The sequence below is a fragment of the Oncorhynchus gorbuscha genome, linkage group LG22 (assembly GCF_021184085.1).
Source record: "Oncorhynchus gorbuscha isolate QuinsamMale2020 ecotype Even-year linkage group LG22, OgorEven_v1.0, whole genome shotgun sequence".
Taxonomy (NCBI): Eukaryota; Metazoa; Chordata; class Actinopteri; order Salmoniformes; family Salmonidae; genus Oncorhynchus; species Oncorhynchus gorbuscha.
In genome coordinates, this window is record NC_060194.1 from 45162866 (window position 1) to 45234954 (window position 72089).

Consider the following 72089-nt stretch of genomic DNA (forward strand, 5'->3'; position numbering starts at 1 on the left):
ACAATGGCGGCGGATAGTTTCAGAAATAGAGGGTCCAGATTGTCAAGCCCAGCTGATTTATACGGGTCCAGGTTTTGCAGCTCTTTCAGAACATCTGCTATCTGGATTTGGGTAAAGGAGAACCTGGAGAGGCTTGGGCGAGGAGCTGCGGGGGGGCCGGAGCTGTTGGCCGAGGTAGGAGTAGCCAGGCGGAAGGCATGGCCAGCCGTTGAGAAATGCTTGTTGAAGTTTTCGATAATCATGGATTTGTCGGTGGTGACCGTGTTCCCTAGCCTCAGTGCAGTGGGCAGCTGGGAGGAGGTGCTCTTGTTCTCCATGGACTTCACAGTGTCCCAGAACTTTTTGGAGTTGGAGCTACAGGATGGAAGGTTCTCCCTTCTCTACAGAGGAACTCTGGAGCTCTGTTCTGCGTTCTCCTGTTCTTTCAAGGGTGATCTTCCAAGAACACCTGACACTGTCTAGACAACGCAAGAGTGCTTAAAATCCGCAAAATTTGAAACATACTTCAAATGAACCTCTAACCTAAACAGGAGACCGCATCATCAGCCAGCGTCAACAAAGCTATTGTTTATGCTAGCTAGCTACGTCTGTTTACATTATAGACAATGTAGTACCGTGAGCAACTATCTTTTATGCTAGCTAGCTACGTCTGTTTACATTATAGACAATGTAGTACCGTGAGCAACTATCTTTTATGCTAGCTAGCTACGTCTGTTTACATTATAGACAATGTAGTACCGTGAGCAACTAGTGCTCGCAATTCAGTGAACAACCATCCCAGAACAGAGATATTTAACACAAATAACAAGTAAACAGAATAAATGTTATCAGTACCTGTTAGTGAATTAAACTGACACACACCAGAAAATTTTGTTGTGGGGTCCTCCTCTCGCAAATTGCTTGGTCTGCTGCTACTTCATTGTGGACTTATTTATTTTAACTAGGCAAGTCAGTTAAGAACAAATTAAATTCTTATTTACAACGACGGCCTACCCTGCCCAAACCCTAACGACGCTGGACCAATTGTGCACCGCCCCTCTGTGGGACTCTCAATCAAGGCTGTTTGTTAAACAGCCTGGAATTGAACTAGGGCCTGTGGTGACACCTCTAGCACTGAGATGCAGTGCCTTAGACCACTGTGCCACTCGGGAGCCCCCTAACAGGTATGCTTTCATGAATTCTACAGAGGCTGAAGCAAAAAAAAAAAGTGAAATAGTAAAATAAGCTATTTTACTTACTGTTTAAGAGTGATAACTAAATATATTTTATATTGAATTGGTTAAGGACTTGTAAGCAAGCATTTACACGGTACATGTTGTATTCGGCGCATGTGACAAATAAAGTTTGATTTGATTTGATAACTAGCCTGAATAGTGGTGTTTCACTGTGAAGCCAATAGTTCATTGCATTGGGACTGCTGGTGTTTCACTGTGAAGCCAATAGTTCATTGCATTGGGACTGCTGGTGTTTCACTGTGAAGCCAATAGTTCATTGCATTGGGACTGCTGGTGTTTCACTGTGAAGCCAATAGTTCATTGCATTGGGACTGCTGGTGTTTCACTGTGAAGCCAATAGTTCATTGCATTGGGACTGCTGGTGTTTCACTGTGAAGCCAATAGTTCATTGCATTGGGACTGCTGGTGTTTCACTGTGAAGCCAATAGTTCATTGCATTGGGACTGCTGGTGTTTCACTGTGAAGCCAATAGTTCATTGCATTGGGACTGCTGGTGTTTCACTGTGAAGCCAATAGTTCATTGCATTGGGACTGCTGGTGTTTCACTGTGAAGCCAATAGTTCATTGCATTGGGACTGCTGGTGTTTCACTGTGAAGCCAATAGTTCATTGCATTGGGACTGCTGGTGTTTCACTGTGAAGCCAATAAGCCAATAGTTCATTGCATTGGGACTGCTGGTGTTTCACTGTGAAGCCAATAGTTCATTGCATTGGGACTGCTGGTGTTTCATTTCCAGTTAGCAGGCATTGTAATACATTCATACAACTATAACAGCCATGCCTATTATTAAAACGACACCGATGTTCAAGATAGCGTGGTTTTATATTCACCCTGATGCATTGATAACTAATATTGCTAGGTGATATGATGTAATACAACTAGAATAAAAGGCCTAGGCTTCTTCCTCCTAATGTAAGCTAAATGCTTTGGACACAAAACAAAAACACTGGCATGTCATAAAATACAATGTCCAATTTAATTATATACATTCATATCAAATAGGAATATATATTACATTTAATGAATAGACCATTGTAATATTATTCATGCCTTTATCGCCCCCTACAGGGGACAAGACAGATAAACTGCCGCTGCCTAGATACCCACGGCTCTAAACCCAGAACCGTGTGGAGACATCAACACTTGTCCTGTTTAATTCATATTAACCCTTTCATTGGTTCACCTTCATCTGCATGAATCCGTAGAACACGGTCCATTGTTCAAAAGTTGTTTTGGTCATATGTACAGGATACACACGGTCCAATAAAATGCTTACTTGCAGGTTCTTTCTCAACAATGCAACAGCAATAAGACATTAAAGATAATATGAACATGAAGTAAATGGCTCAGTAGATTAGAAAACAGTTTAACATCCCCAAGTGAGGGACAACAAAGAGATGAATTAAAAAGGCTTGATCAGTACACCTCATTCAACTAACTGTGGTCTAAATTGTAGATGAGGAATAGTTGAAGATGGTGTTTGCTGGGCAAGAATAAAAACTAGGAATAAAAACACTGTCCATTGTACAAAATAAGACAATTTTCAAGTTTGGTCACCTCCTTGACCAAGGCCCGTCTCCCCCCGATTGCGCAGCTCCAGGAATAGTCTTGGAAGTTCCAAACTTCTTCATTTAAGAATGATTGAGGCCACTGTGTTCTTGGGGGACGTTCAAATCAAATCTAATCAAATGTTATTTGTTACATGCACTTTGAAAACAAAAGGTGAAATGCTTACTTTTACAAGCCATTAACCAACAATGCAGTTCAACAAATAGAGTTAATAAAATATTTACTAAATAAACTAAAGTTTAAAAAAATAATTGAATCAATCAAAATGTAACACAAGAAATGTACAATTACGAGGCCATATACAGGGGGTAACGGTACTGAGTCAATGTGCTGGGGGGTTCAATGTAAATAGTCTGGGTAGCCATTTTGATTCGTTAAGTTGTTCAACAGTCTTATGGCTTGGGGGCTGTTAAGGTCTAGACTTGGTGCTCCGGTACTGCTTTCCGTGCAGAGGCAGAGAGAACAGTCTATGACTTGGGTGACTGGAGTCTTTCACAATTTTTTGGGCCTTCCTCTGACACACCTAGTATATAGGTCCTGGATGTCAGGAAGATTTACCCCAGTGATGTACTGGGCCGTACGCACTACCCTCTGTAGCACCTTTCGGTCAGATGTTGAACAGTTGCCATACAAGGCAGTGATGCAACCGGTCAGGATACTCTCAATGGTGCAGCTGTATAACTTTTAGAAGATCTTTTCAGTCTCCTGAGGGGGGAAAGGTGTTGTCGTGCACTATTCACAACTGTCTTGGTGTGTTTGGACCATGATAGTCTGTTGATGATGTGGACACCAAGGACCATGACACTCTCGACCCGCTTCACTTCAGTCCCGTCGATGTTAATGTGGGCCTGTTCAGCCCTCCTTTTCCTGTAGTCCATTGTTGTCCTGGCACTACACTGCCAGTTCTCTGACCTCTTCCCTAAAGGCAGTCTTGTCGTTGTCGGTGATCAGACCTACCACTGTTGTGTCGTCAGAAAACTTAATGATGGTGTTGGAGTCATGCTTGGCCACACAGTCGTGGGTGAACAGGGAGTACAGGAGAGGACTAACCACACACCCCTGAGTGGCCAGTGTTGAGGAACAGTGTGGCATATGTGTTGTTGCTTACCCATACTGCCTGAGGGTGGCCTGTCAGGAAGTCCAGGATCCTGTTGCAGAGAGAGGTGTTCAGTCCCAAGGTACTTAGCTTAGTCATGAGCTATGTGTGCATTATGGTGTTGAACGCTGAGCTGTAGTCAGTGAACAGCATTCTCACATAGGAGTTCCTTTTGTCCTGGTGGAATAGGGCAGTGTGGAGAGCGATTGAGATTGCTTCATCTGTGGATCTGTTTGGGCGGTATGCGAATTGGAGTGGGTCTAGGGTTTCTGGCATGATGGTGTTTATGTGAGCCATGACCAGCATTTCAAGGCACTTCATGGCTACAGACGTGAGTGCTATGGAGTGGTAATAATTTAGGCAGGTTACCTTCTCTATCTTAGGCACAGGGATTATGGTGGTCTGTTTGAAACATGTAGGTATTACAAACTCAGCCAGGGAGAGGTTGAAAATGTCAGTGAAGACACTTGCCAGTTGGTCCACGCATGCTTCGAGTACATGTCCTTGTAATCCGTCTGGCCTGTGGCTTTGTGAATGTTGACCTGTTTAAAGGTCTTGCTTACATCAAGCTATGGAGAGTGTGATCACACAGTCATCCGGAACAGCTGGTGTTCTCATGAATGCTTCAGTGTTTCTTGCCTCAAAGCGAGTATAAAAGGCATTTAGCTTGTCTGGTAGGCTCGCGATACTGGGCAGCTCACATTTGGGTGATTTGGGTTTCCCATTGTAGTCCGCTCTGACGAGCATCAGAGACGGCTTAGTAGGATTCAATCTTACTCTTGTACTGAATATTTGACTGTTTGATGGTTCGTCTGAGGGCATAGAGGGATTTCTTATAAGTGTCCAGATTAGTGTCCGGCTCCTTGAAAGCGGAAGCTCTAGCCTTTCGCTCGGTGCAGATGTTGCCTGTAATCCATGGCGTCTGGTTGGGAAATGTACGTATGGTCACTGTGGGGACGACGTCATCGATGCACTTATTGACATTTTCCAGTCTGTGCTAGCAAAACAGTCCTGTAGCGTAGCATCCACGTCATCTGACCACTTCTGTATTGAGCGAGTCACTGGTAATTCCTGCTTTAGTTTTTTTGAGACGGCTATGAATATTATAGATTAGAACTCTCTTGTTAGATATAGTGTGGTCTACAGCTTATCATTCATTATTCTACCTCAGGCAAGCAATACCTTGAGACTTCTTTAATATTATGCATCGCGGACTAGCAGTTATTGACCAATAGACACACACCCCTGCCCCTTGTCTTAGCAGACGTAGCTGCTATGTCCTGACGAAAAACGGAAAAGCCAGACAGCACTATATAATCCATGTCGTAGTTCAGCCAAGTCTCAGTGAAACATAAGATATTACAGGTTTTAATGTCCTGTTGGTAGGATATTATTAAATTGTAGATCATCCAGTTTGTTTTGCAATGATTGTACGTTGTCCAATAATACAGAGGGTAGAGGTGGTTTACTCATTCGCCGACTAATTCTCACAAGGCACCCAGACCTCCACCCCCTGTATTTCAGTCTTTTCTTCATGCGAATGACAGGGTTGAGGGCCCTGGTCTCCGGGAAGCAGTACATCCTTTGCGTTGGACTCATTAAATAAAAAATATTTGTCCAGTTCGAGTAATCGCTGTTATGATGTCCAGAAGCTCTTTTTGGCCATAAGAGATGATAGTAGGAACATTATGTACAAAATTAGTTCCATTTCTTTTGAGAAAAAAACAAACAAAATAGCAAAGTTATTTAGGAGCCAGTAAACCAGCAGCCATCCCCTCCATTGTTCAATGCTGCAGGTGGACTCCAATCAAGTTGTAGAAACATCTCAAGGATGATCTACGGAAACAGGATGCACCTGAGCTCAATTTCCAATCTCATAGCAAAGGGTTTGAATGCTTATGTAAATTAGGTATATACGTCTGGGGGAAAAGAAAAAAAAAACCTGTTTATGCTTTGTCATTATGGGATATTGTGTGTAGATTGCTGAGAATTGTTTTTTTATTTAATACATTTTAGAATAAGGCTGTAAGTCTGAATACTTTCCGAAGGCATCAATAGAAGCGACCACTGCTATTAGTACAGCCATGACAAACTGGGCAAGTCTCCAGTCTCGGATGAAGAAGATCATGCCAGCAAGGATGCACTGGCCAACTCCACCGAACGTCTGACTCAAACAAGACGCATAAGAACGTTTTGTCACTCCGACCCATTCAGTTGCTGTGTGGAAGGAACATGTAGTAATGGTAAACAACTTAATATGACCGGCTGACTGACAAATCATTGACTGAGTTCTGTTATCTCATGTTTATTCCTTTAGAACGTAGGTTTGTTTGGAATGGAAAGGATTTTACCTAGTATCATCTACCATATGCGATCCCTACTAAAAACTGGGATGCCATATACAAATAAAAGTTTGGAGACAAGCCTGTCGTTACAGTAAAAATGAGCATAATAACCATGGGTATCTGAGTTGCTCATTGGCAACCAAATCTGGAAGAGAAAAGGGGAGAAAACCATGTTGGTTAAAACTGGTTGAAACCTCCTTTTGAAGGTTTGTTTAATGTTCCTCTGAAAAAACTTTTTATGTTTGGTTGCATTTTTACAGAGTGACAGAAGACCAGAAGTAAAGGACGTCATTCAAAATGTACAGTTATGATTATAACTACTGTTCCCTGAAGGAGGTATAACATACTATCTCTTTTTTAACTTGGCAAGTCAGTTATTAAGAACAAATTCTTATATTCAATGAGAGCCTAGAATCAGTAGGTCCTTCTAGAATCAGTAGGTCCTTCTGTAGCTCAGTTGGTAGAGCATGGCGCTTGTAACGCCAGGGTAGTGGGTTCGATTCCCGGGACCACCCATACGTAGAATGTATGCACACATGACTGTAAGTCGCTTTGGATAAAAGCGTCCGCTAAATGGCATATATACATATATATAACTGCCTTGTTCAGGGGTAGAACAACAGATTTGTTTTACCTTGTCAACTCGGAGATTTGATCTAGCAACATTTTGGCTACTAGTCCAACTCTTGAACCACTAGGCTACCCTGCTGTCCATGGAGTAAAACAACCAATCATTTTCACTTGAAGAAAGCAAAAATCACTGCCAACAGGCCAAATTCTTTAGACCACATGGTTACAAGAACAATACTCACCTTGCGATCGTGAAATGTCAGAAATCATACAAGGAACCATAAGTCCGAAACAACAGAACACCTGTAGTGACTTGGTAAAGCGCACACAAGCGTTGACCAATGAGTCAATGAACCACTGCAGCCTAAAGCTCAAACCCACAGGAAACTGTGGTAACCCTGATACTGCGCACTTTACGAGTTGATGCACCCCAAGGCAGCCCAAAGACCAATCTGGATAAATGTGCAACCTCCCGTGCTGTCTAAAGGCGGCCGCATACTTCCCAACCGAAACAGTTCAGAACCATTCGTGCATACAGAAGCAGTCAAAATTTAGACACACCTACTCATTCAAGTATTTTTCTTTATTTTTTACTATTTTCTACATTGTAGAATAATAGTGAAGACATAACACCTATGAAATGACACATATGGAATCATGTTGTAACCAAAAAGTGTTAAACAATTCAAGACATATTTTATATGTGAGATTCTTCACACTCTTGGAATTCTCACAACCAGCTTCACACACATGGCATTCTTTATAGTAAAATAGTAAAAAAAATAAGAAAAATCCTGGAATGAGTAGGTGTGTCCAAACCTTTGAGTTACTTTTTTACACATTGAAGCCTCGATTCTTCTTGGGTATGACGCTACAAGCTTAGCACACCTGTATTTGGGGTTTCTTCTCATTCTATTCTGCAGATCCTCTCAAGTTCTGTCAGGCTGGATGGGGAGCGTCACTGCACAGCTATTTTCAGGTCTCTCCAGAGATGTTAAATCAGGTTCAAGTCCAGGCTTGATTGTGTTTATTTGGCAATTTGTCAAATCCATACATAAGGGACCTCCAACTGGTGATGCCTCCACATACAATTTAAGAAAATCATCAAGGATAACATAATAAAGCTTAACAGCTTATTTCCATTTGGTTGGGTCATTCAAGGACATTGAGAGACTTATCCCAAAGTAACTCCTGCATTGCCTTGGCCATGTGCTTAGGGTCATTGTCCTGTTGGAAGGTGAATCATCGCCCCAATCTGAGATCCTAAGCGCTCTGGAGCAGGTTTTCATCAAGGATCTCTCTGTACTTTGCTCCATTCATCTTTCCCTCGAACCTGACTGGTCTCTCAGTCCCTGCCAGTGAAAAACATCCCTACAGCATGATGCTGCCACCACAATGCTTCACGGTAGGGGCGGTGCCAGGTTTCCTCCAGACGTGATGCTTGGCATTCAGACCAAAGAGTTCAATCTTGGTTTCATCAGACCAGAGAATCTTGTTTCACATGGTCTGAGACTCCTTTAGGTGTCTTTTGGCAAACTCCAAATGGGCTGCCATGTGCCTTTTACTGAGGAGTGGCTTCCGTCTGACCACTCTACCATAAAGGCCTGATTGGAGGAGTGCTGTAGAGATGGTTGTCCTTCTGGAAGGTTCTCCCATCTCCACAGAGGAACTCTGGACCTCTGTCAGACTGACCAGCAGGTTCTTGGTCACCTCCCTGACCAAGGCCCTTCTCCCTGATTGGTCAGTTTGGCCGGGGGGCCAGCTCTAGGAAGAGTCTTGGTGGTTCCAAACATCTTCCATTTAAGAATGATGGAGGCCACTGTGTTCTTGGGGACCTTCAATGCTGCAGAAATGTTTTGGGCCTCCACACAATCCCGTCTCGGAGCTCTACAGTCAATTCCTTTGACCTCAAGGCACGATTTTTGCTCTGACATGCACTGTCAACTGTGGGACCTTATGTAGACAGGTGTGTGCCTTTCAAAATCATGTCCAATCAATTGAATGTACCAATTAAGAAACATCTCAAGGATGATCAATGGGAACAGGATGCACCTGGGTGGAAATGTGAGTGTCATAGCAAAGAGTTTGAAAACATATGTAAATAAGGTATTTCTGTTTTATTTATTTTAATTCATTTGCTAAATTTTCCCCAAAAACTATTTTTTTTTGGTAAACAAAAAACAAACAATTTAAATATTTTTCCAGCAATCATATTCCAAAAGCCTTGATAAAATGACATTTCTCATAGAGGTTTCATACATGTATTCAGTATCAAGGGAAATTAGAAACAGAAAAAGTGAAATTCATTCCAACATTCAATTATCAACATACCTGGATGAAGGCACAAGATGTTCTCATGTATGAGGAAAGCTGCATCTCCCAGGAAAACATGAGGACTTAACGTTGTGGTACCTGGCAGGACAGCCATCATCGGTTTTCTGAAGCAGTTTGGACTCAAAAGAACTTTCTTGAAACACTCCACCATAGCTCTCTAGGCCATGTGCCCCTACCGCCACCATTGTGAACCTTTAGCGGGCATCTTCTCTGTCTCCTTATCTCACCTATTATACAATATGTGTTGCTAGGTACATCAAATCAAGTAGATATGTGGCAATACGCACAACTTCAATTTTCTCGCTATTTATCTCTCTGTGTACACTATTTTATTTTCCCGCACTTGTCTTCCATGTTTGGGCGTAATTTCCTTTGTTTGGCCGTAGATGGCTATTACCAACTGATCACCCTCTACTGTCATTTTTCAAGCGAATGTCTTTTTAGGGATCATGCAAGCACGCTCGTCCGGTAAACCTTCGCTAGCCAGCCGAACTGAAGCATGCTGACACCTTAATAAAGGAAAACTCCACCTAAAAACTCACTTTCGGTATTTATTTCATTAGTCCATTGTTGACATAATCCCAAAATCTTTTGCTTGTCATCAATCAAGTTTTCAAGATATGTAACTTTCAAAATATTGAAATCATCTCCGTATTGGGGTGATGATTTCTGTATTTTGAAAGTCACTTATCTTGAAAACTTGATAGAGTAGGGGCTTTAGTCAAAACTGTAAGTTAGCCACTTAGGAATATTCACTGTCTTTTTGGTAAACAACTCCAGCTTAGATTTGGCCTTGTGTTGTAGGTTATTGTCATGTTGAAAGGTGAATTGGTCTCCCAGTGTCTATTGCACAGCAGACTGAAGTAGAGGTCTGCATGGGACTGATTTCTTCATCCCCCTCCTGCCTTGTAGCTTTTCATACCGCACCCGCCTGTTACTTTAGGCATATGTGACGCAGCTCACTTGCCAGCCATGGTCCAGGCAATTTTGCATTCTGTAGGCAATGTAATAATGCACAAAAATAACCTAAAAAATAGCTTAGGTTAAATTACCAGAGATTCTCGCATGGCCCATTATATTAACATATCGATATTACTGAGCTATATCAGCCAATATTCTAGACATAGTCTGAAGAAAGCAGAGTCGGAGTGATTTGCACTTTCTCTTGAGATATTTTTATAGCCTACGATTTTCAGACAAAGACAAATATGGGTGATCAACATTTATTTCCAGGCAATATACAGGCAACTATAGCCTAATCATATTTAATAAGTACATTTCCTTGGAAAGATACCTGACAGCGATTCTCTGCCCATAAATAGGCAGCCTACTCTATTTCAATGAGGCCACACATATACTAGCCGCACTTGATCTCGTACATCCAAATAGGATTGAAGATGTAGGCCACTTAACTTGAAGCAGCGAAATGCTGAGAGTGTGTGAATACCATGATAAAGATGTGCTTTTAATACAATAGGTTAGCCTAGGCAGAAAGATGACCATTTCTAAATAATCTGCGGTACAATAAAAATATTTAATCCCAAAATCGTCTGTCTGACTGCCCTCTCCCACACCACAATGATCTCTGTCGGACCCACTTGTATCCCCCTCTAGACTGAAGTAGTTTTTCCGCTAGGATTTTGCCTGTGCTTAGCTCCATACATTTTTTTATCCTGAAAAACTCCCCAGTATTTGCCAATGTCAAGCATGCCCATTGTCATGTCTTTGGCTAAACCGGATTAAGTGATATGACATGCTATTCTATAAAATAATTTATCCGTAATTAATATTACCTGATTGAGCTAATCATGTAAATGTAATTAACTAGAGAGTCGGGGCACCATGAAAAATATTTATAGAGCTGTTATCTTCCGAATAAACTCTTAAAGACCTGGTAATATTTTCCATCAATAGCAGTCAATATTAATCGTCTTCTTAATTCAGTCTCATCTGAAAGTTGTAAATTCTTGGTTATCTTCACGAACCCTGGCTAACAAGTGAATCAGCAATACAAAATTGGGTTTAATTATTTATTTACTAAATACCTAACTAATCACACAGAATTACACATACACATAATTAATCATAACTTGACTACAAATTACGTCATAAGGAAAACGTCCCTAGCGGGCGGAACAGATATGACAGCTGCTTACCCAAAGAAAAGGGGTTTGGGTTTGAGTGAAAGAGCAGGAAAACTGAAGAACAAAGGGAGAAGCGATGTCTCTATCGTAAATACAGGATCTTATGCATTCTAAATTACCACCCACTTGGAAAAGGAAAATGCAATGAATATTTACTCTGAGCTGCGCTTCAATAGGTTGGTGGTAGATGGAAGGCCGAGTTGCCCAAGAGGTCTTCCATCCTTTGAAGAGTGTCTCTGGTGGTAAACTGTACCCATTTTAGTAACAGAATTGTGTGGTAGACGGTATACTCTGTCTGTCATTTCCCAGTTCACGCTTGGCGGCTGGAGTGAATCAGAGTTCAAAGTTCATACCCGTTGCCATGCCTATATGCTCATGTTATATTCTGGCTGGTATTGTCGAAATTCATCATTCAACGTTCGTCCTCTTCATGTGATGATTCAATGCTAATTTTGTTGGGTAGCTGAGATTGGCTTTGCTCTGTAGGTGTCACCGGCCCTTCTAACGTCAAGGCAGTCGCGTTAATGTCCCCAGAACAGGAAGTTATATTGTCGTCAAGGCTTTATATAGGAAGGGAGAAGAGGGTGTGTTTCATAGTTGAAAACCAATGTCTCTTCACGTGGGCGAGCCACTGAGTTGGGCCTAATTCACTCATGAAAACCCAATTCTCACATTTTTGAAGCTAAAATCACATTTCATCCCCTCAGAAATCATTTCAAAAACATTTAAATTGCACAACAATTCCATGTGAATCTGATAACTATAATGTGTAGACTTTCCACTGTACAGTTTATGTCATCCTATCATTGATGAGAATGTCTCAGATTACAACCGAACTGACATCATATTCATTAAGTACCAACACATATGTTCAAATGGTTGGATTACCAAAATATGGTTAATTTCCACCCACCTTCTGATGTTCCCAGAATCTCTATGTAAACCAAGGTATTTTCAAGAGTCACATCAGTAGGGTAGAGAGAGGAAAAAAGGGGGAGATGTATTTATGACTGTCATAAACCTACCCCCAGGCCAGCGTCATGACAACAGTTAAAAACTCGAAGCCACTTCCTGGCCCGAGGCAACCCGCCTCTGGCCTGGACCCTTGTCCTTCATGCCTCGGGAACTGCCGAGCCTCCCCGTGAAGTGAAAGTGTAGAGCTGCATTCTGTTTCTGTTTCTCCTTGAAACGGGTCTGTAAGGACTCGATAGCCGAGCCAAACAATGTTATTTGGCAAATCTGGCTCATTCAAATACATCTGCTTGTCCCTCTCATGAATACGGGACAACGTCAACCGTTGCCCCCATATTTTCAGCACAGCCAGGATAGTACAGCGGGACAGACCCACCACAAAATCAACCATAGGACTTTATCGAGAAGCTCTTAAACTGGTTTTGTCGACTCCACGGTCTCATTCAGCTACTGCAGTAAATCTAAATTATACATTTGTCGTATTGTGACCACATTCAACAACCGGTCCACCATATACTCAGCCTGGTACACTTTGTTCAACTGATCCGCCGGGTAGTGTCACTGATTATTCGGGAAGCATAGTGCTAGGATCTGCCCCCTTTTTAGCCTCTGGATCTAAGTAACTCGCTAGCTTTCATCTATCGGTGGGGTGCAAATGAGCCCTGCTTCCTCCATACCCTTTACATTCATGAACTCACCATAACCCAGTAGCACCAACCAGGCTGAATGAGGGGAATCCCAGGTTGCATTTAGCTAATTGTAGAAATCTTTAAACGGGTAAGTTACGCTTCACCGCTGCAGGGACAGGAGGAAAATACCATTCCTCAATGGAAGTCTAATCCAGCCGGAGACATGGTCCGAGCCAAAGCCTCCTGAAAGTGTTTCCACCCCAGGCAAACAGGACAGAACTCGTGAGTAACTTATATTTTTGTGGTGAAACCACATGGCCTAGGGCACGGTCGGAGGTTCCAACTTCGCTGGTTAGCCTCTTTGAACTACTCAAGCAAGGAAGCACTGGCTACACAAGTAGAGTAGAAGTGGTAGGCGTTTAGTTAACACCTAAAAATTATATAAAGACCCAACACTCTCAACATCTAGGGGGACGAGTAGTCACTCCCCACTAAGAGACACCTACATCGGAGTCGAATCTCATGGTCTTTGTGTGCTTGAAAGGGTTGTAAATTGCGTGACACGTTCTTCCTTCAGGTGAACTGAAGAGCGAACAATTGAGGAAATAAATGTGAGCCCACGGTATTATAGCCAGGAAGGAGGGGCTTCCGAGGGCCGACTCGGCATCCATTGGCCTGCTGGGTGTGATTTCAGTTGTCTTTAGGTGAATATGATTGGTTGACTCATCATAGTATGTTACACCGAGTGACCGACTAAAAGGGATCTTCAGGTGTACTTTCGATTCAGCAAAAGACCTGACCAAGAATACACTGTTTGTGAAAAACATTTAACCACCTTAACATTGTCACAGACAAGATCAAACTAAAATGGTCCTAGTGCCTTTACAACCCCTCTGTGTGCTAGGTACCAGCGGGGGAGGAGCACCTTCTACATGGGGTTAGAAGTCACAGAGTGTTTTGTGAGAGTGTCTCGGGGCCAGAGAGGGTGACTGTGATGGGGTTCTCCACAGTACGGATGAGTAATGATGTTGTTACCAGTCGACTGATGATTCTTTACAGATACTATAAACCTCACTTATCTTTTGGCAGGTGCCTTCTTAGAAGTGTAGATGAATAAGGTGGGACATAAAGTCACCTCCATGTGATTGGCTTATTGTACAGTAGGAATGCCCTTTGGGTTTTATTCAGTCAGAAAAAAAACATTATTGTGGAACAGCAAGGATGACTTGGACCTCTGAATATAATCATTTTTAGTTTGACATGACAGAAAGAAAGAATTAAATGACATGACAAAGTTACCGGTTTATAAATAAAAAAATAAAGAAGAAGCTATTTCTTGTAAACAATCTTGGCAACCCGACAAGTAGACAGTACGGCAATTTCATGTGACATGTAGCAAATTTTAAAAAGTTATCTGAAAACAATTTAGTTATATAATAAATGGGTAGATTATTGTAGTGTTCCTCAATCCTGGTCCTGGGGACCAAAAGGGGTACACATTTTGATTGGTTGCCTTGGCATTACACAGCTGATTGAAATATCAACGCTTGATGATAAGATGACCAGCTCTGGGCAATCAGTGACTGGCAGACACTTCAGTGAGGCTTGAATGTGGCCTCTTGGGTCTGACGGGACTTCCCGTGTTTGGTTGGTTAAATCCTTCGTTTTGTCCCCCCTCCAATTTTTTAAATTTATTTTGAATATGTTTATTTTTTGTCACCAACCATTGTGAAAACAACTAAACTACTTGGGCTGGCCGACCAAGAAGTCAATCAGGAGCTGGCCCTGGATCCAGAGTTAGCTATCTCCTGGGGAACATGCATTCAACACCTGATCTGCAGACTTTTACTTCTCACATAAATGCACACATTCAATCAGGATATATATTATTTTGCCAGACCTATAGGACTCCTGGACACTGCCACAGTAAAGTTAGCAGTAGGCTGACTCGGTGGTTTCGTAACAATATTTACAGATTCATTGGGTAACATAGGTGATAGTCTGTTTTTGTATACAAATGTGAGTAAAGGTGGATATATCTTTAGATTCCTTGATGCACTGCAAATGTATTTAAATTCAAATATAATAATAATAGGTTCATTTAGTAGACACTTTTATCGTATGTTTCTGATCCATTTAGCTAGTGAAAGAGTTACAAAAAGAGTAAAGTAATTTTTAAAAATTCTATAAGCCAAAGTTAAAAACAGCAAGTTATGTGGCCCATCCAGGAATCAAATTCAAAACCTTGATGTTACAACAACCATGCACCAGCCAACTGTCTTACTAACTAAGCCTTGAAAATAAATTTACCCAGAAAAAAGACTTACATAAACATGACTTTATAGTTTGGTAGTTTTTTCAGAGTCATAATCATCCACTTGGCAGCCTTTGTCTATCTTCATGGCGATAGTCACATTTCTACAGGAAAAAGGAGATATCAATGACACCAAGCTTCAAAAGACAACAAAAAGTTATACATCCTTAAACAACTTCTTTGTAACTTATTTAGATTCTCCATCTGCCTCATATATGAACGAATTCCCTCTTATAGTTCCACAACATTCCTACAAACAGAAAAAACGATCGGCCAAGTCTTATATATGTGCATCTTTCCTCACATATCCTCTGGTACCACCTACCTCTTCCCCTCGGCCTCATCTGTAGAGTCAGGTAGTTCTGTCCTCCTGGTCTCAGGAAGCAGAAAGACCAGAGCCCCACCAACCAATGACAGGCTGCTGAACACGATCGTGGGGATAGACCAATGGTATGCGGCCAATATGTTGAGCATTGGTGACAGTATTCCAGCAATTCTGATCGCTATTGAGCCCAAGCCTGTGGCCGTTTGTCTGAATGAATGAAGGAGCAAAGGATGTGATACATTAAGGGTTATTAAACCATGTAAAATAAGACATATATGTACATGTATATATAAGATAAATATATTTACACACACACACACACACACACACACACACACACACACACACACACACACACACACACACACACACACACACACACACACACACACACACACACACACACACACACACACACACACACACACACACACACACACACACACACACACACACACACACACACACACACACGTGTATGCATTCGGAAAGTATTCAGACACCTTAACTTTTTCCACATGTTGTTACGTTACAGCTTTCTTCTAGAATTTATTAAACAGTTTTTTCCCCTCATCAATCTACACACAATACCCCATTATGAAAAAGGGAAAATAAGGTTTTTACAATCAATAAATAAATAAATAGAAAATATCACATTTACATAAGTATTCAGACCCTTTACTCAGTACTTTGGCAGAGATTACAGCCTTGAGTTTTCTTGGCTATAATAGTAAAAGCTAGTATTTGGGGAGAGTCTCCCATTCTTCTCCGCAAATCCTCTCAAGCTCTGTCATGTAGGACGGGGAAAGTTGCTGCACACCTTTTTTCAGGTCTCTCCAGAGATGTTTGACAGGGTTCAAGTCCGGGCTCTGGCTGGGCCACTCAAGGCCTTTCAGAGACTTGTAACGAAGCCACTCCTGCGTTGTCTTGGCTGTGTGCTTAGGGTCGTTGTCCTGTTGGTAAGTGAACCGTCGCCCCAGTCTGAGGTCCTGATCGCTCTGGAGCAGGATTTCATCAAGGATCTCTCTGTACTTTTCTCTGTTCATCTTTCCCCCGATCCTTACTAGTCTCCCAGTACCTGCAACTGAAAAACATCCCCACAGCCAGATGATGAGAGGTGCCTGGTTTCCTCCAGATATGATGTTTGGCATTCAGGCCAAAGAGGTCAATCTTGGTTTCAACAGATCATTGAATCTTGTTTCTCATGGTCTGAGAGTCCTTTATGTTTCTTTTGGCAAACTCCAAGTGGGCTGTCATGTGCCTTGAGGAGTGTCTTCCATCTGGCCACAATACCATAAACACCTGATTGGTAGACTGCTGCAGAGATGGTTATCCTTCTGGAAGGTTCTCCCATCTCCACAGAGGTACTCTGGAACTCTGTCAGAGTGACCAACTGGTTATTGGTCACCTCCATGACCAAGGCCCTTCTCCTCCCCCTATTGCTCAGTTTAGCCAGGATGCCAGCTCTAGGAAGAGTGTTGGTGGTTCCAAACTTCTTCCATTTAAGAATGATGTAATCCACTGTGTTCATGGGGACCTTCAATGCTGCATACATTTTTTGGGTACCCTTCCCCAAATCTGTGCCTCAACACAATCCTGTCTCGGAGCTCTGCGTACAATTCTTTCAACCTCATGGCTTGGTTTTTGCACTGTCGACCATATATAGACAGGTTTGTGCCTTTCCAAATCATGTCCAATCAATTGAATTTACCCCAGGTGGACTCCAATTCAGATGTAGAAACATCTCAAGGATGATCAATGGAGACAGGATGCACCTAAGTTCAATTTTGAGTCTCAAAGCAAAGGGTCTGAATACTTATGTAAGTACGGTATATATATTACATGTTTTGTTTAGTCATTATTGAGTATTGTGTATAGATTGATGATTGATTTTTTTAAAAATCAAGTTTAGAGTAAGGCTGCCCCTCACAAAAAAAGTGAAGGGGTCTGTATACATGTATATGGAAATATATAGGTCTTACCTAACAGAGGTGGGAAACAACTCCTGAAGATAGACGTTGCAAATGGATCCAGCATTGTTCATGAAAAACCTCCCCGCAGCAGCAAGAGCAGTAATAGCAACGGCGTTGTCTAAAATAGAGTTAACATACTAAACATGTAGTTTTCTCATCTCTGTATGATCAGTCCACTGCCTCGGTAGATTTTATATCTACAGTACCAGTCAAAAGTTTTGACACACCTACTCATTCCAGAATTTTTCTTTATTTTTACTATTTTCTACTTAGTAGAATATTGTAATAGTGAAGACAAAAACTATTAAATAACACATATGGAATCATGTAGTAAAAAGTGTTATACTAATGAAAATGTATTTTATATTTGAGAATCTAGTAGCCACCCTTTACCCTGATGACAGCTTTGCGCACTATTGGCATTCTCTAAACTATTTAGTTTGATTTAGGCTATAAAACATATAGGAATTTAGAAATTCCACTATCAGGTAGTCAGCTGTAGTGTCACATGGAGTGTGCAAATCTGTCATCAAGGTAAAAGGTGGCTACTGTGTAGAATCTAAAATCTAAAATGTATTTTGATTTGTTTAACAATTGTTTTGGTTACTACTTGATTCCATATGTGTTATTTCACAGTTTTGATATCTTCACTATTATTCTACAATGTAGTGTCATGAGTCTCTCCTTGATGAGGATTAAAAGTGCCAGATCAACTTGGCACATGTCTTACAGATAGCCAGACTCCGGTTTAATGACTTAACAGCAGGTCATAAATAGTTAACAGAAACTTTCTCTTTCTTGCCCTGCAGTATTGGAATATAAATTCCTTTGAATGAAATTTGGAACAATATTCATGAGGTAAGAATATTAAGAATGGTCTATGGGGATCTAAAGAATAATCCTGTCATATGGATTATTATTTTGTGATATCATTAAGAATGGTATGACAAATTAACTGTAACTCGGAAAGTGTATGCGTCCTTTGTATCAAGTTTACATCTAAATGTGGTATAAAATACATGATTAAATATGAGAATACTTTTGTGAAGATAGCAATGTGATTTTAGCCTTCTAAATTAGATAATTCTTTTTCATATGAACTTGTGCCCAGTCAGTAGCCACGCCCAAGTGAGCTCAGAGTTCGTGTCAGCATGATCAAATGCCCCCTTTGGTCAGAGTGCTTAAAAGGACTCTGTAAGAAATAACATATAGACCTAAAAGATGTGAGGCCAAGGTCCACACCTTGAAATGGTTAGAAACGATGTACTGAGACCATACAGCGTGGAGTGGTGGCTACATGACTGAAAATGGTTTTGAACTCTACAGACCAGCCTGACATACAGCGTGAGCTGAATGTTATGAAATTATTTAAACTCTACAGACCAGAAACATGGGACAGTAGTCCAGACGTTTGAAATGGTGAAACTCACTCTCAATCTCTACAGAAGAAGATAACCTCATCTAGGAGACCAGAAACATTCACAGTCTGCAGCTGTGCATGTGAAAAGTGTCCTAAAGACACGAGGTGGGAAGGAAGAATCCCTCTGACACAACCATTGGTACTTCTGAAGAATTTACCAAACAAACACTCCAAGACCAGAGAAACTCTACAACTAAGAAGGACATTGTGATCTCTGGTGTACAACCAGAGCCTTATATCGAGCCACTACCCGTAGATGGATCGATTGGTTTCAATAGAGATGACAGAAAAGACAGCTACGTGTAAATATATATTACATTTCTAATCCGAATGAGCGGTGGTTAGGGTGCTAAGTATTATGGTTACTGTGAGCGTAGGTTCCAAATGTATGTATGATAAGTTGACTCTCCTTGTCTCTCCCTCTCTTTCTTTCCCCACCCCCTTTCCATTGTGTAACAAGCCGTCATATCGTGTCAGTCCACTAGGGACTTTTATCTCATGTATGTGTATTCTGTGTTATTATTTAGTTCGTTAGTTAGTAAATAAATAATTAAGCCAATTTATGTATTGATGTTTCATCAATAAAGGCTAGGGTTCTTGCGACGTTCAGAATGAGACTGATGAGCTAATAATGATTAATAAGTGACTGTTATTGGATGTCAGAGATATCTGTATATCTTAAGAGTTTAAGTCGAGAGATAATGACTCGTTAAACTTTTCCCGTGGTGCCCCAATTTCCTAATGATTTACAAATACAAATAAAAATACTTATCTTTTCTGATAATTACTATGATGAGGGAATTGCAACTCGCTCGGGATAAGAGCATCTACTAAATGATAAAACAATGTCAATCTATTCCTGTTTGAACTTTATTTACCTTGTGGAACAGCCAGGATTAGGAAACATGTGATTCCGCCAGTCAGGAGGGTGGACATTAAGGATATCTTCCTCCCCAAATATTCCAGTATAAAGATGCAGAGTATATGACCTGGTATCTCTGTGAGTCCGAACATGAGCTGTGTAAAGAAGATGTCCAGGCCAAAGTTCCCAACGTTCAAGGACAGACAGTAGTAGGAGAGGTTTAACGAGAACCTGGGATTTCAGAGAGACACACAAAAACAGACATCACATGTGTTTGTCATGATGAGACTTAGTATGGGCTGAAAGTTGACCAATATGAGATATTAAGTTTTTGAGAGTTATTAAAGAACTTACCATGCAAGAGTAATAGTTAAGAAGTATTTTCGAAGTACAGGAGATCTGATGAGAATGAGTATGCCTCCCTTCTGAACAACTTTCTTCTCAGCTATCTGGAATAGAGTTATCTTTTACAGAAATGAATAATTATAGACACTTGAATCTCTGCTTCCAAAGATTCAAGTGTCACACTTTACCATAGAGATCCTATTAAATTACTAGAGGGCCTATGTCATAAACCTTCAAAGTTCTAGAATGGGTTGAAAACAGCAGTCACAGATAAGGTTAAAAGGTCAATCAAACTCGACCAAAACAATGGAATTGTCATCCCGAGTTGCCTCATTGACCACCAGCAAAATGTGCCTACATTTAGGCTATTGTTTAGATGTACATTTCACACTATGTTGAGATAAAAATCTGAGTATAATTCTTGTACGCATGTCAACCCCAACACGTTCATGTCATCATTACTAAACAACTGCATTACAGTTTAAAACAACTTGGACTACCACCACTGATTTCTGAATGCTAGCTATGCTAACCAGCTTATGTGAACAGGAGTTAGCATTTAGCGGTCACTTCTTTTAAACCTGAAAAGGGACAACTTCTACATGATATGCAGCGAAAGCAGCCAAGTAAGGCATGTGATATCAGAAATTGTGTAATCTATTGTCAACCTAAAATATTGCCATATAATTACAAATAAAGTTTATACAAGTTTTATGCCAATTGTCTGTAAAAAATAATTGCCTCTAAAAAATATGCATATATATATAAACAGACCATAAATGTCTACATTTGTTATTTCTTGGAAAGTTCTGAGTGCTATTATATGATCAATTATCAGTACTTGTTGCAACTGATTTCAGCCAGTCAATGGCTGTGGATTCACTGCATTGTCCAAATGGAATGTTGGCATATTGGCAGCTAAATTGAAAAATGTATGTTTTATTTCCTCTAAAGCTGTCTGGCTAGCTAGCTAACTAACACATGCAGATAAATTCTTCAAATTCAGGATTTTACACTATCTTATCACAGCACTGGCAAACAATGGCTGGCCAGCTCCCTGGCCTTTAAACAAATTCCTAAATCATGCACTTTACCTTCTCTAGAATGGTATCTGGAACTGTGCGTTTGTTGATGGCTGCTACCCTGAGTATCAACTTCTTAGCTTCCTCTGTTTTCCCCTGATCCAATAACCACCTGGCTGATTCAGGAATAAACCTGGAAACACAGAACAGGCAGACAATTTTACAATTATAATTAATACTGATAATCATTCATATTCAGTTTGGGTGCTGTAATGCTCGCAAGAATTGCGTCAATTTGTGGTGCTTCCGATTGTCTTTGTAATGCCCCTAAGGTCTTCATCAGTTTCAATAGTTTTAATATTGGTCCAAGACGACACGTGGACACACCATATGTACACTGCGACCACTGCTACTGGTACAGCCATGACAAACTGGGCAAGTCTCCAGTCTCGGATGAAGAAGATCATGCCAGCAAGGATGCACTGGCCAACTCCACCGAACGTCTGACTCAAACAAGACGCATAAGAACGTTTTGTCACTCCGACCCATTCAGTTGCTGTGTGGAAGGAACATGTAGTAATGGTAAACAACTTAATATGACCGGCTGACTGACAAATCATTGACTGAGTTCTGTTATCTCATGTTCTGTTTTACATTTTATTATAGAGCATAGTCTATTTGAAATGGACATCACTTTACCTAATACAATGCAGTTGATTCGAAATCCACCATACGCGATCCCTACTAAAAACTGGGATGCCAGATACAAATAAAAGTTTGGAGACAAGCCTGTCGTTACAGTAAAAAGGAGCATAATAACCATGGGTATCTGAGTTGCTCGTTGGCGACCAAATCTGGAAGAGAAAAGGGGAGAAAACCATGTTGGTTAAAACTGTTTGAAGCCTCCTTTTGAAGGTTTGATGAATGTTCCTCTTGATTTACTTGTTTATGTTTTGTGGTGTTTTTTTCACAAAGAGAAAAAAAGAAACCAAGAAGTATAGGACATGTTATTCACAACTTCAAGTGTGCTTACGATTCAGCAAAAGGTCCAAACAAGAGTGAACCAAGAAGAATGCCAGCCATGAACACAGTTTGTGCAAGTCCGACAACGTTAGCTTTGCCACAGACAAGATCAAACTGCAACAAAATAAAATCAGATAACATACAAGCTCATTAATGACATGACAATATATGTTTAGTAAAAAACACTCATCTATTCCTACTTACATCAGTGACTATGGTGGCTTCATACACTATATTGTTGTACACCCATCCATTCTGGCAGTCAGTGGTCTGATTGAGTCCATGCTCCCTGATGATGTCAATGTCCCAGTCTACAGGGGTAAACATCAGGCACCTACTGAAGGTTCCATCCTCCTGCCGGGGCACGGTCAGATTCAGCTGTTCCTCACTGCTCAGATTGGAGCCAGCTCTAAGTATCCAGTCAGTGTTACAGTGGCGCTCAGGGTCTGACTGGATGAAAATCAAACTGGCCAGGTGGAAAGGCAGGACAAGATTCGGGAAGCATAGTCCCAATAGTATGAGCTTCTGGAATAATCCAAAGTCTCCAATGGACCTCAGGATCTCGCCAAAATCAGCCATGTTCAAGAAGCAAAGACATTATCTGCTTGAGGAGCTTCCGAAAGAAGGTGCTTTGTCAGAGAAGCCTTTATGCAAGGTCAATTAATGTTTAACTCTACTGTCCCACAGTCAGCAAGCATGATTCAGCACATGTAGAAACAGGATTTTTAAAAGAAGAACAGTTAGAAGGAATATAACCATTCTGCACGGTCCGTTCCCTCGTTATACAACTCTTTTTTTATATCTAAATGTTGTGCCCAAAAATAATTTAGTTTCACTATAAATCTGCTTGGGAGTTTCAAAACGACACAAGCAAATCAACATTATACAATTTACCAACGGAGGTTGGTGGGACCTTAATTTGGGAGGACAGGCTTGTGGTAATGACTGGAGTGGAATCAGTGGAATGGTATCAAATACATCAAACATGTGGTTTGCAAGTGTTTGATGCCATTCCATTTGCTCCAGTATGGCCATTATATTGTGACATTTCTTTGTTATGATGAGATTTAAAGTTTGCCAATTTGAGACATTAAGGTATTAACTTATTACCACTGAGCTCAGCGTTCAACACTATAGTGTCCTCAAAGCTCATCACTAAGCTAAGGACCCTGGGACGAAACAGCTCCCTCTGCAACTGGATCCTGGACTTCCTGACGGGCCGCTCCCAGGTAGTAAGGGTAGGTAGTAACACATCCGCCATGCTGATCCTCAACACGGGGGCCCCTCAGGAGTGCTTGCTCAGTCCCCTCCTGTACCCCCTGTTCACTCATGACTGCACGGCCAGGCACGACTCCAACACCATCATTAAGTTTGCTGATGACACAACAATGGTAGGCCTGATCTCCGACAACAACGAGACAGCCTATAGAGAGGAGATCAGAGTCCTGACCGTGTGGTGCAAGGACAACAACCTCTCCATCAATGTGATCAAGACAAAGGAGATGATTGTTGACTACAGGAAAAGGAGGACCGAGCACACCCCCATTCTCATCGACGTGGCTGTAGTGGAACAGGATGAGAGCTTCAAGTTCCTTGGCGACCTCAACACCAACAAACTAACATGGTACAAGCACACCAAGACAGTCGTGAAGAGGGCACGACAAAACCTATTCCCCATCAAGTGACTGAAGAGATGTGGCATGGGTCCTCAGATCCTCAAAATCTTCTATCGTGAGCATCCTGACGGGTTGCATCACAGCCTGGTATGGCAACTGCTCGGCCACAAGGCAGAGGGTAGTGCGTATTGTACATCACTGGGGTCAAGCTTCCTGCCATCCAGGACCTCTATAGTAGGCGATGTCAGAGGAAGGCCCAAGAAATTGTCAAAGACTCCAGTCACCAAAGTCATAGACTGTTCTCTCTGCTACCTCACAGGAAGCGGTACCGAGCACCAAGTCTAGGTCCAAAAGGCTCCTTAATTAACAGCTTTTACATCCAAGCCATAAGACTGCTGAACAATTCATCAAACCTGGATGATTTGCATCTATAACCCCCCACCTTTATATTTACACTGCTGCTACACACCGTTCATTTTCTATGCGGTCACTTTACCGCTACCTATATGTACAAATTATCTCGACTAACCTGTACCACTGCACATTGACTCGGTATCGATACCCCCTGTATATATCCAGACTGCATCACATCCGGCAGTGATTGGGAGTCCCATAGGGCGGCACACAAGTGCCCCAGCATCGTCCGGTTTAGGCCGGTCATTGTAAAATAAGAATTTGTTCTTAACTGACTTGCTAGTTACATAAAGGTTAAAAAAAATATATATATATATATATCTATTGTTATTTTATTGTGTTGCTTTTAAATAATATAATATAATAATAATAATAATAATACTTTTACTTTAGTTCATTTTAGGTGAATATTTTCTTAACTCTATTTTTTAAAAAAAACATTGTTGTTAAGTGCTTGTATAAGTAAGCATTTCACAGTAAGGTCTGCACCTGTTGTATTCGATGTATGTGACAAAATAAATATGATTTGATTTGTATGCTCTGATTTGAAGTGAACTTTTACACTATTGATCAACAACACAGATTTGAATTCAACCCTCGGTGTCCTTTCAACATTTCAAGACATTGTCAAACTTAACAGGTGGGTGCTGAATAGACCAGTACATAACATACATTTAACACAACATTTTATTGACTTACTTCAATAAACACTTTGCAGCCTTTGGGCCCTGTTCATGGGATAAGTAAAGAAAAACATACAAAAATGCCCCCGCCCCAAAGAAAAAAAACTGTATATGTGACCAGCAGATGCATCTCTGTATTCCCAGTCAAGTCCAGTGACTTGCGAAATAATTCACCCCCTTTGGCATTTTTCCTATTTTGTTGCCTTGCAAACTGAAATTAAAATATATTTTTTTGGGGGGGGGTTGTATCATTTGATTTACACAACATGCCTACCACTTTGAAGATGCAAAACATGTTTTATTGGGTAAACAAACAAGAAATAAGACAAAAAATACAGACAACTTGAGCGTGCATAACCATTCACCCCCCAAAAGTCAATACTTTGCAGAGCCAAATTTTGCAGCAATTACAGTTTGGACACCTACTCATTCAATGGTTTTTCCTTTCTTTTAAAAATATTTTCTACATTGTAGAATAATAGTGAAGACATCAAAACTATGGAATAACACAAATGTCTATTGATTTGTTGAAGACTTTTGACACCATGGACCATGCTGTGTTAGTGCAAAGGTTAAAATGTTGTGGAATTACTGGTCATGCTCTAGATTGATTCATCAATTACCTATCAAATCGTACACAATGTGTAATGGCGGATGGTTGTAAAGTCCATAGAGGTGTGCTCAGGTGTTCCGCAAGGTTCTGTTGTTTATTTTGTATGTCAACAACATTGGGGATCTTATTGAAAAAGCAGGTGTTCATTTTTATGCAGATGATACTGTTCTTTATTCAAGTGGTTGTAGTTTATCTTTCACTTTTGAATATGCCCAAAGAGCATTTCACATCATACAACAGAATCTGTATGATTTAAAGCTGGTACTAAATTCGGGTAAAACAAAAGGCATGGTATTTTCAAATGCCAGGCATGTTACTAATCATACCATTGCTACATTGGCTGGACATACTATAGAGCAAGTTAAAGTGTACACATATTTGGGTGTGTGGGTTGATGATAAACTGAGCTTCACCGTGCATGTAAATCAAATCAAATCAAATTTTATTTGTCACATACACATGGTTAGCAGATGTTAATGCGAGTGTAGCGAAATGCTTGTGCTTCTAGTTCCGACAATGCAGTGATAACCAACAAGTAATCTAACTAACAATTCCAAAACTACTGTCTTATACACAGTGTAAGGGGATAAGGAATATGTACATAAGGATATATGAATGAGTGATGGTACAGAGCAGCATACATGTAGAGAACTTGATAAGGAAGCTCAAGCTGAGAATAGGTTTTTCTTACCGGCATAAGGCTTGTTTTTCTTTTGTGGCCAGGAAGGAGCTGGCGGTTTAAGTCGCTCTGGATAAGAGCGTCTGCTAAATGACTTAAATGTAAATGTAAAATGTTTTAGATTTTAGTGATGTTATATATATGCAGGCCTCAACCACTATCCTGAGAGCACCCGATTCAGTGTATCATACAGCCCTCAGGTTCATTACAAATCAAAAACGTCTAACACATCATTGTGATCTCTAAAGCGCTGTTGGCTGGTCGTCATTGACCTTGCGTAAAGCTTAAACACGGACATACACTGATTTATAAGGCCATTTTGGGTAAAATGCCATTTTATCTATGTTCTTTTTAGTCAGGTCGGTAAATAAATATCAATAACGGTCCCATTCTCCTTTGCTTCTGACAGTACCAAAAATCAGAACAGGTCATGGTAGAAATAGTTTAGTTACTTAACTCCGTGGTCTTGGAATTCTCTCCTGAACATTTTAAAATTTGATGATCTAGTTTCGTTGGTGGAGTACCTCTTGGGGCTAGGGGGCAGAATTTTCACTTTTGGATAAATAGCGTGCCCAAATTCAACTTCCTGCTACTCATGCCAAGAATATAAGATATGCAAATTATTCATAGATTTGGATAGAAAACACTCTGACATTTCTAAAACTGTTCGAATCATGTCTGTGAGTATAACAGAATTTATGTAGCAGGCAAAACCCAGAGGACTAACCGTACAGGTTTTTTTTTTTAAAGTCTCTGTCTGTTCAGGAACTGGTTTTCAGTTCCTACTGCTTCCACTGGATGTCACCAGTCTTTGGAATTTGGTTGAGGTTATTCCTTTGTGCAAAGAAGAAGTAGGCCAACTATGAACTGGGTAACACTGTTGAGAGTTGCGCAAGACATGAAAAGTAGCGCTCCTTTGTTTTCATCTCTGTATTGAACACAGATAGACCTGTCTAACACTTTTTTTGGTTATTACATGATTCCATGTGTTATTTTATAGATTTGATGTCTTCACAACTATTCTACAATTTAGAAAACAGTAAAAAAAAATAAAGAAAAAACATTGAGTAGGTCTGTCCAAATTCTTGACTGGTTCTGTAAATTCCCACAGTTGACATTGCATGTCAGAGCAAAAACCAAGCCATGAGGTTAAAAGGAATTGTTCGTAGAGCTCCGAGACAGGATTGTGTCGAGGCACAGAACTGGGGAATGGTACCAAAATATTTCTGTAGCATTGAAGGTCCCGAAGAACACAGTGGCCTCCATCATTCTTAAATGGAAGAAGTTTAGAACAACCAAGACTCTTCCTAGAGCTGGCCGCCCTGCCAAACTGAGCAAGTGGGGGAGAAGGGCGTTGGTCAGGGAGGTGAACAAGAACCTGGTGGTCACTCTGACAGTTCCTCTGTGGAGATGGGAGAACCTTCCAGAAGGACAATAATCTCTGCAGCACTCCACCAATCAGGCCTTTATGGTAAAGTGGCCAAATGGAAGCCCATCCTCATTAAGGCACGATAGCCCACTTGGAGTTTGCCAAAAGGCACCTAAAGGACTCTGACCATGAGAAACAAGATTCTCTGGTCTGATGAAACCAAGATGGAACTCTTTGTCCTGAATGCCAAGTGTCACGTCTGGAAGAAACCTGACACAATCCCTTCGGTTAAGCATGGTAGTGGCAGCATCATGCTGTGGCAGTTTTTCAGCGTCAGGGACTAGGAGACTAGTAAGGATCTAGGGAAAGAAGAACAGAGCAAAGTACAGAGAGATCCTTGATGAAAACTTGCTCCAGAGTGCTGAAGACCTCAGACTGGGGAGAAGGTTCACCTTCCAACAGGACAATGACATTAGGCACACCGCCAAGACAATGCAGGAGTGGCTTAGGAGCAAGTCTCTCAATGTCCTTGAGTGGCCCAGCCAGAGTCAAGACTTGAACCCGAATGTCCTTGAGCCCGGACTTGAACATCGGGTTCAGCGACGCTCCCCATCCAACTTGAGGCTCTGCAGAAAAGACTGGGAGAAACTCCCCAAATACAGGTGTGCCAAGCATGTAGTGTCATACCTAAGAAGACTTGAGGCTATAATCGCTGCCAAAGTTGTGATATTGTGATATTATTTTTAATACATTTGCACACAAAACATTTTTTTTGTTATACAAAAGCCTCCACACGGTTTGAAGGTTGGATGATACTGTGGGAGTTCAACCACTTTCAGATCACTTGCATTGTTCAAGATGACCACATTCCTACAGGGAAATAGATACGAACACATAAGAACAATGAATTAAAAGCATAATAACATCTTGTGGTTTCAAATCTCACTTCTCATTTATTTTTTTCTCTTCTCATTCCTTTTTGTTTGTTAGAAATATAAATTGTCATTGTGTATCATTCTGTTTGAGGAACAAGTCATAAACTAGTGTACTAATAAGTCTCCTCTCCAACAGTTTGACTCATACCGTCAAATGATCCTTTCCCCTCCTGACCTGCGTAGTACACCATCTGTAGTCTTCTCCTGGTCAAGAAAGACACACAAATCCTTACATTTAACGCTTCAAATATTGCGTTCATGCAAGTTTCGTGTTCCTCCCTTTCATAGTGAAAGCACTTACAAATTTGTGACATACTATACAAATTGCAGGACGTAACACATGATACAAAATGGATGACATTCTACACAATCGTGGTTTAGTGAGAGTACTTTCAAAACTACTGGCTGAAACTTTACAAAACCTCTGTAGCATCAATGTAACTTAAACTATTATCTGGCTATGCTTGCAAGGGCCAGTAGATCTTCTTGCCCTTGTGACCAGACTGAAAACCAGTTACAGCCGTGTAACTAGTTTCGGGTCAGGTCACATGATCAAGAAAGAAAAAAAAACAGTGTAACGGATTGAGATTCTGGTACAAACTCATCCACAGTTTGAAATGTTGCCAATTAATTGGATCCTTTGCGCAAACCGGTTTATATGTTGTCAAGCGGGCGGTCACGTGTTTATAGCGCAAAGGAAAGCGCAGGGAAGGAAGCGTTAGGTTAGCAACAGATGGACGCAGGCTACTGTTGTGTCTTGACCCATAGTCACATTGTTTTATGCAGGTTATTGGAAATGCATTTTTTTTTATTGGGACTTGATTCAAATAATGTGATTTTATTTGCCTATTCACCAGTTTTTAGAAATAATAGTTGACAATATATATATTTTTCATGTTTGTGTGTGATGGCAATTTTCTTTTAACCACACATTTACAACATTGATTCTGCAAAGGGCTTTTAATTCATGACATCAAGTTTTGGAATTTAATTTCTAAAAGGTTTCACAAATAACATTCGTCAAATAATCAACACACTTGATTTTGATCACGTGCACGTTTTGTGACGATACACAACATTGAAAATATATGCATTGGTTTCAAGTAAAACCAACTCCCCCCCCCCAAAAAAATCATAAAGTTCATTCAATTCCAAGTGAGTGTTATAATAAATACTCATCATTCAAAAGAGTTTGCCTTTGTGACAGATATCTACCTGACAACCGTGGCTTTCCAATTGGTATCACAATACAGAGGGGAAAGAGACATTTTGCTATCAGCTCACACTTTCTTCTAGCCTGGGTGTCGCAAATCTGTCTATTCTCTTGCCAATTGCATTGTTTTTTCCATGACAATGAGTGACAGGGATTTGGGATGATGGCACAAAGAAACTGGCACCCAGGCTAACTTTCTTCAACATTATTGCTCAGTCTGAAAGCAGCATAATCACACACTAGTAGGAAAGGTGTCCGTTGTCATTTTGCTGTGTTTGTTAGCTAGACCTACATCTGCATTTTGCTGTGTTTGTTAGCTAGACCTACATCTGCATTTTGCTGTGTTTGTTAGCTAGACCTACATCTGCATTTTGCTGTGTTTGTTAGCTAGACCTACATCTGCATTTTGCTGTGTTTGTTAGCTAGACCTACATTTACATTTTGCTGTGTTTGTTAGCTAGACCTACATTTACATTTTGCTGTGTTTGTTAGCTAGACCTACATTTACATTTTGCTGTGTTTGTTAGCTAGACCTACATTTACATTTTGCTGTGTTTGTTAGCTAGACCTACATCTACATTTGTTGAGGAACATCCTTCCAGTTTGTGAGACTTACTACAGGAAACCAACTCTAAATTGGAACGGTTTCAGTGATTCGAAAAAATACAAAATTGCATATTAAAATATCACCATGACAACAAAATCATAGAATGTCAGCCAGATCACAAGCCTTTTGAAATAAAATACGCATCTATCTTAATAATCATATATATATATTTTTTTTAAAAGGTGCCAATTTATCAAATCAGATGTGGCATGATTAGCAACATAACTTGGAATTAGTGATGAATATCTAACAGAAGGCCAACAGTGGGAAAACTCAATACAAGGAAAAAAAAAAAACAAAACAACTCGCTGTAGTTTAATTATTTTAACTTATAGACTGGGTGAGCTGATCAAGTATACCAGTTATTTTTCTGATGTAATCATATGTACAATAAGAGCCTTTCTTCAGTCTTAGAAATGTACTCCAGAAACAGTCAATGTTTTGCTTTGCTCCTACTCACAAACATAGCTTTGGGAGGGCGTGTGACTGACAGTGCATGGTGGGTCATCCATCATCAGTTCCCATTATAAAAATGTTACGTACCTTTTTGAAATACATCATCTGCTAAATAGACCAAATTACAAAACAGTACCTGAACCAGCAAACGCACATCACACACCAACCAACCGTGTTAGGGAGTTGTGAACTACACTTTCAAATTTTAGTTCAACTAGTCATTTAATTACATTTTGCAGTAGCTTGCCAGTAAGTTTAATTAAAATGCAAATCTTGGTAGTGTTTTCAGTAGTGTTGTAGCTAACTACTGTAACTACACACTACTGTTTTTTTTGTTGTTGCAACAAAGTTAAATGTGTTAAGTAGGCATGAATATGCTTTCTTTTTCAGAAACAGACCTACCTAATTCTTAAACTTTTTGTTTAATTTGTAGTTTGCCATTTCAGATATTTTTCACAAAGTTTGTAGTAAACTACTTTCTCCTAAGTAACTTTTGTTAAGCTGTGTTTTCCTTAAGGGTAACTTTAGTATAGCTTAACTTCTTCCAGCGTGAAGTAATTGGTAAACTATATTTTCATAGTAGCTTGTCCAACACTGCCAACCAACCAACATACAATGTAAAGTGGGAGTGGCTACAGTCGGTGACTTTCAGGTGAGTGGATGGATTGGACGACACAAATTATTTTGTCCATTTACGATGACGGAACGGACATTAATGTCTATAGAGACATAATGATGACAGCTAGCTAGTGAGAGTACAGAGGTCCAGTTGCCATAGTGATGACAGCTAGCTAGCGAGAGAACAGCGGTCCAGTGGCCATAGTGATGACAGCTAGCTAGCGAGAGAACAGCGGTCCAGTGGCCATAGTGATGACAGCTAGCGAGAGAACAGCGGTCCAGTGGCCATAGTGATGACAGCTAGCGAGAGAACAGAGGTCCAGTGGCCATAGTGATGACAGCTAGCTAGCGAGAGAACAGCGGTCCAGTTGCCATAGTGATGACAGCTAGCTAGTGAGAGAACAGCGGTCCAGTTGCCATAGTGATGACAGCTAGCTAGCGAGAGAACAGCGGTCCAGTGGCCATAGTGATGACAGCTAGCTAGCGAGAGAACAGCGGTCCAGTGGCCATAGTGATGACAGCTAGCTAGCGAGAGAACAGCGGTCCAGTGGCCTTAGTGATGACAGCTAGCTAGCTAGTGAGAGAACAGCGGTCCAGTGGCCATAGTGATGACAGCTAGCTAGCGAGAGAACAGCGGTCCAGTGGCCTTAGTGATGACAGCTAGCTAGCTAGTGAGAGAACAGCGGTCCAGTGGCCATAGTGATGACAGCTAGCTAGCTAGTGAGAGAACAGCGGTCCAGTGGCCATAGTGATGACAGCTAGCTAGCGAGAGAACAGCGGTCCAGTTGCCATAGTGATGACAGCTAGCTAGCGAGAGAACAGCGGTCCAGTGGCTAGTGAACCGCTGGTACTGGACATTACAGAGACAAAGTTGCATAGTCACTCACCAAGACCATAATTATCAAGGTCTCAGTAAGGTATTAAAACACTGGATTCACGGTCCAGAAGGTTTGCACATAGAAATGTAATGAATAGAGCAGACACCGACTCCTAAATCTATAGGACAGGCAATCCTATCTGTTCTACACTATACATTTTTATTTTATTTTTACATCTGAACATTTCACTATGCCCTGTAACATTTCTCCCTCCCGAACAGACCCCTTTCCACGTTAAGAGCAACAAAGTCTGTCTGTCCTGTCTGTCTGGGGTAACCTGAACTAATGATACAGCAATGAGAGGTTATAACAGCTGATGTCAACTTATGATACCCCTATGAGAGGTTATAACCAACAGATACACTCAAGAAAGCGTATGAGACAGCTAAGAAAGCTTACGTCAACTTATGATATACACGAAGAGAAATGCCATGAGAAAACTGGCTAGTCATGGTGTAATAAGGGGTTTAAACTGTGTGTGACTAAGGGCCCCTACAGTTGAATATCAATCATATGATCAAGTGAACTCAAGCCATTCAATCCCTCTACTACATAGATCCACACTGTAATAGATCTTTACTAAGACCACCCCCCCCACGCTCCTTTACACTGCCTAATATACCATGTCCACATCCCAAATGCCCCCTCCCCCCCCTGCTCCTTTACACTGCCTAATATACCATGTCCACGTCCCAAATGCCACCCCCTCAAAGCGTTCCCTACATAATGCACTACTTTTGACTGAAGCCCATAAATAGTGCACGATGTAGGTAATAGGTGTCCATTTGAGAGGCAGTATACAGTATGTAATCCAATAGTGGAGGCCTCTACACACACACACACACACAACACTCAGTTGGTTCAGTGGCACGGTCGATAAAAAGGCATTTATGTTGTTGTTACCACTCCCAGAACTGGCAGCAGTTACATTGTATTATATAATGCTTTTGGATTGTACAACTAAGAAAATGGTTTGTTGTTTGTTTATTAATTAAAAAAAAAAAAAAAATGATAAGTCGATGATGACATCGTTGATTGCGACGTCGTCCTCCCTCCCAGATACACGTTTTGGATCAGTCCTGCTATAAAACTCTTTCATAATGTGATTTCCTGTTCTAACTTGTTGTTTTACTGTTGCGCTGGTCCCGTTCTCATAGCCCCGTCCATTTTAACTAACACAGCAGAGTTCAGTAAAGAAAAGAACCCTACAGCTTGACCAACGCAGCTCTTCTTCCTTGGCAGTAGTGGAGTCTTGGAAATTAGAACTACACTGCTCCACAATACTGCTGTTGTTGTTGTTGTTGTTGTTGTTTGATGAAAGACCGTTGAGTTAACTGATGCTGAGCTGAGCGAAACCCATGAGCTTGACATCATCAGGGATCTCCGACTCATCTATGCCAGATGCCTGAGAGGAGAAAAGGAGAACAGAAAGAGATAAAAAAACATGATTTTATTCTCAGTGCATCTGTCCTCATAGGCTGTTGCACAGGGTATAGAGTTATTTCAATAGGACAATGGAGGGTTTAGCAAACTTACCAGTTTGAAAGTGACATTTTTATTGTTGAGAGGATCATCAACAATCTTCTGCAAATTGGCAGCAACTGGAAAGAACCCAGAAGATGGAAGCAGGAGTTACTGAGGAGTCATTGAGAAAACGCCATCATTTCAGCCATCTCTGCCCGAAACTCTGAACAATGGTGGCCTTTGTATGACTTATCCTAGGTTTCTCACTCACCGACCACTAAGTCTTTCCCATCCACCAGTCCTGCTGAAACTAACTCCTGAGAAACTCCATCAGCTGAGTCTGAGAGAGAAAGTAATGTTTACTGTTCATTTTTTGTTTATTTAACTTTGGCTTTATTATCCATTTCACTTGCTTTGGCAATGTAAACACATGTTTCCCATGCCAATAAAGCGCCTAGAAGTGAATCGAGAGAGACAGAAGCGAGAGAAAGCAAGAGAGAGGATTGTTGACACAAGCATACAATAAAAATAAAAACTTTTAAAAAAAACAAACACAAAACACCTACCTCTTCCAGGCATAAACTCAAAACGGATGTCATTCAGTTCTTTCTTCAAGTTTCTGGGAGAGGAAAGTTAGAATTGGTTATTAGAATGTTAAGGTATGTGACATAACCGTGTGGTATAATAGAAAAAGCACGGGAAACATCCGACAAGCTACGGCCCTCCCCCCAATGCGTTCCAGGGACAGACAAGCTACGGCCCTCCACCCAATGCGTTCCAGGGACAGACAAGCTACGGCCCTCCCCCCAATGCGTTCCAGGGACAGACAAGCTACGGCCCTCCACCCAATGCGTTCCAGGGACAGACAAGCTACGGCCCTCCCTCCAATGCGTTCCAGGAACAGACAAGCTACGGCCCTCCACCCAATGCGTTCCAGGGACAGACAAGCTACGGCCCTCCCCCAATGCGTTCCAGGGACAGACAAGCTACGGCCCTCCCCCAGACAATGCGTTCCAGGGACAGACAAGCTACGGCCCTCCCTCCAATGCGTTCCAGGAACAGACAAGCTACGGCCCTCCCCCAATGCGTTCCAGGGACAGACAAGCTACGGCCCTCCCCCAATGCGTTCCAGGGACAGACAAGCTACGGCCCTCCCCCAATGCGTTCCAGGGACAGACAAGCTACGGCCCTCCCCCAATGCGTTCCAGGGACAGACAAGCTACGGCCCTCCCCCAATGCGTTCCAGGGACAGACAAGCTACGGCCCTCCCCCCAATGCGTTCCAGGGACAGACAAGCTACGGCCCTCCCCCCAATGCGTTCCAGGGACAGACACCCTGGAGGACCACAAATTAAAACTAGCACTTGGGGACCGGACTGAATCACTATCATATCAGTGAAGCATCGGAGGAACTGGTCAGTAAACATCCCCATGGACAAGCATCGGTCCATAGACCAGGGGTTGAAGACCTCTGCTCCAAATGATACATACCTCAACCTCAACACCAGGCTGATGGGGACTTTGGTGGTGGAGGCGGCAGCGGGGTCCTGGGCTGGAACGTCCCCCTGGATCAGGGTGGCCTCATCTGGCTTGTCCTTGTCCTGCCCTGCCCCTCCTGGACGGAGCAGACTGGGCGATCCATCCTCTGGAGGGAAAATCTGAGGAGAACCAGAGAAAGATAAACTCCTACTGTATCAGGAAGAGATTCAATAACCATTTAAATGCGAATGTGGTCGTTTTACCTAGTTACCTTAAGATGAATGCTCTGGATAAGAGCATCAGCTAAATAATTTTAAATGGGAAAAAGGCCCTTTTCACACTGCATTCACTTAACCCAAGGAGTAAGGAGACGGTCAGCTCAGTGCAGTGTGAACATGGCTGTAGATACTTATGACAAGTCTTATAATGCATTATGAACGCGCCATAGTGCATTATACCCGTATGCCTTCGGTAAAGTGTTACGTCATCAACTACATTTAACAGAGAGACTTCGATCAAGGCATTTGGCATTAATTCTTCTAATTCAAATTTCATGCAAATTTCATGCACAACTAAAAGCCCCTATTGTTTCAGCAATGAAGACAGGTAACACACGTTTGAGGTGTTCTGATTTCCTACCAACACCAGGGCTTACCTCGATGCAGCCATCTTTCACTCTGGGAGACTAGAATGGAATACGACAAAGATTAACAGACATCAGAAGAACACACAATTCATTATACCCCCCCCCCCCCCACACACACACACAGTAACAGGTTTGATTGAACATCTGATTGATTGATTTAGTTGATTGAGTCCCAGGTGGTATTGAACCACTACAGGGCTATAGTAAGGCTACAGCTTGGAGACCTGGGTTCAAATACGACTTCAAATCATTTTTGAAATACTTTACCTGGGCTTGATTGAGCTTGCCAAGGAACAATGACACCAATAGAATAGTATCAAAAGCACAACCCACTCCGGGCAGGCTAGAGAAAACCCTAATGGGGGGCCGGTTCCCCGGACACAGATTAACCCTAAATCCTAGACTAAAAAACAACTTCAGATACAGAATCTCCATTGAGGAAACTTTGTAGCCCAGGACTAGGCTGAACAATCAGTGTCGGATGGTAAACAACCCTGGAAGTATTTGAGCTGGTATTTAAAGCCAGGTCAGGCTAGCGAGGGGTAAGGTAGTCTCACCCGTAGAGCTGCCACAGCAGCCTGGCCCTCTTCACTCTCCATGTCCAACTCGTCATCACTCCACTCCCACTCCCCGTCCTCGGTCTTATGGAGACGACCACTGGAACCAGGCACGCGACGCACCTGAATTAATGTCACCACACACGAACAGTAACACACCAAGTCTTCAGCATGGCATTTTGAGGAGAAAAAAAAACGAAAAACAAAAACAGGTGACCATTCCCTCGACCTCACCAGGTGACCATTCCCTCGACCTCAACACATAAAAACAGGTGACCATTCCCTCGACCTCACCACATAAAAACAGGCAAACCAAACAAACCCATCGTGGACCATTTCCCTCCTCCTATACAGTAAGCCTCATTTGCACACACTGTACATAGGAGGAAAAAAAAAAAAAGTCTACTATATTATTGAATGTATGTTAGTTTATTCCAATGTGTAACTCTTGTTGTTGTTTGTGTCGCACTGCTTTGCTTTATCTTGGCCAGGTTGCGATTGTAAATGAGAAACGTGTTCTTAACTGGCCTACCTGGTTAAATAAGAGGTGAAATAAAATGTAAAAAGCCGAGACTACTAACGCAAACCCTAGTCTTAGTTTGTGATGTAATGCTCACCGTCTGCATGACTGCCTGCGTTTCAGGACCCGTGTGTTAGCTATAGTGCTGCTGAATCATTAAGATGTGCTCTACGTTACAGCACACACTTCTTTATTCTGAAACTACACAGGCCTGCCCAGCCGCAGCACAAGCACTGAGCAGATTGGACACAGACTGGTTGTCGGGTTAAGCTCCTGCACACAGAGACTAATGCTTTTTTAGATACATTATAGGCTACAAGGATATTATAAATGGCTACAAGGATATTATAAATGGCTAAGTACTCAGCTGACAAACTGTCTTTCTGGTTAGGATCATACAGTGAAACAAACACTATATAGATACATTACACAAGGGCCGGCAGATAGTCTAGTGGTTACAGCGTTGGGTCAGTAACCGAAAGGCTGCTGGATCGAATCCCCGAGCTGACGAGGTATAAAAATCTGTTGTTCTGCTCCTGAACAACCCACTGTTCTTAGGCTGTCATTGTGTACTGACTTGCCTAGATAAATAAAAAAATATTTTTTTAAATCCATCTAAAACATGTATCTTTTAGCTCACACTAATATTAATCCCTGGAAACTTGAATAACTAATATATTTCCCCCTGTAGCGTCTGCGTAGTGCTTGATAGCGCCTGCGTAGTGCTTGATAGCGCCTGCGTAGTGCTTGATAGCGCCTGCGTCGTGCTTGATAGCGTCGTGCTTGATAGCGTCGTGCTTGATAGCGTCGTGCTTGATAGCGTCGTGTTTGATAGCGTCGTGCTTGATAGCGTCGTGTTTGATAGCGTCGTGCTTGATAGCGTCGTGCTTGATAGCGTCGTGCTTGATAGCGTCGTGCTTGATAGCGTCGTGCTTGATAGCGTCGTGTTTGATAGCGTCGTGTTTGATAGCGTCGTGTTTGATAGCGTCGTGTTTGATAGCGTCTACGTAGTGTTTGATAGCGTCTACGTAGTGTTTGATAGCGTCTACGTAGTGTTTGATAGCGTCTACGTAGTGTTCAATAGCGTCTACGTAGTGTTTGATAGCGTAGTGTTTGATAGCGTCTACGTAGTGTTTGATAGCGTAGTGTTTGATAGCGTAGTGTTTGATAGCGTAGTGTTTGATAGCGTAGTGTTTGATAGCGTAGTGTTTGATAGCGTAGTGTTTGATTGCGTAGTGTTTGATAGCGTAGTGTTTGATTGCGTAGTGTTTGATTGCGTAGTGTTTGATTGCGTAGTGTTTGATTGCGTAGTGTTTGATAGCGTCTACGTAGTGTTTGATAGCGTCTACGTAGTGTTTGATAGCGTCTACGTAGTGTTTGATAGCGTAGTGTTTGATAGCGTAGTGTTTGATAGCGTAGTGTTTGATAGCGTAGTGTTTGATAGCGTCTACGTAGTGTTTGATAGCGTAGTGTTTGATAGCGTAGTGTTTGATAGCGTAGTGTTTGATAGCGTAGTGTTTGATAGCGTAGTGTTTGATAGCGTAGTGTTTGATTGCGTAGTGTTTGATAGCGTAGTGTTTGATTGCGTAGTGTTTGATTGCGTAGTGTTTGATTGCGTAGTGTTTGATTGCGTAGTGTTTGATAGCGTCTACGTAGTGTTTGATAGCGTCTACGTAGTGTTTGATAGCGTAGTGTTTGATAGCGTAGTGTTTGATAGCGTAGTGTTTGATAGCGTAGTGTTTGATAGCGTAGTGTTTGATAGCGTAGTGTTTGATAGCGTAGTGTTTGATAGCGTCTACGTAGTGTTTGATAGCGTCTGCGTCGTGTTTGATAGCGTCTGCGTCGTGTTTGATAGCGTCGTGTTTGATAGCGTCGTGTTTGATAGCGTCGTGTTTGATAGCGTCGTGTTTGATAGCGTCGTGTTTGATAGCGTCGTGTTTGATAGCGTCGTGTTTGATAGCGTCGTGTTTGATAGCGTCGTGTTTGATAGCGTCGTGTTTGATAGCGTCGTGTTTGATAGCGTCGTGTTTGATAGCGTCGTGTTTGATAGCGTCTACGTCGTGTTTGATAGCGTCGTGTTTGATAGCGTCTACGTCGTGTTTGATAGCGTCTACGTCGTGTTTGATAGCGTCTACGTAGTGTTTGATAGCGTCTACGTAGTGTTTGATAGCGTCTACGTAGTGTTTGATAGCGTCTACGTAGTGTTTGATAGCGTCTACGTAGTGTTTGATAGCGTCTACGTAGTGTTTGATAGCGTCTACGTAGTGTTTGATAGCGTCTACGTAGTGTTTGATAGCGTCGTGTTTGATAGCGTCTACGTAGTGTTTGATAGCGTCTACGTAGTGTTTGATAGCGTCTACGTAGTGTTTGATAGCGTCTACGTAGTGTTTGATAGCGTCTACGTAGTGTTTGATAGCGTCTACGTAGTGTTTGATAGCGTCTACGTAGTGTTTGATAGCGTCTACGTAGTGTTTGATAGCGTCGTGTGTTTGATAGCGTAGTGTTTGATAGCGTCTACGTAGTGTTTGATAGCGTAGTGTTTGATAGCGTAGTGTTTGATAGCGTAGTGTTTGATAGCGTAGTGTTTGATAGCGTAGTGTTTGATAGCGTAGTGTTTGATAGCGTAGTGTTTGATAGCGTCTACGTAGTGTTTGATAGCGTCTACGTAGTGTTTGATAGCGTCTACGTAGTGTTTGATAGCGTCTACGTAGTGTTTGATAGCGTCTACGTAGTGTTTGATAGCGTCTACGTAGTGTTTGATAGCGTCTACGTAGTGTTTGATAGCGTAGTGTTTGATAGCGTCTACGTAGTGTTTGATAGCGTAGTGTTTGATAGCGTAGTGTTTGATAGCGTAGTGTTTGATAGCGTAGTGTTTGATAGCGTAGTGTTTGATAGCGTAGTGTTTGATAGCGTCTACGTAGTGTTTGATAGCGTCTACGTAGTGTTTGATAGCGTCTACGTAGTGTTTGATAGCGTCTACGTAGTGTTTGATAGCGTCTACGTAGTGTTTGATAGCGTCTACGTAGTGTTTGATAGCGTAGTGTTTGATAGCGTCTACGTAGTGTTTGATAGCGTAGTGTTTGATAGCGTAGTGTTTGATAGCGTAGTGTTTGATAGCGTAGTGTTTGATAGCGTAGTGTTTGATAGCGTCTACGTAGTGTTTGATAGCGTCTACGTAGTGTTTGATAGCGTCTACGTAGTGTTTGATAGCGTCTACGTAGTGTTTGATAGCGTCTACGTAGTGTTTGATAGCGTCTACGTAGTGTTTGATAGCGTCTATGTAGTGTATGATAGCGTCTATGTAGTGTATATGGCAACAGAGCTTGATGTTTCACACTGAAGCTTCAGTGCCCGTCTACATTGTAGAATAATAGTGAAGACATCAAAACTATGAATTAACACACATGGAATCATGTAGTAACCAAAAAAAAAAGAGTAGTATTAAACAAATATATAAAAATATCTTTTAGATTATTCAAAGTAGCCAGTCCTTTTGCCTTGATGACAACTACATGATTCCACATGTGTTATTTCATAGTTTTGATGTCAACATTATTATTCTACAATGTAGAAAATAGTAAAAAAATAAAATAAAAACCCTGGAATGGGTAGGTGTGTCCAAACATTTGACTGGTACTGTATGTACAGATTCCTCTACTACATCCACTAGTGACATAACGAGGGGCGGGGGGGGGGCTGTCCAGGGGGATGCAAAAATGACACAACGTTAATATAGAACAGCCATAGAGTACAGCAGATCTGAGCGTCATGTGGAGTCCACTATACACATCAAGGGGTTGTCGTCGTACCCGTTTGGATCGGTCTCCTATCGATGGACCCTTCTGAAGCAGCTTCTCTTCCAAGTATTCATTATTCTGCGAGACAGAGGCAGACCGAGAGATTAAAAAGCACATGGATGACCACATGGTTTGTATTACACCCCCCCCCCCTCCTCTGTGTTAACAGCATGCATCTTGTAAATGTTCCTGTCCCCTACAGATATATACATGGGCTTTACCTTTGCTTTCGTGAAGAATTTGTGTTTCAGCAGCTCAGCAGCAGTTGGTCTGAAAGACAACACACAGCATGCGTTACTACTGCAGGACATTAACAGCACACAATGTGCTTTACCACTGCAGGACATTAACAGCACACAATGTGCGTTACCACTGCAGGACATTAACAGCACACAATGTGCGTTACCACTGCAGGACATTAACAGCACACAATGTGCGTTACCACTGCAGGACATTAACAGCACACAATGTGCTTTACCACTGCAGGACATTAACAGCACACAATGTGCTTTACAACTGCAGGACATTAACAGCACACAATGTGCGTTACCACTGCAGGACATTAACAGCACACAATGTGCTTTACCACTGCAGGACATTAACAGCACACAATGTGCGTTACCACTGCAGGACATTAACAGCACACAATGTGCGTTACCACTGCAGGACATTAACAGCACACAATGTGCGTTACCACTGCAGGACATTAACAGCACACAATGTGCTTTACAACTGCAGGACATTAACAGCACACAATGTGCTTTACCACTGCAGGACATTAAGAGAGAGAGACACAGCGTGCTTTACCACTGCAGGACATTAACAGCACACAATGTGCTTTACTACTGAGACACAATGTGCTTTACTACTGCAGGACAAGAAGGAAATCAGATTAGGTAAGAGAACCCACTCAACTAGAAAATGGGATTGAGAATGGTTGAGACCCAGCATAAGACTGGATGACAAATAGGAGTATCGTCTTTCTGGTGCACCACACAAAGGACAAATGGTAACTTGGGAGAAATGGTGTCACGGTGGAATTAGTTTACTAATAGCGGGAGCCACCAAACCTGTTGTTAAGACATCTGATTAGTAGAATCACATTGGTTAGATTAGCTTTGGAGCAAAAATCTGAACTGGGAAAGCTCTCCAGGAATACCCCCTGTGCTATACCCTTCCCAAGTCAGTGGTCCTTTGTGGGCTCAGTTGGTTAGACTTGAGCCAGCAACGTCGGGTTTTGTGGGTTTAATTCCCACTGGGGTTACATACAAAAAAAAAATGTATAAACTGACTGTGCAATGTCATGACTTTTGCATTACTTAACTAAATTTCCATTACCAACAATTGGCGGCATCTCTACGTACATATAAATAATGTGTGTATTGTGGTATCGACACTGGGAGGCTTCTCTCTGATACCATGTACCATCAATGACATGTTGTTGAGCAAGAGACTTAATAAACCCCACAAAGTCCCCGAGCCGGCATTGAAATGTTTTTATTTTATACCTTTATTTTACTAGGCAAGTCAGTTAAGAACAAATTCTTATTTTCAATGACGGCCTAGGAACAGTGGGTAAACTGCTTGTTCAGGGGGCAGAACGACAGATTTGTACCTTGTCAGTTTGGGGATTTGAAGTTGCAACCTTCCGGTTACTAGTCCCAACGCTCTAACCACTAGGCTACCCTGCCTTCCAAAATCAGAATTTGTTCTTAACTGACTTGCCTAGTTAAATAAAGGTTTAAAAAAAAAAAAAAAAAAAAAAAAAAAAAAAGTAGAATACCTGTTAGACAACTGTATAAAACACATGGTCAACCCTCAGTCTGGAGAGATACTGGATGTGCAGGCTTTTGATCAAACCCTGCTCAAACACATCAGAGACAGTTTATCACGGTGCAGTTGAGCAGATCATTTCTGGGGACTGGAATACAAGCCTGCACCCATTAGCTCTCCCAGAGGATGGTTGACCACTCTTGATGTAAAACATTTCAACATTACTGTTATCTACATTCTATCAAATCAACTGGCAGTACGGCATCTACATTCTATCAAATCAACTGGCAGTACCGTATCTACATTCTATCAAATCAACTGGCAGTACCGTATCTACATTCTATCAAATCAACTGGCAGTACTGTATCTACATTCTATCAAATCAACTGGCAGTACTGTATCTACATTCTATCAAATCAACTGGCAGTACCGTATCTACATTCTATCAAATCAACTGGCAGTACCGTATCTACATTCTATCAAATCAACAGGCAGTACCGTATCTACATTCTATCAAATCAACTGGCAGTACCGTATCTACATTCTATCAAATCAACAGGCAGTACCGTATCTACATTCTATCAAATCAACTGGCAGTACCGTATCTACATTCTATCAAATCAACAGGCAGTACCGTATCTACATTCTATCAAATCAACTGGCAGTACCGTATCTACATTCTATCAAATCAACTGGCAGTACCGGATCTACATTCTATCAAATCAACTGGCAGTACCGTATCTACATTCTATCAAATCAACTGGCAGTACCGTATCTACATTCTATCAAATCAACTGGCAGTACTGTATCTACAAAACAAGTTCAAGCCACATAATCCCAAAGGCTTCATGTAATATTGTTTCCTAAAAATATTTTTCATTCACAAAATTCAATTCACCGTGAATGAACCAAATCCCAACTAATACAATGTCGAAGTGAATCGTTAGTTCTGTCAAAAATACTTTAAATGAATCATATCAATTGTTTAAAAAAAGTTCATCAACTTCATCAACGCCTTATTCGTAATTTTTATTGAACCTTTATTTAAACTAGGAAGTTAAGAACAAATTCTTATTGACACTGACGGCCTAGGAACAGTGGGGTTAACTGCCTTGTTCAGGGGAACAGTGGGTTAACTGCCTTGTTCAGGGGAACAGTGGGTTAACTGCCTTGTTCAGGGGAACAGTGGGTTAACTGCCTTGTTCAGGGGAACAGTGGGTTAACTGCCTTGTTCAGGGGAACAGTGGGTTAACTGCCTGTTCAGGGGAACAGTGGGTTAACTGCCTGTTCAGGGGAACAGTGGGTTAACTGCCTGTTCAGGGGCAGAACGACAGATTGTCAGCTCGGGGATTAGATCGAGAAACCTTTCGGTTACTGGCCCAACGCTCTAACCACTAGGCCACCCTGCCGCCTCTACGCTCTAACCACTAGGCCACCCTGCCGCCTCTACGCTCTAACCACTAGGCCACCCTGCCGCCTCTACGCTCTAACCACTAGGCCACCCTGCCGCCTCTACGCTCTAACCACTAGGCCACCCTGCCGCCTCTACGCTCTAACCACTAGGCCACCCTGCCGCCTCTCTAACCACTAGCCACCCTCTAACCACTAGGCCACCCTGCCGCCTCTACGCTCTAACCACTAGGCCACCCTGCCGCCTCTACGCTCTAACCACTAGGCCACCCTGCCGCCTCTACGCTCTAACCACTAGGCCACCCTGCCGCCTCTACGCTCTAACCACTAGGCCACCCTGCCGCCTCTACGCTCTAACCACTAGGCCACCCTGCCGCCTCTACGCTCTAACCACTAGGCCACCCTGCCGCCTCTACGCTCTAACCACTAGGCCACCCTGCCGCCTCTACGCTCTAACCACTAGGCCACCCTGCCGCCTCTACGCTCTAACCACTAGGCCACCCTGCCGCCTCTACGCTCTAACCACTAGGCCACCCTGCCGCCTCTACGCTCTAACCACTAGGCCACCCTGCCGCCTCTACGCTCTAACCACTAGGCCACCCTGCCGCCTCTACGCTCTAACCACTAGGCCACCCTGCCGCCTCTACGCTCTAACCACTAGGCCACCCTGCCGCCTCTACGCTCTAACCACTAGGCCACCCTGCCGCCTCTACGCTCTAACCACTAGGCCACCCTGCCGCCTCTACGCTCTAACCACTAGGCCACCCTGCCGCCTCTACGCTCTAACCACTAGGCCACCCTGCCGCCTCTACGCTCTAACCACTAGGCCACCCTGCCGCCTCTACGCTCTAACCACTAGGCCACCCTGCCGCCTCTACGCTCTAACCACTAGGCCACCCTGCCGCCTCTACGCTCTAACCACTAGGCCACCCTGCCGCCTCTACGCTCTAACCACTAGGCCACCCTGCCGCCTCTACGCTCTAACCACTAGGCCACCCTGCCGCCTCTACGCTCTAACCACTAGGCCACCCTGCCGCCTCTACGCTCTAACCACTAGGCCACCCTGCCGCCTCTACGCTCTAACCACTAGGCCACCCTGCCGCCTCTACGCTCTAACCACTAGGCCACCCTGCCGCCTCTACGCTCTAACCACTAGGCCACCCTGCCGCCTCTACGCTCTAACCACTAGGCCACCCTGCCGCCTCTACGCTCTAACCACTAGGCCACCCTGCCGCCTCTACGCTCTAACCACTAGGCCACCCTGCCGCCTCTACGCTCTAACCACTAGGCCACCCTGCCGCCTCTACGCTCTAACCACTAGGCCACCCTGCCGCCTCTACGCTCTAACCACTAGGCCACCCTGCCGCCTCTACGCTCTAACCACTAGGCCACCCTGCCGCCTCTACGCTCTAACCACTAGGCCACCCTGCCGCCTTCGCTCTAACCACTAGGCCACCCTGCCGCCTCTCACGCTCTAACCACTAGGCCACCCTGCCGCCTCTACGCTCTAACCACTAGGCCACCCTGCCGCCTCTACGCTCTAACCACTAGGCCACCCTGCCGCCTCTACGCTCTAACCACTAGGCCACCCTGCCGCCTCTACGCTCTAACCACTAGGCCACCCTGCCGCCTCTACGCTCTAACCACTAGGCCACCCTGCCGCCTCTACGCTCTAACCACTAGGCCACCCTGCCGCCTCTACGCTCTAACCACTAGGCCACCCTGCCGCCTCTACGCTCTAACCACTAGGCCACCCTGCCGCCTCACGCACCACTAACCAACATAGGCCACCCTGCCGCCTCTACGCTCTAACCACTCAGGCCACCCTGCCGCCTCTACGCTCTAACCACTAGGCCACCCTGCCGCCTCTACGCTCTAACCACTAGGCCACCCTGCCGCCTCTACGCTCTAACCACTAGGCCACCCTGCCGCCTCTACGCATCTAACCACTAGGCCACCCTGCCGCCTCTACGCACTAACCACTAGGCCACCCTGCCGCCTCTACGCTCTAACCACTAGGCCACCCTGCCGCCTCTACCTCTAACCACATAGGCCACCCTGCCGCCTCAGCACGCTCTAACCACTCAGGCCACCCTGCCGCCTCTACGCTCTAACCACTAGGCCACCCTGCCGCCTCTACGCTCTAACCACTAGGCCACCCTGCCGCCTCTACGCTCTAACCACTAGGCCACCAGCCTCAGCACCTCCCACTAGGCCACCCTGCCGCCTCTACGCTCTAACCACTAGGCCACCCTGCCGCCTCTACGCCTCTAACCACTAGGCCACCCTGCCGCCTCTTACGCTCTAACCACTCAGGCCACCCTGCCGCCTCTACGCTCTAACCACTAGGCCACCCTGCCGCCTCTACGCTCTAACCACTAGGCCACCCTGCCGCCTCTACGCTCTAACCACTAGGCCACCTGCCGCCTCTACGCTCTAACCACTCAGGCCACCCATGCCGCCTCTACCAGCCTAACCACTAGGCCACCTGCCGCCTCTACGCTCTAACCACTAGGCCACCTGCCGCCTCTACGCTCTAACCACTAGGCCACCTGCCGCCTCTACGCCTCAACCACTCAGGCCACCTGCCGCCTCTACGCACTAACCACTAGGCCACCTGCCGCCTCTACGCACTAACCACTCAGGCCACCTGCCGCCTCAGCACTAACCACTAGGCCACCTGCCGCCTCTACGCTCTAACCACTAGGCCACCTGCCGCCTCTACGCTCTAACCACTAGGCCACCTGCCGCCTCTACGCTCTAACCACTAGGCCACCTGCCGCCTCTACGCTCTAACCACTCAGGCCACCTGCCGCCTCAGCACTAACCACTCAGGCCACCTGCCGCCTCTCACGCTTACTAACCACTAGACCACCTGCCGCCTCTACGCTCTAACCACTAGACCACCTGCCGCCTTACGCTCTAACCACTAGACCACCTGCCAGCCTCAGCCTCCACATCAGAATACCAGCCTCTAACCACCAGCCTAGACCACCTGCCGCCTACGCTCTAACCACTAGACCACCTGCCGCCCTACGCATCTTAACCACTCAGACCACCTGCCGCCTCACGCTCTAACCACTAGACCACCTGCCGCCTCTAGGCTCTAACCACTAGACCACCTGCCGCCTCTAGCTCTAACCACTAGACCACCTGCCGCCATCACGCTCTAACCACTAGACCACCTGCCGCCTCTACGCTCTAACCACTAGACCACCTGCCGCCTCTACGCTCTAACCACTAGACCACCTGCCGCCAACACAACATCAGGTACGCTCAACCACTAGACCACCTGCCGCCTCTACGCTCTAACCACTAGACCACCTGCCGCCTCTACGCTCTAACCACTAGACCACCTACTACCGCCTCTAGCGCCTCTAACCACTAGACCACCTGCCGCCTCTACGCTCTAACCACTAGACCACCTCCGCCTACTACCTCTAACCACTAACCACCTCCGCCTACCAGCCTCTAACCATCAGGTTACCTACCAGCCTCTACGCTCTAACCACTAGACCACCTGCCGCCTCTAGCTCTAACCACTAGACCACCTCCGCCTCTACGCCTCTAACCACTAGACCACCTCCGCCTCTACGCTCAACCACTCAGACCACCTGCACGCCTCAGCTCTAACCACTAGACCACCTGCCGCCTACTACGCTCTAACCACTAGACCACCTGGTTACTACCAGCCTCTAACCACTAGACCACCTGCCGCCTCTACGCTCTAACCACTAGACCACCTGCCGCCTCTACGCCTAACCACTAGACCACCTGCCGCCTCTACGCTCTAACCACTAGACCATCTGCCGCCTCTGCCTGCCGCCTCTACGCCTAACCACTAGACCACCTGCCAGCCTCAGCACGCAACTAACCACTCAGACCACCTGCCGCCTCTACGCTCTAACCACTAGACCACCTGCCGCCTACTACGCCTAACCACTAGACCACCTGCCGCCTCAACATCACGCTCTAACCACTAGACCACCTGCCGCCTCTACGCTCTAACCACTAGACCACCTGCCGCCTCTACGCTACTAACCACTAGACCACCTGCCGCCTCTACGCTCTAACCACTAGACCACCTCCGCCTCTACGCTCTACCACTAGACCACCTGCCGCCTCTACGCTCTAACCACTCAGACCACCTGCCGCCTCTACGCTCTAACCACTAGACCACCTCCGCCTCTACGCTCTAACCACTAGACCACCTGCCGCCTCTACGCTCCAACCACTAGACCACCTGCCGCCTCTACGCTCTAACCACTAGACCACCTGCCGCCTCTACGCTCTAACCACTAGACCACCTACCGCCTCTACGCTCTAACCACTAACCACTAGACCACCTGCCGCCTCTACAACTCTAACCACTAGACCACCTGCCGCCTCTACACTCTAACCACTAGACCACCTGCCGCCTCTACAACACTAACCACTAGACCACCTGCCGCCTCTACAACAATAATAGCTAAACAGTTACCTAGGAGGGTACAAGATATGTTTTGAATTGGCTATCTAGTCAGTCTTCTCTACCATAGTTTATAGGCTAGGCCTACATCACGCTGTAATGTCTGACTGTCCTCTCCCTTGAGAAACAGACCACTCCTTTAGCATACATGCAGGTGAAGAAGTGTCAGGGGGGTATAAATAAATTACATTAACAGAAATTATTAAATAAATGTATGACTTTTCCTAAACTTTTTCTAGGATTTGATCATGTTGCCTCCATTTTGCCAGGCATGGAAATCACCATTTAAAAGCCCATGAATTTTCCAGGATTTTCATGACGCAGTACACCAGCCTCACGAATCCCATGTTCTGTAAGTCACTTTGAAAAGCGTCTGTTAAATGGGATACATTGTATCATTGAGTGTTTGGGATAGTCACCTCTTCTCGGGCTCTTTCTGTAGACAGAGTGAGATCATCTTCCTGAAGGACTTGCCATACTTCTTCACCATCTCCTTGTCCTGGATGCCCGTCTCCAAGCAGGGAGGGTCATTCTGAAGGGTCAGCATCAGCACCTACAGATATACAGACACACAACATCAGGTTACGATTAGCAACAGTACCCAAAAATCCATACACACCAACAGATTGATGGTAACCAGCCTCAGCACCTACGACACAACATCAGGTTACTACCAGCCTCAGCACCTACGACACAACATCAGGTTACTACCAGCCTCAGCACCTACAACATCAGGTTACTACCAGCCTCAGCACCTACAACATCAGGTTACTACCAGCCTCAGCACCTACAACATCAGGTTACTACCAGCCTCAGCACCTACAACACAACATCAGGTTACTACCAGCCTCAGCACCTACAACATCAGGTTACTACCAGCCTCAGCACCTACAACATCAGGTTACTACCAGCCTCAGCACCTACAACATCAGGTTACTACCAGCCTCAGCACCTACAACATCAGGTTACTACCAGCCTCAGCACCTACAACATCAGGTTACTACCAGCCTCAGCACCTACAACATCAGGTTACTACCAGCCTCAGCACCTACAACATCAGGTTACTACCAGCCTCAGCACCTACAACATCAGGTTACTACCAGCCTCAGCACCTACAACATCAGGTTACTACCAGCCTCAGCACCTACAACATCAGGTTACTACCAGCCTCAGCACCTACAACATCAGGTTACTACCAGCCTCAGCACCTACAACATCAGGTTACTACCAGCCTCAGCACCTACAACACAACATCAGGTTACTACCAGCCTCAGCACCTACAACATCAGGTTACTACCAGCCTCAGCACCTACAACATCAGGTTACTACCAGCCTCAGCACCAACAACATCAGGTTACTACCAGCCTCAGCACCTACAACATCAGGTTACTACCAGCCTCAGCACCTACAACATCAGGTTACTACCAGCCTCAGCACCTACAACACAACATCAGGTTACTACCAGCCTCAGCACCTACAACACAACATCAGGTTACTACCAGCCTCAGCACCTACAACACAACATCAGGTTACTACCAGCCTCAGCACCTACAACACAACATCAGGTTACTACCAGCCTCAGCACCGACAACATCAGGTTACTACCAGCCTCAGCACCGACAACATCAGGTTACTACCAGCCTCAGCACCGACAACATCAGGTTACTACCAGCCTCAGCACCGACAACATCAGGTTACTACCAGCCTCAGCACCGACAACATCAGGTTACTACCAGCCTCAGCACCGACAACATCAGGTTACTACCAGCCTCAGCACCGACAACATCAGGTTACTACCAGCCTCAGCACCAGACAACACAACATCAGGTTACTACCAGCCTCAGCACCTACAACACAACATCAGGTTACTACCAGCCTCAGCACCTACAACACAACATCAGGTTACTACCAGCCTCAGCACCGACAACATCAGGTTACTACCAGCCTCAGCACCTACAACATCAGGTTACTACCAGCCTCAGCACCGACAACATCAGGTTACTACCAGCCTCAGCACCTACAACATCAGGTTACTACCAGCCTCAGCACCACAACATCAGGTTACTACCAGCCTCACACAACACAACATCAGGTTACTACCAGCCTCAGCACCTACAACATCAGGTTACTACCAGCCTCAGCACCTACAACATCAGGTTACTACCAGCCTCAGCACCGACAACATCAGGTTACTACCAGCCTCAGCACCAACAACATCAGGTTACTACCAGCCTCAGCACCAACAACACAACATCAGGTTACTACCAGCCTCAGCACCAACAACATCAGGTTACTACCAGCCTCAGCACCAACAACATCAGGTTACTACCAGCCTCAGCACCAACAACATCAGGTTACTACCAGCCTCAGCACCAACAACATCAGGTTACTACCAGCCTCAGCACCAACAACATCAGGTTACTACCAGCCTCAGCACCAACAACATCAGGTTACTACCAGCCTCAGCACCGACAACATCAGGTTACTACCAGCCTCAGCACCAACAACATCAGGTTACTACCAGCCTCAGCACCAACAACATCAGGTTACTACCAGCCTCAGCACCAACAACATCAGGTTACTACCAGCCTCAGCACCAACAACATCAGGTTACTACCAGCCTCAGCACCAACAACATCAGGTTACTACCAGCCTCAGCACCAACAACATCAGGTTAATACCAGCCTCAGCACCTACAACACAACATCAGGTTACTACCAGCCTCAACACCTACAACACAACATCAGGTTACTACCAGCCTCAACACCTACAACACAACATCAGGTTACTACCAGCCTCAACACCTACAACACAACATCAGGTTACTACCAGCCTCAGCACCTACAACACAACATCAGGTTACTACCAGCCTCAACACCTACAACACAACATCAGGTTACTACCAGCCTCAGCACCGACAACATCAGGTTACTACCAGCCTCAGCACCAACAACATCAGGTTACTACCAGCCTCAGCACCAACAACATCAGGTTACTACCAGCCTCAGCACCAACAACATCAGGTTACTACCAGCCTCAGCACCAACAACATCAGGTTACTACCAGCCTCAGCACCAACAACATCAGGTTACTACCAGCCTCAGCACCAACAACATCAGGTTACTACCAGCCTCAGCACCAACAACATCAGGTTACTACCAGCCTCAGCACCAACAACATCAGGTTACTACCAGCCTCAGCACCAACAACATCAGGTTACTACCAGCCTCAGCACCTCAGCAACAAACATCAGGTTACTACCAGCCTCAGCACCAACAACATCAGGTTACTACCAGCCTCAGCACCAACAACATCAGGTTACTACCAGCCTCAGCACCAACAACATCAGGTTACTACCAGCCTCAGCACCACAACATCAGGTTACTACCAGCCTCAGCACCAACAACATCAGGTTACTACCAGCCTCAGCACCAACAACATCAGGTTACTACCAGCCTCAGCATCAGGTTACTACCAGCCTCAGCACCAAACACAACATCAGGTTACTACCAGCCTCAGCACCACAACACAACATCAGGTTACTACCAGCCTCAGCACCAACAACATCAGGTTACTACCAGCCTCAGCACCACACAACATCAGGTTACTACCAGCCTCAGCACCAAACACAACATCAGGTTACTATCAGCCTCAGCACCAACAACATCAGGTTACTACCAGCCTCAGCACCAACAACATCAGGTTACTACCAGCCTCAGCACCAACAACATCAGGTTACTACCAGCCTCAGCACCAACAACATCAGGTTACTACCAGCCTCAGCACCAACAACATCAGGTTACTACCAGCCTCAGCACCAACAACATCAGGTTACTACCAGCCTCAGCACCAACACCTACCAGCCTCAGCACCAACAACATCAGGTTACTACCAGCCTCAGCACCAACAACATCAGGTTACTACCAGCCTCAGCACCAACAACATCAGGTTACTACCAGCCTCAGCACCAACAACATCAGGTTACTACCAGCCTCAGCACCAACAACATCAGGTTACTACCAGCCTCAGCACCAACAACATCAGGTTACTACCAGCCTCAGCACCAACAACATCAGGTTACTACCAGCCTCAGCACCAACAACATCAGGTTACTACCAGCCTCAGCACCAACAACATCAGGTTACTACCAGCCTCAGCACCAACAACATCAGGTTACTACCAGCCTCAGCACCAACAACATCAGGTTACTACCAGCCTCAGCACCAACAACATCAGGTTACTACCAGCCTCAGCACCAACAACATCAGGTTACTACCAGCCTCAGCACCAACAACATCAGGTTACTACCAGCCTCAGCACCAACAACATCAGGTTACTACCAGCCTCAGCACCAACAACATCAGGTTACTACCAGCCTCAGCACCAACAACACAACATCAGGTTACTACCAGCCTCAGCACCAACAACACAACATCAGGTTACTACCAGCCTCAGCACCTACAACACAACATCAGGTTATTATCAGCCTCAGCACCTACAACATCAGGTTACTACCAGCCTCAAAACGTACAACGCCTATTTATTTAGCCAGGATAGTCTGCTTAGCAACTGGTTGACAGGAAGTCTGAGGATAAAGATCACACTCCTTCCATATCTCCAAGTAGAAAATCACCTTCATGGGTGGATATTTGTGATATGGTGCAGCTCCTGTAGCCAGCTCAATGGCTGTGATCCCAAAACTCCAGATATCTGCTTTGTAGTCATAACCTCTGACCTGAGGAGACATGAAGGATAATGGTAAGATATCTTAGAGAGAGACCGAGAGAGACAAAGTGAGAGAAAGAGGATATCCCCCCCCTCCTCACCTGCTCCATGACCTCTGGGGCCATCCAACACGGTGTCCCAACAAAAGTCTTCCTGACCTTGGTCCTGGTCATGTCTCCTCCAGCCGCTAAGAAGGCACTCACACCAAAGTCTGGGAGAGACAGACAGAAAAGAGTGGTGAGAGAGAAACTCAGTCCTCGGGACCTCGAGGGGTCCATGTTTTGTTTGTTTACCCTAACACTACACAGCTAATCGAAGCTTGATGATTAGTAGTTGAATCAGCGGTGTAGTGCTAGGGGGAAACTAAACCAAAACATGCACCTCTTGGGGTCCAGAGGAACGAGTTTGGGAAAACCCCGGCACAAATTTGATAGAATTTGCAGTGGTAAAAAAACACACACACAAAAACAAAAAAACATTTAATACTTTAACAGCATAAATCTATAAGAAAAAGCAGTTAGGGTTTTAGGACATGTGACTATACCTGCGATTTGCACTGAGCCATCGTCACCGAGAAGAATATTTCCGGCCTTTAGATCCCTGTGAATAGAAGAAACCAGACAAACCAGTATTTATCTGGAGTAACCTGTAAATGAAACCAAACTACACGCAAATGCCAGGGAATGACAAGTAGTAGCTTAGTGTATATAAAAGTTTTTTTTCCTAATAGAGGGCTACTGCTACAAACACAGGCATGTTGGTCACACGACCAAAGAGGACTCATTATCCAGTGTGTATGTGGCTTGTTTTAGCTGTGAACAGTTAGCTCTTTTTAATAGCTCACAATAAGTGCCCTGTAGTTTAGTGCTTACTGTTTCAACAACTCAAGCCCCCACCCCTTTTTACTTATCAGGACTTAACGGTTGTAAATCTGAGCCAAACATGCTGAGCAGCGCATATTAGTGAAGAGGAGTCAATATTCTGTGTGTTGTGGCTTGTTGTTTAGATGTACAACACTGTAGTGCTTCCTGGTGAGAGAAGCTGTGACATAAAACCTCTTTAACAATGCATAAAGCCCTCTATAAAATATTGATCAATATGGGACAATGTGAAAGCCCACGAAGCCAAACTATGTGGCTTCGCCAGAGTAGATCTTAAAAAAAAAAAAAAAAAAAAAAAAAAAAGACAAAAATAAAGGAGTTAGTAGTTTGGTTCATAAATTAATGACAATGAATGAATGAGAGAGTTAAAATAAGGAAGTGTGCCAATTTTTGAACGTGACAACTCCAACATGCACACCTATAATTTGACTGTGGTCAGTAGAAGAACATTTTCAAAATCAATGCTAAATATTTCAAGTACAAGTTGAATTTAAGTTGAAGGTAAAAAAAAAAAAAAAGAAATGAAAATGTGTCCTGACCTGTGGATCTGCCCGTTCTTATGCAGGTACTCCAGTCCTTCTAGAACCTCTTTGAGGATGGTGGCTATGGACGACTCATCCAGAACCCCAGACTTATGTTCCCCACGAGATATGATGTGTTTAATGATGTCCAGTACTGAGCCTGACAGAGTGACAAAAGGACCAGGCTACTATTAGTTAGCTGAAGTATCTCTTGAATAGCTGAAGACCAGGCTACTATTAGTTAGCTGAAGTATCTCTTGAATAGCTGAAGACCAGGCTACTATTAGTTAGTGACATGTTTTAGTTCGGTGTAGCGATAGAGCGGTGTTTGAACTAGGGCTCTGAACTTTATTACTGCTATGTTTTACCTCGGCTTGTAATGAAATGTCTGTGACAGCTTAGAGTCCTATCCCTCGATCTCTTGACATTGTTAATGCATGCCAGGAGGATGGAGAGCACCGCAGCAGGCTGAGAGCCAAGGCCACAGCTGGAGAGAAGCTGCTGCTCAGGGCCCTGCTTCCTCCAGACAGGGACCTGTAGTGCCTGGTAGTCAGGAAGCTGGGATGGAGATGAACCAAGCTAACCATCCTCCTAGAGAGCTACTAGACGTGCAGGGTTTTAACTGCAGCCCTGTATTAACTGCTGGAGGACTAACAGCGGGGGCTTATAGAGTCTGAAGTGTCTGTTTCGATGTGGGCAGGCGCAGGGGTGGCCAACCAGTTCCTGGAGAGCAGGGTTTTGCTCAATGTTTTGTTGAATCAGATGATTACAGTAGGGATGGAGGACAACCATCAACCGCCTCTGTTATAGTAGTGCTAAGCAGACTGCAGCGTTTCCTCTAATCAACGCTTTATGCAAGGCGTGCCGCCACCAAGTAAAGAGCTACATAAGTGGTATTTATGCTCCACTACTTCCTTGCCTGGTACCGTCCCTAAAGCAATACCCACCACCACTGAGGAGTCGCATCACCAGCCACAGCTCATCCTTCACTACGAAAGACGTATAGTAGGACACAATGTTGGGGTGGTGGCACTGGGACATGGCCTGGATCTCTTTCTGCAAGGAGAGAGAGAGGGAGAAAGGAACAGAATGAATGAGCTTCCATGGCTCAGCACATTGTACACTAAAGAGTTTGAGTCTTGACTCCAACAACGCAGTAACATATTTCCATTCTGGACAGGCCAAGTGGAAATTTCTCCATATTGCTTATGCTTAACCAATCCTAGTCAGATTTACACAAGAGTTTAAGGGGTTGATTTGTTGATTGAATATCAGTCTCTAGAGTAAGGCTAAATCTCCACAGCTGTTCTGCTTGTTGTGAACCTGACTGATCACATGACAGAGCAGGCCCCCCAATAGGGAAGACTTGAGTGAGGAGTGACCTAGGTTGTCACTACCATAGAAATACTTGGACAAACATATTCAAGTCACTGTGCCATGATGGCTGAAGTCAAATCACTGTGCCTTTTTCCGTTCTAGTTATGCTATGTCACTATTGGCATAATCCCCAAGACAAACTTGATCGAGTTGCCAAGACAGGGCAGAGTAGATCCGGGGGCTACTGGCTGTTAAGCAAAAAGGGCTGAAAAATGCTGTGTTGGTGTCTGTCCAGCTGCTGGCCTGAGCTCATCTGATTTACACTGACAGCCTGTGTGTGTGTACGTGCATTTGCGCACGTGCGTTTGTGTACGTGGATGTGTGTGTACGTGGATGTGCGTGTGTGTGTTCCTGCTGCTGTACTCTCATCTTTCACAGGCCCACATTACAGCTAAGCTATACCAGAGACCATAATAGGCTATGTCAAATGATTAGCTAGTATTGATTAGACAGTATTGATTGCTATATTGTCAACTCCTGAAATAAATTGTGCTCTCTGTGGTTGGGTTACCAGGAGCTCGTCCATGCTGGTCTGACACTTCTCCAGGTTGATGCGTTTAATGGCCACCCTCTCCTTCCTGGGCTCACAGTAGGCCGCCTGCACCACGGCCGTGGCACCACTCCCTGAAGAGGAAACGAAAGGGGAAGAATTACAATGTAACACACATCCAAGAGGGAAGCCAGTGGCACCACTCCCTGAAGATGAAACAAAGGGGGTAAGAATTACAATGTAACACACATCCAAGAGGGAAGCCAGTGGCACCACTCCCTGAAGAGGAAATGAAAGGGGAAGAATTACAATGTAGCACACATCCAAAGGGAAACCAGTGGCACCACTCCCTGAAGAGGAAACGAAAGGGGAAGAATTACAATGTAGCACACATCCAAAGGGAAGCCAGTGGCACCACTCGCAGGGACAAACCAAGAGGAAGACAAAATAAGATGATACATTTTTTATTAAAAAGTATGAATTTCAGCAAAACAAAGAAAGACATGCGTGAATGTTAAGGATGTACTTTTAAAAATATATTTTTTAAAGTATTGAGACAATGATTTGAAATAGTTGGAGGTTCATTCAAAAACCACTAGTCTGCAGATCATTCCTGGAGGAGTTGAGGTACTTGGCAAGATACCAGAAAACTACAACAAAAATTGAACTATTCTTCTGTATTTACTACAAACAAATATTGCTGGAAGGTTGTTTGACATGTGTCTTTTTGCCATTTGTATCAAAAGTGATTAGCTAGTGAGATACAGAGTCTTAAAAAATGAACAAAATGTATTAAGTGTGAGGTCTCAATCGTCAACTACTAAACTATATTATGCATATAACGTTAGCTAGCTACATGTCTTATGCATTGTACAGGAAGAATAACAAACATAACGCGGTCCATATCACAAAAAGAAAAGCCTGAATAATACCAACTCCTTGCTACCACAAAGGTATGAGTGACTCACTAAGCCCCATCATGTCTTCTTTCAGCGAAGGCACCACCCACCTCCATACTTCAACTATGCTGCCCGACTTAGCTAGCTACTGTAGCTAACGACGTTAGCTACTAGGCTAGTGAAACAAGTTAGCATCTGGTGGGGGGAAAAAAAGAAGCTAACAAGGTAGCTAATTAGCTAGCTAGCAACCCATGAACGAAAAGAGAAACAGATGCTTAAGTTAGTTATATATAATAGCCTAGTTAGTTGTCAAAAATAAGGTTGGTTAGCTGTAGCTAGGTTTAACGTTAGTTAACCAGCTTTAAGTTAAGGTTAGCTAAATAGCTGTCTTGCGTGAAAGCTAGCTAAGAGGTTAGCACGCTAGCTAACCTAGCGACATACTCACCAATCACCTCGTTGAGTACATAGTCGTCCTTGTTGATGGACCAAGTTTGAGCACTCGAGTCCTCTGCCATGGCTTCGTTGGAGGCTTACGGTGTTATAAGGAATGTGGTGAGGGGTTTGGTTTTCGTGAAATATAACGAGATAATTACTCCATTCGGCTCGTGATGTTAGCTACCTCGCCCTGACAGTTCCTGCTGCTACTACTGTCAACACAACTTTGACACTTGCGAGGCTCCTCACGTCCTTGCGTAGCCGACATTGGAAGGAAAAAGCCGCCATCTTGAGTGTGGCACTTAAACAATACCTATGTATTTATTTGTATTTGACCTTTATTTAACAAGGCAAGTCAGTTAAGAACAAATCAAAGGTGGTCCTTCTGTAGCTCAGTTGGTAGAGCATGGCGCTTGTAACGCCAGGGTAGTGGGTTCAATTCCCGGGACCACCCATACGTAGAATGTATGCACACATGACTGTAAGTCGCTTTGGATAAAAGCGTCTGCTAAATGGCATATATTATTATTATTATATTATATTTACAATGACGGCCTACCAAAAGGCAAAAGACCTCATGTTGGGGACGGGAGCTGGGATAAAAAATAATAATAATTTTTAAAAAAATACAAAAATGAATATAGGCTAAAACACACTTTACAACAACAGAGACTCCTCATAAAGAGAGACCTAACACAACAACACAACATGGCAGCAACACATGACAACACAATATGGTAGCAACACAACATGGTAGCAGCACAACATGGTACAAACATGATTGGCCATAGACAACAGCACAAAGGGCAAGAAGGTAGAGACAACAATACATCACGCAAAGCAGCCACAACTAAACGTGTCCATGATTGAATCTTTGAATGAAGAGATTGAGATAAAACTGTCCAGTTTGAGTGTTTTTTTTGCAGCTTGTTTAGACACAAAAAAAAGAAGGAAGAGCAGATCAGAAATCAGTTCAATGTAATTGAATAATCCATATAATCTAACCACTTCTGGGAAAATTGGAACACACTAAACAAACAACAAAATGAGTAAAATATCCAAAGCATAGATAATCTACTTCTACAATCTTTTGGGCTCTATAACCAAGAACAAACACCAAAAACATATACACGATCAATTACAAATATTAGAATCAGCTATCAGCTATCACCTCCACTCATTTACATTACATTTAAGTCATTTAGCAGACGCTCTTATCCAGAGCGACTTACAAATTGGTGCATTCACCTTATGACATCCAGTAGAACAGTCACTTTACAATAGTGCATCTAAATCTTAAAGGGGGGGTGAGAAGGATTACTTTATCCTATCCTAGGTATTCCTTAAAGAGGTGGGGTTTCAGGTGTCTCCGGAAGGTGGTGATTGACTCCGCTGTCCTGGCGTCGTGAGGGAGTTTGTTCCACCATTGGGGGGCCAGAGCAGCGAACAGTTTTGACTGGGCTGAGCGGGAACTGTACTTCCTCAGTGGTAGGGAGGCGAGCAGGCCAGAGGTGGATGAACGCAGTGCCCTTGTTTGGGTGTAGGGCCTGATCAGAGCCTGGAGGTACTGAGGTGCCGTTCCCCTCACAGCTCCGTAGGCAGGCACCATGGTCTTGTAGCGGATGCGAGCTTCAACTGGAAGCCAGTGGAGAGAGCGGAGGAGCGGGGTGACGTGAGAGAACTTGGGAGGGTTGAACACCAGACGGGCTGCGGCGTTCTGGATGAGTTGTAGGGGTTTAATGGCACAGGCAGGGAGCCCAGCCAACAGCGAGTTGCAGTAATCCAGACGGGAGATGACAAGTGCCTGGATTAGGACCTGCGCCGCTTCCTGTGTGAGGCAGGGTCGTACTCTGCGGATGTTGTAGAGCATGAACCTACATGAACGGGCCACCGCCTTGATGTTAGTTGAGAACGACAGGGTGTTGTCCAGGATCACGCCAAGGTTCTTAGCGCTCTGGGAGGAGGACACAATGGAGTTGTCAACCGTGATGGCGAGATCATGGAACAGGCAGTCCTTCCCCGGGAGGAAGAGCAGCTCCGTCTTGCCGAGGTTCAGCTTGAGGTGGTGATCCGTCATCCACACTGATATGTCTGCCAGACATGCAGAGATGCGATTCGCCACCTGGTCATCATAAGGGGGAAAGGAGAAGATTAATTGTGTGTCGTCTGCATAGCAATGATAGGAGAGACCATGTGAGGTTATGACAGAGCCAAGTGACTTGGTGTATAGCGAGAATAGGAGAGGGCCTAGAACAGAGCCCTGGGGGACACCAGTGGTGAGAGCGCGTGGTGAGGAGACAGATTCTCGCCACGCCACCTGGTAGGAGCGACCTGTCAGGTAGGACGCAATCCAAGCATGGGCCACGCCGGAGATGCCCAACTCCGAGAGGGTGGAGAGGAGGATCTGATGGTTCACAGTATCGAAGGCAGCCGATAGGTCTAGAAGGATGAGAGCAGAGGAGAGAGAGTTAGCTTTAGCAGTGCGGAGCGCCTCCGTGATACAGAGAAGAGCAGTCTCAGTTGAATGACTAGTCTTGAAACCTGACTGATTTGGATCAAGAAGGTCATTCAGAGAGAGATAGCGGGAGAGCTGGCCAAGGACGGCACGTTCAAGAGTTTTGGAGAGAAAAGAAAGAAGGGATACTGGTCTGTAGTTGTTGACATCGGAGGGATCGAGTGTAGGTTTTTTCAGAAGGGGTGCAACTCTCGCTCTCTTGAAGACGGAAGGGACGTAGCCAGCGGTCAGGGATGAGTTGATGAGCGAGGTGAGGTAAGGGAGAAGGTCTCCGGAAATGGTCTGGAGAAGAGAGGAGGGGATAGGGTCAAGCGGGCGGGTTGTTGGGCGGCCGGCCGTCAAAGACGCGAGATTTCATCTGGAGAGAGAGGGGAGAAAGAGGTCAGAGCACAGGGTAGGGCAGTGTGAGCAGAACCAGCGGTGCCGTTTGACTTAGCAAACGAGGATCGGATGTCGTCGACCTTCTTTTCAAAATGGTTGACGAAGTCATCTGCAGAGAGGGAGGAGGGGGGGAGGGGGAGGAGGATTCAGGAGGGAGGCGAAGGTGGCAAAGAGCTTCCTAGGGTTAGAGGCAGATGCTTGGAATTTAGAGTGGTAGAAAATGGCTTTAGCAGCAGAGACAGAGGAGGAAAATGTAGAGAAGAGGGAGTGAAAGGATGCCAGGTCCGCAGGGAGGCGAGTTTTCCTCCATTTCCGCTCGGCTGCCCGGAGCCCTGTTCTGTGAGCTCGCAATGAGTCGTCGAGCCACGGAGCGGGAGGGGAGGACCGAGCCGGCCTGGAGGATAGGGGACATAGAGAGTCAAAGGATGCAGAAAGGGAGGAGAGGAGGGTTGAGGAGGCAGAATCAGGAGATAGGTTGGAGAAGATTTGAGCAGAGGGAAGAGATGATAGGATGGAAGAGGAGAGAGTAGCGGGGGAGAGAGAGCGAAGGTTGGGACGGCGCGATACCATCCGAGTAGGGGCAGTGTGGGAGGTGTTGGATGAGAGCGAGAGGGAAAAGGATACAAGGTAGTGGTCGGAGACTTGGAGGGGAGTTGCAATGAGGTTAGTGGAAGAACAGCATCTAGTAAAGATGAGGTCGAGCGTATTGCCTGCCTTGTGAGTAGGGGGGGAAGGTGAGAGGGTGAGGTCAAAAGAGGAGAGGAGTGGAAAGAAGGAGGCAGAGAGGAATGAGTCAAAGGTAGACGTGGGGAGGTTAAAGTCGCCCAGCACTGTGAGAGGTGAGCCGTCCTCAGGAAAGGAGCTTATCAAGGCATCAAGCTCATTGATGAACTCTCCGAGGGAACCTGGAGGGCGATAAATAATAAGGATGTTAAGCTTGAAAGGGCTGGTAACTGTGACAGCATGGAATTCAAAGGAGGCGATAGACAGATGTGTAAGGGGAGAAAGAGAGAATGACCACTTGGGAGAGATGAGGATCCCGGTGCCACCACCCCGCTGACCAGAAGCTCTCGGGGTGTGCGAGAACACGTGGGCGGACGAAGAGAGAGCAGTAGGAGTAGCAGTGTTGTCTGTGGTGATCCATGTTTCCGTCAGGGCCAAGAAGTCGAGGGACTGGAGGGAGGCATAGGCTGAGATGAACTCTGCCTTGTTGGCCGCAGATCGGCAGTTCCAGAGGCTACCGGAGACCTGGAACTCCACGTGGGTTGTGCGCGCTGGGACCACCAGATTAGGGTGGCCGCGGCCACGCGGTGTGGAGCGTTTGTATGGTCTGTGCAGAGAGGAGAGAACAGGGATAGACAGACACATAGTTGACAGGCTACAGAAGAGGCTACGCTAATGCAAAGGAGATTGGAATGACAAGTGGACTACACGTCTCGAATGTTCAGAAAGTTAAGCTTACGTAGCAAGAATCTTATTGACTAAAATGATTAAAATGATACAGTACTGCTGAAGTAGGCTAGCTGGCAGTGGCTGCATTGTTGACTTTGTAGGCTAGCTGGCAGTGGCTGCGTTGTTGACACTACACTAATCAAGTCGTTCCGTTGAATGTAATAGTTTCTGCAGTGCTGCTATTCGGGGGCTAGCTGGCTAGCTAGCAGTGTTGGTTACGTTGCGTTAAAAGAACGACAATAGCTGGCTAGCTAACCTAGAAAATCGCTCTAGACTACTCTAGACTAATTATCTTTGATACAAAGACGGCTATGTAGCTAGCTATGTAGCTAGCTACGATCAAACAAATCAAACCGTTGTACTGTAATGAAATGAAATGAAAATGTGATACTACCTGTGAATGCGACCGGGTTGTTGAGTCCTATTCGGTAGACGTTGGCTAGCTGTTGGCTAGCTGTCGGCTAGCTGTTGGCTAGCTGTTGGCTAGCTAGCAGAGTCTCCTACGTTAAGGATGACAAGTAGCTGGCTAGCTAACCTCGGTAAATTAAGATAATCACTCTAAGACTACACACTCTAAACTACACAATTATCTTGGATACGAAGACAGCAAAGACAGCTATGTAGCTAGCTAACACTACACTAAGCAAGTCGTTCAGTTGAGTGTAATAGTTTCTACAGTGCTGCTAATTGGTGGGCGTTTGCTAGCTGGCTAGCTGCTGGGCAAATAGCAGTGAAGACTACGTTAGGACGACGAAATACGATAATTATGCAATTATCTTTGATACAAAGACGGCTATGTAGCTAGCTAAGAAGAAATTGCTAAGATTAGACAAATCAAACCGTTGTACTATAATGAAATGTAATGAAATGTAATGAAAAAGTTATACTACCTGCGGAGCGAAGTGCCGATGCGACCGCTCGCTCCAACCCGGAAGTTGCAGCACAGCACCACTAATCCTGCTCGGCATCTGACCGCTACAGTGGGTAGTGCATACAGCCCAGTACATCACTGGGGCCAAGCTTCCTGCCATCCAAGACCGATATACGTGGTGATGTCAGAGGAAGGCCCAAAAAATGGTCTCTGCTTACTGCACGGCAAGCGGTACCGGAGCCCAAGTCTAGGTCAAAAAAGGCTCCTTAACAGCTTCTAACCCCAAGCCATAAGACTGCTCAAGAATTAATCAAATGGCCACAGGGACTATTTACATTGACACTGCAACTACTCGCTGTTAATTATCTATGCATAGTCACTTTACCCCTACCATTATCATAGTCACTTTACCCCTACCTACATGTACAAATTACCTCGACTAACCGATACCGACTCAGTATCGGTACCCCCTGTATATAGCTTCATTATTGTTATTTTATTGTGTTACTTTTTATTTTATTTTATTTAGTTAATATTTAGTTAACTCTTATTTCTTGAACTGCATTGTTGGTTAAGGGCTTGTAAGTTAGCATATCATAGATAAAATGTGATTTTATTTGAATTACATTGAATGAACTACAGGACAAAATACAAACCCTCCTACCCAAAAAAAAGGGCATGTGGTGTTGATGGTATCCTAAATTAAATGATAAAAAATACGGACCACAAATTCCAATTGGCTATACTTAAACTCTTTAACATCATCCTCAGCTCTGGCATCTTCCACAATATTTGATACCAAGGACTGATCACCGCAATACAAAAGATACATTTGACCCCAATACCTACAATGGGATATCGGTCAACAGCAACCTTAGGAAAATCCCCTAAATTATCATTAGCAACAGACTCGTACATTTCCTCAGTGAAAACAATGTACTGAGAAAATGTCAAATGGTCTTTAAAAAAACCAAATTACCGTATGACAGACCACGTAATCACCCTGCACACCGTAATTGACAAATAAACAAAACATAGGAAAAGTCTTCTTATTCTTTGTTCATTTCAAATTGAGACCCTGCATAACATACTTCTGCAAAAACATCCTCAGTGTACAACACAAAACACCAAATAATGCATGCAGAGCAGAATTAGGCCAATACCCGCTAATGATCAAAGTCCAGAAAAGATCTGTTAAATTCTACAACCACCTAAAAGGAAGCGATTCCCAAACCTTCCATAACAAAGCCATCACCTACAGAGAGATTAAGAGTCCCCTAAGCAAGCTGGTCTTGGGGCTCTGTTCACAAACACAAACAGACTCCACAGAACCCCAGGACAGCAACACAATTAGACCCAACCAAATCATGAGAAAACAAAAACGTAATTACTTGACACATTGGATAGAACCAACAAAAAAAACAGAACAAACTAGAATGTGATTTGGCCGTAAACAGAATATCTGAGCACTGTGGCAGAACACCTGAGCACTGTGACTGACCTAAACTTAAGGAAAGCTTTGATTATGTACAGGCTCAGTGAGCATAGCCTTGCTATTGAGAAAGGCCACCGTAGGCAGACACACTCCCCACAAAATGAGGTGAAAACTGAGCTGCACTTCCTAACCTTCTGCAAGATTTATGCCCATATTAGAGATACATATTTCACCCATATTACACAAGCCCACAAAGAAAACATCCCGTTTTGATAAACTCCCATATCTACTGGGTGAAATACCACAGTGTGCCATCACAGCAGCAAGATTTGTGAACTGTTGCCACAAGAAAAGGGCAACCTGTGAAGAACAAACGCCATTGTAAATACAACCCATATTTATGTTAATTTATTTACCCTTTTGTACATCATTATAACACTGGATACAGCCATAATATCACACTTCAAATGTCTCAATTCCTTTGAAATTTTTGTGAGTGTAATGTTTACTCTTAATTTTTGATTGTTTATTTCACTTTTGTTTATTATCTATTTCACTTGCTTTGGCAATGTAAACATATGTTTGCCATTCCAATAAAGCCCTTCAATTGAATTGATAGATTAATTTATTAGTCACATGCACAGGGTCGCAGATGTAACAGCAGGGTGAAATTGTTAAACTCGGAGCTCCAATATTGCAGGTCAAAGAGAACTCAAATGTGCTCTGCATAACATACACTACTAATTGACATATATTTGTATGCCTCCTAGTCAGTATATTTGCAGACACAGACAGAAGATAGCAGTTCAGTCATCTGTACCCAATACAGCAAGTCTTCAACATGTTCTTATAGCCTACATATTCTTACCTCTTTGTTGATTGATATCCATTGAATTGTGTCCATTTTCTGTTTTTAGGAAGATTTGCACAAATATGAAAAGACAGATGGTTTCATTATAATACCAGAGGTGTAAAGTACTAAAGTAAAAAATACTTTAAAGTAATACTTAAGTAGTTTTTGGGGGTTTGCTGTACTTTACTTTACTATTTTTATGTTTGACAACTAAGGAGGTTCCTCGTTTAATTAACCCCACCTCGTATGAGGTTCTTGAAAGAACCTTTTGGGGGCAATTTTCAGTGACAAAAACCCTACGGTTCTTCAAAGAACTTTGAGGATCTCAGAAGAACCCTTGTTGAACCCCTAATTGTTATAGTTACACGTGTGATAGAAGCATTTCCTTTCTGTCTTCATACTGTTAGGTCTCAGGATCTAAACGTGGCCCCCAGGCCATGAATTTATAACGTTTCCCCACTAGAGGGCGCACCGCACTCAATATCTGGCTCTCGGGAAGGGGGTTTTCACTAGTTACCACGGCCACAAAGTAATATTTAAAATTTATGGAAACAAAGATGTGCTTTTTTAAATCTTCATTCAAGGTTCGGGTATAAGGCTAGCAGTGTGAGTTAAGGTTCGGTTTAAAACCTGGAGAAAAAAATATATATTTTAGAAATAGGCGATGGTTAACCATAATTATTACTTTGTGACTGTGGTAACTAGTGAATACCGTGTGGAACATGATTATATTCATGTCCAGTTTAATGAGGTTGTTGTGTAAACAATTATGCGACAGTTCTTTTTATACAAGCAACAGTTCCAGAACACAATGACCTTGTGTTACGGTGAAGTCATAACAGGAGTCTATGAAATGCATTACATCACAGTTCAACACAGAACAGAGCATAACACTTGACATGACAACAGCTAAGCCAAATTCTGCAACAACAAGGTGACGCATGATGCTAATTCTAAAGAAAAGACTACAGATAACGTGGCGAAAAGACTACAAATAACGTGGCTAAACAGAATATTCCCCGGCATCGGCACAAGACTTTCAGACAAACTTCACAGGTGGCATAAAGTCCTAATTGTGTAAAACTTGTTTTTTCCCCGTTAGTTTCATGTGGGAATAAATTCATTTATGAGGAAGTAGGAGAGAACACCTATTTTTAAAATAGGAGTACACTTAACACATTGGGTAAGCCTAAATGACGAGCCAATTACTCTGGAGTCTGAGTTTTCCCCCAAGTATTCAAAACCTAAAATATTATGAGGATGATCTTGAAACAAGATCTATGAGTGAGAGGATCTTGGAGAGCAGCAACATTCCTGGGGGTTGTGGGTAGTAAGCCACGTGAGGTCACATGTTTCTATGGCGCACGAGTCCGTCCGTAAGGAAGGAAAAAGCGGTAAGCAAAAAAAAAAAATAATTTAAATCACAAATTCAAATGAATGTATGGTGTTATACGTTTCCTGATGCTTGTATCGAAACCAAAGGAGATAGTTATACATGAAGACACATCCTTCTGGCTGCTATAGTCAAAATGTTTGCCTAGGTAAACACAATGCCCCATACAATAAGGATCAGATTTAGTCCGTTTTATGAGTAACATGGATAGTATTTTTGTGAGGCGTATGAACTCAAGGACAACAACCACCCGAGACACTGCCTGTTCACCCTGCTACCATCCAGACGGCGAGGTCAGTACAAGTGCATCAAAGCAGGGATCGAGAGACTGAAAAAAACAGCTTCTATCTCAAGGCCATCAGACTGTTAAACAGAAAGGCTGCTGCCTACACACAGACTTGAAATCATTGGCCACTTTAATAGATGGATCACTAGCCAGTTTAATAATGCCACTTTAATAGATGGATCACTAGCCAGTTTAATAATGCCACTTTAATAGATGGATCACTAGCCAGTTTAATAATGCCACTTTAATAGATGGATCACTAGCCAGTTTAATAATGCCACTTTAATAGATGGATCACTAGCCAGTTTAATAATGCCACTTTAATAGATGGATCACTAGCCAGTTTAATAATGCCACTTTAATAGATGGATCACTAGCCAGTTTAATAATGCCACTTTAATAGATGGATCACTAGCCAGTTTAATAATGCCACTTTAATAGATGGATCACTAGCCAGTTTAATAATGCCACTTTAATAGATGGATCACTAGCCAGTTTAATAATGCCACTTTAATAGATGGATCACTAGCCAGTTTAATAATGCCACTTTAATAGATGGATCACTAGCCAGTTTAATAATGCCACTTTAATAGATGGATCACTAGCCAGTTTAATACTGCCACTTTAATAGATGGATCACTAGCCAGTTTAATAATGCCACTTTAATAGATGGATCACTAGCCAGTTTAATAATGCCACTTTAATAGATGGATCACTAGCCAGTTTAATAATGCCACTTTAATAACGTTTACTCCTCTTGCATTCCTCATCTCATATGTACTGTATATGCTATATTTTATACCATCTATTGCATCTTGTCTATGCCGCTCTGTCATTGCTCAACCATATATTTATATGGATATATTCCTATTCTATTACTTTACTTAGATTTGTGTGTATTAGGTATTTGTTGTGGAATTGTTAGATTACTTGTTAGATATTACTGGACTGTCGGAACTAGAAGCACAAGCCTTTTCACTACACTCGCAATATCATCTGCTAACCATGTGACCATTAACATCTGCTAACTATGTGACCAATAACATCTGCTAACCATGTGACCATTAACATCTGCTAACCATGTGACCAATGACATCTACTAATCATGTGACCAATAACATCTACTAACCATGTGACCAATAACATCTACTAACCATGTGACCAATAATGTCATGTTTGTCATTTATTATCATGTCTTGTCCCTGTGCTCCCCATGCTATTCGTTTCCCTCTGCTGGTCTTATTTGGTTCTTTCCCTCCTTCTATCCCTCTCTCTCCCCCTCCCTCTCTCACTCTCTCGCTCTCTCTTCTCTCTATCGTTCCGTTCCTGCTCCCAGCTGTTCCTATTCCCCTAATCATCATTTAATCTTCCCACACCTGTTCCCGATCCTTTCCCCTGATTAGAGTCCCTATTTATTCCTTTGTGATCCGTTCCTGTCCCGTCGGTTCCTTGTATTGTATTCACCATGCTGTGATTGCGTTTCGCCCTGTCCTGTCGTGTTTTTGCTGTGATTGTGTATCGCCCTGTCCTGTCGTGTTTTTTTTTGCCTTCATCAGATGCTGCGTGTGAGCAGGTGTCTCTGTCGACTACGGCCTGCGCCTACCCGGCGACCTGCAGTCTGTGGCCGCTTCTCCAGTTATTTCCCCTCTACAAGTCTAGAGGATTTCTGTTATTCCCTGTTTGGACTTAAATAAACTCTGTTTCTGTTAAGTCGCTTTTGGGTCCTCTTTCACCTGCATGACAGAAGGAACCGACCAAGGAATGGACCCAGCGACTTCAGACGCTCGTTACACTGCCGTCGAGATCCAAGGAGCCATGCTCGGCAGACACGAGCAGGAATTGTCTGCTGCTCGCCATGCCGTGGAGAACCTGGCCGCTCAGGTTTCCGACCTCTCTGGACAGTTCCAGAGTCTACGTCTCGTGCCACCTGTTACTTCCTGGCCTGCCGAGCCTCCAGAACCTAGGGTTAATAACCCACCTTGCTACTCCGGGCAGCCCACTGAGTGCCGCTCCTTTCTCACGCAGTGTGAGATTGTGTTCTCTCTCCAACCCAACACATACTCTAGAGAGAGCTCGGGTTGCTTACGTCATTTCACTCCTTACTGGCCGGGCTCGAGAATGGGGCACAGCTATCTGGGAGGCAAGGGCTGATTGCTCTAACAAATTCCAGAACTTTAAAGAGGAGATGATTCGGGTTTTTGACCGTTCAGTTTTTGGTGGGGAGGCTTCTAGGGCCCTGGCTTCCTTATGCCAAGGTGAACGGTCCATAACGGATTATTCCATTGAGTTTCGCACTCTTGCTGCCTCTAGTGAGTGGAACGAGCCGGCGCTGCTCGCTCGTTTTCTGGAGGGACTCCACGCAGTGGTTAAGGATGAGATTCTCTCCCGGGAGGTTCCTTCAGATGTGGACTCTTTGATTGCTCTCGCCATCCGCATAGAACGACGGGTAGATCTTCGTCACCGGGCTCGTGGAAGAGAGCTCGCATCAACGGTGTTTCCCTGCTCCGCATCGCAACCATCTCCCTCCTCTGGCTTTGAGACTGAGCCCATGCAGCTGGGAGGGATTCGCATCTCGAATAAGGAGAGGGAACGGAGGATCACCAACCGCCTGTGCCTCTATTAAGTTGCTGGACATTTTGTTAATTCATGTCCAGTAAAAGCCAGAGCTCATCTGTAAGCGGAGGGCTACAGGTGAGCGCAACTACTCAAGTCTCTCCATCAAGGTCCTGTACTACTTTGTCGGTCCACCTACGCTGGACCGGTTCGGGTGCTACATGTAGTGCCTTGATAGACTCTGGGGCTGAGGGTTGTTTCATGGACGAAGCATGGGTTCGGAAACATGACATTCCTTTCAGAGAGTTAGATAAGCCTACGCCCATGTTAATTAGATGGTAGTCATCTTCCCAGTATCAGATTTGAGACACTACCTTTAACCCTCACAGTATCTGGTAACCACAGTGAGACTATTTCTTTTTTGATTTTCCGTTCACCGTTTACACCTGTTGTTTTGGGTCATCCCTGGCTAGTATGTCATAATCCTTCTATTAATTGGTCTAGTAATTCTATCCTATCCTGGAACGTTTCTTGTCATGTGAAGTGTTTAATGTCTGCCATCCCTCCCGTTTCTTCTGTCCCTACTTCTCAGGAGGAACCTGGCGATTTGACAGGAGTGCCGGAGGAATATCATGATCTGCGCACGGTCTTCAGTCGGTCCCGAGCCAACTCCCTTCCTCCTCACCGGTCGTATGATTGTAGTATTGATCTCCTTCCGGGGACCACTCCTCCTCGAGGTAGACTATACTCTCTGTCGGCTCCCGAACGTAAGGCTCTCGAGGATTATTTGTCTGTGTCTCTTGACGCCGGTACCATAGTGCCTTCTTCTTCTCCGGCCGGGGCGGGGTTCTTTTTTGTTAAGAAGAAGGACGGTACTCTGCGCCCTGCGTGGATTATCGAGGCTGAATGACATAACGGTTAAGAATCGTTATCCGCTTCCCCTTATGTCATCAGCCTTAGATTCTGCAGGAGCCAGGTGCTTTACTAAGTTGGACCTTCGTAGCTTTCTCGTGCGCATCAGAGAGGGGGACGAGTGGAAAACCGTTTAACACTCCGTTAGGGCATTTTGAGTACCGGGTTCTGCCGTTCGGTCTAATGCGCCAGCTGTTTTTCAGGCATTAGTTAATGATGTTCTGAGAGACATGCTGAACATTTTTGTTTTTGTCTATCTTGACGATATCCTGATTTTTCTCCGTCACTCGAGATTCATGTTCAGCACGTTCGACGTGTTCTACAGCGCCTTTTAAGAATTGTCTCTACGTAAAGGCTGAGAAGTGCTCTTTTCATGTCTCCTCCGTTACTTTTCTCGGTTCCGTTATTTCCGCTGAAGGCATTCAGATGGATTCCGCTAAGGTCCAAGCTGTCAGTGATTGGCCCGTTCCAAGGTCACGTGTCGAGTTGCAGCGCTTTTAGGTTTCGCTAATTTCTATCGGATTCGTAATTTCGGTCAAGTTGCTGCCCCTCTCACAGCTCTTACTTCTGTCAAGACGTGTTTTAAGTGGTCCGGTTCCGCCCAGGGAGCTTTTGATCTTCTAAAAGAACGTTTTACGTCCGCTCCTATCCTCGTTACTCCTGATCACTAGACAATTCATTGTCGAGGTTGACGCTTCAGAGGTAGGCGTGGGAGCCATTCTATCCCAGCGCTTCCAGTCTGACGATAAGGTTCATCCTTGCGCTTATTTTTCTCATCGCCTGTCGCCATCTGAGCGCAACTATGATGTGGGTAATGAACTGCTCGCCATCCGCTTAGCCCTAGGCGAATGGCGACAGTGGTTGGAGGGGGCGACCGTTCCTTTTGTCGTTTGGACAGACCATAAGAACCTTGAGTACATCCGTTCTGCCAAACGACTTAATGCCCGTCAAGCTCGTTGGGCGTTGTTTTTCGCTCGTTTCGAGTTTGTGATTTCTTACCGTCCGGGTAGCAAGAACACCAAGCCTGATGCCTTATCCCGTCTGTTTAGTTCTTCTGTGGCTTCTACTGATCCCGAGGGGATTCTTCCTTATGGGCGTGTTGTCGGGTTAACAGTCTGGGAATTGAAAGACAGGTTAAGCAAGCACTCACGCACACTGCGTCGCCGCGCGCTTGTCCTAGTAACCTCCTTTTCGTTCCTGTTTCCACTCGTCTGGCTGTTCTTCAGTGGGCTCACTCTGCCAAGTTAGCTGGTCATCCCGGTGTTCGAGGCACTCTTGCGTCTATTCGCCAGCGCTTTTGGTGGCCGACTCAGGAGCGTGACACGCGCCGTTTCGTGGCTGCTTGTTCGGACTGCGCGCAGACTAAGTCGGGTAACTCTCCTCCTGCCGGTCGTCTCAGACCGCTCCCATTCCTTCTCGACCATGGTCTCACATTGCCTTAGACTTCATTACCGGTCTGCCTTTGTCTGCGGGGAAGACTGTGATTCTGACGGTTGTCGATAGGTTCTCTAAGGCGGCACATTTCATTCCCCTCGCTAAACTTCCTTCCGCTAAGGAGACGGCACAAATCATTATTGAGAATGTATTCAGAATTCATGGCCTCCCGTTTTTCAGACAGAGGCCCGCAATTCACGTCACAGTTTTGGAGGGAGTTCTGTCGTTTGATTGGTGCGTCCGTCAGTCTCTCTTCCGGGTTTCATCCCCAGTCTAACGGTCAAGCAGAGGGGCCAATCAGACG

General features: G+C 44.1%; 2 protein-coding genes and 1 long non-coding RNA gene across 3 annotated transcripts; all 3 read right to left on the minus strand.

The window, feature by feature from the left end:
- Positions 1-1003: 1003 nt before the first annotated feature.
- LOC124010020 lies at positions 1004-6491 on the minus strand. Its single transcript, XR_006834347.1, has 3 exons — positions 5990-6491; positions 3717-3723; positions 1004-1014 (listed from the first exon to the last, which is right to left on the minus strand). It is a non-coding gene; the product is annotated as an uncharacterized LOC124010020 (long non-coding RNA).
- A 7553-nt stretch (positions 6492-14044) lies between these two features.
- Positions 14045-22808, minus strand: slc22a13a (solute carrier family 22 member 13a). Its single transcript, XM_046320617.1, has 10 exons — positions 22383-22808; positions 22189-22292; positions 21855-22009; positions 21543-21711; positions 21228-21348; positions 20143-20237; positions 19805-20019; positions 17516-17624; positions 15534-15740; positions 14045-15312 (listed from the first exon to the last, which is right to left on the minus strand). Exons 1-10 carry the CDS (start codon positions 22755-22757, stop codon positions 15234-15236), a joined length of 1629 nt encoding a protein of 542 aa, XP_046176573.1. The 5' UTR covers positions 22758-22808; the 3' UTR covers positions 14045-15233.
- A 10319-nt stretch (positions 22809-33127) lies between these two features.
- Positions 33128-57926, minus strand: oxsr1a (oxidative stress responsive kinase 1a). The gene is made up of 17 exons (XM_046321037.1): positions 57711-57926; positions 56388-56500; positions 55447-55555; positions 54518-54659; positions 53642-53697; positions 53199-53308; positions 53006-53107; positions 48792-48925; positions 40943-40991; positions 40734-40799; positions 36405-36527; positions 35857-35886; positions 35214-35380; positions 34290-34342; positions 33995-34063; positions 33796-33860; positions 33128-33664 (listed from the first exon to the last, which is right to left on the minus strand). The coding sequence occupies exons 1-17, from the start codon at positions 57778-57780 to the stop codon at positions 33590-33592; spliced, it is 1533 nt and encodes a 510-aa protein (XP_046176993.1). The 5' UTR covers positions 57781-57926; the 3' UTR covers positions 33128-33589.
- Between the last annotated feature and the right edge of the window lie 14163 nt (positions 57927-72089).

Bases quoted from the DNA above. Each gene is read 5' to 3' on its own strand.
- slc22a13a (XM_046320617.1), bottom strand. From the start codon at position 22,757: ATGGCTGATTTTGGCGAGATCCTGAGGTCCATTGGAGACTTTGGATTA. The intron at 22,293-22,382 runs GTAAGTAGGAAT...ATTTTGTTGCAG, and splicing joins AAGCCACCATAGTCACTGAT to TTTGATCTTGTCTGTGGCAA. The intron at 15,313-15,533 runs GTAGGTGGTACC...TTTTTCCTGTAG, and splicing joins GATGAGGCCGAGGGGAAGAG to AAATGTGACTATCGCCATGA.
- oxsr1a (XM_046321037.1), bottom strand. From the start codon at position 57,780: ATGGCAGAGGACTCGAGTGCTCAAACTTGGTCCATCAACAAGGACGAC. The intron at 40,800-40,942 runs GTAAAGCCCATG...TCTGTCTCGCAG, and splicing joins AATTCTTCACGAAAGCAAAG to AATAATGAATACTTGGAAGA. The intron at 36,528-40,733 runs GTACGACGACAA...ACATTAATTCAG, and splicing joins TAGGAGACCGATCCAAACGG to GTGCGTCGCGTGCCTGGTTC.